This window comes from Aquarana catesbeiana, linkage group LG09 (assembly GCF_042186555.1).
Source record: "Aquarana catesbeiana isolate 2022-GZ linkage group LG09, ASM4218655v1, whole genome shotgun sequence".
Classification (NCBI taxonomy): Eukaryota; Metazoa; Chordata; class Amphibia; order Anura; family Ranidae; genus Aquarana; species Aquarana catesbeiana.
Window position 1 is genome coordinate 315,011,165 of NC_133332.1, and position 72,089 is coordinate 315,083,253.

At 46.0% G+C, this 72,089-nt stretch overlaps 1 protein-coding gene and 1 long non-coding RNA gene across 2 annotated transcripts in view; one reads left to right on the forward strand and one right to left on the reverse strand.

Annotated features, from left to right (window-relative positions):
* The first annotated feature begins 13,008 nt into the window (after window positions 1–13,008).
* Window positions 13,009–27,665, forward strand: LOC141108778 (uncharacterized). Its single transcript, XR_012236124.1, has 3 exons — window positions 13,009–13,230; window positions 20,757–20,902; window positions 27,137–27,665. It is a non-coding gene; the product is annotated as an uncharacterized lncRNA (long non-coding RNA).
* A 29,638-nt stretch (window positions 27,666–57,303) lies between these two features.
* Window positions 57,304–72,089, reverse strand: part of LOC141109035 (protein crumbs homolog 2-like) — a 107,685-nt gene continuing 92,899 nt past the window's right edge. Inside the window, exon 15 of the mRNA XM_073600989.1 lies at window positions 57,304–62,116. Within this exon, the coding sequence (XP_073457090.1) occupies window positions 61,889–62,116 (228 nt within the window). The 3' untranslated portion in view covers window positions 57,304–61,888. The remainder of the gene's footprint in view (window positions 62,117–72,089) is intronic.

Below are 72,089 nucleotides of genomic sequence, written 5' to 3' on the forward strand. Positions count from 1 at the left end.
CCGCCCCTCTTTGAGACACATCTGTTCAGCCATTTATCATCCTTGAGGATAGCCGGACGTCCCTGTTTGAGCCATAAGAGGGTTCCAGTGTCTGGTTTTATCGGTTGTACACACAACACAAGCCCGTTTGACCCACAGAACATACGCTCTTGTGGGTTCAAACGTTCCGGTAAGCCTCACACTTTTTCGGTGGTGGTATTTCTCATATTTCTCACTCCAGTCACATACTCTGCTCACCCGTTGTGACCTTCACATTTTCACCACAAACCAATCATTATACGCTTATTGCGATTTATTTTATTTTTTTTACCAAAAATATGTAGAAGAATACGTATCGGCCTAAACTCAGGGGAAAAAAAATGTTTTTTTTTATATATTTTTGGGGGATATTTATTATAGCAAAAAAGTAAAAAAATAATGCATTTTTTTTTTTTTTTTTCAAAATTGTTGCTGTTTTTTATTTATAGCGCAAAAAATAAAAACCGCAGAGGTGATCAAATACCACCAAAAGAAAGCTCTATTTGTGGGGGAAAAAAGGACGTTGATTTTGTTTGGGTGCGATGTTGCATGACCGCGCAATTGTCAGTTAAAGCGACGCAGTGCCGAATCGCAAAAAGTGAAGCGGTTAAACAGAGGTGGGGGGGGGTGAAGGGGGGCAGTGAGGGGGAGGAGACTTCACATCCTGTCATGTGACATCCCCATGGAAACCAGGAAGTGGTGTGACAAGAACAAGAGGCGGCAGTGATTGGAGATCCTGATGGCTCAGGTAGGAGGAGTGACCAATCAGGAGCAGAGGGGGAGGAGCTACAGGTCCCAGCACTACTACACAGCACAGCCGGGCCCAGGAGGAGGAATCCCCGGATGTGGAGTGCTGGAGATAGAGAGACCCCTCCCCCACTTCTATAATAAACTATAGAACTCCTCCCTCACCTCTATAGATCTACATGACCCCTCCTCCACTTCTGTACTGAACTACAGGACCCCTCCATTACAGAACTACAGGACCCCTTCCTTACCTCAATAGAACTACAGGACCCCTCCCCTACCTAGATAATAAACTATAGAACTCCTCCCCCACCTCTATAGATCTACATGACCCCTCCTCCACTTCTGTACTGAACTACAGGACCCCTCCATTAGAGAACTACAGGACTCCTCCCTCACCTCTATAGAACTACACGACCCCTCCCCCACCTAGGTAATAAACTATAGAACTCCTCCCCCACCTCTATAGATCTACAGGACCCCTCCCCCACTTCTGTACTGAACTCCTCCCCCACCTCTATATTAAACTATACAACCCCTCCCCCACCTCAATAATACACTTTAGAACCCCTCCCCCACCTTTATAATAAACTATAGAACGCCTCCCTCACCTCTATAATAAACCATAGAACTCCTCCCTCACCTCTATAATGAACTATAAAACTCCTCCCCCACTTTTATAATAAACTATATAACTCCTCCCCCACCTCTATAATAAACTATAGAACTCCTCCCCCACCTCTATAATAAACTATAGAACTCCTCCCCCACCTCTATAATAAACTATAGAACTCCTCCCTCACCTCTATAATAAACTAGGTGGAGCAGTGGGGCTCGGGAGTGAACATGTACGAGTGCCACCCCCCCCCCCCCCTCTATTGGAAGCGGCTTCCCATGGGGGGAGGGGGGTCACTGGACAGAGGGGAGGGGCCAGGAGTACCAGTGGGAGGACCTGAAAAGAGGAGGTTCCCGGGCTGCTCTGTGAAAATTCTGCACTTTATTTCCATAGATTTGGTGGCTCTATTATTTTATTGTATTTATGTGAGATCTTCCTATTGGGTAATCCTGGATTTGTGGCACACTGCTTTGTGCGATTATCGCACTTCATATGCTGGAATTGGTGCAGAATACTTTATGTGTATAGAAGATACTTCTACCGTCGGGGAAATCATCTTCTCAGATTGTAATCCCTCCATATCCCCAGTGAGGTGACCGGCCTCAGGAGATACACAGAGATGAGACCAATCCTCCTCCATACAATGGGGGGAAATCATCATTTCATCTCCTGAAGACACTTCCATAGAAATGAAGGGTCTATCATTGTTATCATAGGTGTATTTTATATGATAGAGACAGAATATCAACCAAAAATCCAGAAAAAACACATGATACAAATGTTATAAATGGAGTACAGTGAGTAAAATAAGTATTTGATCCCCAAGCAAAACATGACTTAGTAGTTGGTGGAGAAACCCTTGTTGGCGAGCACAGAGGTCAGACATTTCTTGTAGGTGGTGACCAGGTTTGCACACATCTCAGGAGGGATTTTGGTCCACTCTTCTTTACAGATCTTCTCTAAATCCTTAAGGTTTCTTGGCGACTCGAAGTTTCAGCTCCCTCCATAAATTTTCTATAGGATTAAGGTCTGGAGACTGACTAGGCCACTCCATGACCTTAATGTGATTCTTCTTGAGCCACTCCTTTGTTGCTTTGAGGGTATGTTTTGGGTCATTATCATGCTGGAAGACCCATCCACAACCCATCTTCAGTGTTCTGGCTGAGGGAAGAAGGTTCTCATCCAAGATTTTACAATACATGGCCCCGTCCATTGGCCCCTCAATGCGGCAAACTCGACCTGTACCTTTAGCAGAGAAACAGCCCCAAAGCATCATGTTTCCACCTCCGTGCTTGACTGTAGGGATGGTGATCTTACGGCCATTGTCAGCATTTTTCTTCCTCCAAACACAGCGAGGCGAGTTAATGCCAAAGAGCTCAGTTTTGATCTCATCTGACCACAACACTTTCTCCCAATCCTTCTCTGAATCATTTAGATGTTCGTTGGCAAACTTCAAACGGACCTATACATGTGTCTTCTTGAGTGGGACTTGTCGTGTTTGGAGGAAGAAAATTGCTGACAATGACCCTAATCCCCCGTACACACGGTCGGATTTTCCGACAGAAAATGTGTGATAGGACCTTGTTGTCGGAAATTCCGACCGTGTGTGGGCTCCATCACACATTTTCCATCGGATTTTCCGACACACAAAGTTGGAGAGCAGGCTATAAAATTTTCCGACAACAAAATCCGTTGTCGGAAATTCCGATCGTGTGTACACAAATCCGACGGACACGCATGCTCAGAATAAATAAAGAGATGAAAGCTATTGGCTACTGCCCCGTTTATAGTCCCGATGTACGTGTTTTACGTCACCGCGTTTAGAACGGTCGGATTTTCCGACAACTTTGTGTGACCGTGTGTATGCAAGACAAGTTTGAGCCAACATCCGTCGGAAAAAATCCTAGGATTTTGTTGTCCGAATGTCCGAACAAAGTCCGACCGTGTGTACGGGGCATTAGAACACCAACCCTACAGTCAAGCACGGAGGTGGAAACATGATGCTTTGGGGCTGTTTCTCTGCTAAAGGTACAGGCCGAGTTTGCCGCATTGAGGGGCCAATGGACGGGACCATGTATTGTAAAATCTTGGATGAGAACCTTCTTCCCTCAGCCAGAACACTGAAGATGGGTCGTGGATGGGTCTTCCAGCATGATAATGACCCAAAACATACCCTCAAAGCAACAAAGGAGTGGCTCAAGAAGAATCACATTAGGGTCATGGAGTGGCCTAGCCAGTCTCCAGACCTTAATCCTATAAAAAATGTATGGAAGGAGCTGAAACTTCGAGTTGCCAAGAGACAGCCAGGAAACCTTAAGGATTTAGAGAAGATCCATAAAGAAGAGTGGACCAAAATCCCTCCTGAGATGTGTGCAAACCTGATCACCACCTACAAGAAACATCTGACCTCTGTGCTTACCAACAAGGGTTTCTCCACCAACTACTAAGTCATGTTTTGTTTGGGGATCAAATACTTATTTTAATCACTGAACTCCATTTATAACATTTGTTTTTTCTGGATTTTTGGTTGATCTTCTGTCTCTATCATATAAAATACACCTATGATAACAATGATAGACCCTTCATTTCTTTGTAAGTGGGTAAACTTACACAATCTGCAGGGGAGCAAATCTTTATTCTCCCCAATGTATATGTACGTGATCCGGTGTGAAGCTGTTATTCCGTGGCCATGGTTGCAGCTGCAGTCATGACCCTGGTATCATTCTTTTTTTTTTTTTAACCAGCAATGATGAATAAAGTAAAAGCGATCCGAGTGGATAAAAAGCCGCTGGATCCCATTTACATGTGGCGGAAAGGGGTCTACCCCTCCTCCCCCCCCCTCCCTGCTGTCTTCCTAGGCTTTCCCTTCCCACCGGGGAGTCCGGGACTGAATGCGGCGGTTCCACTGACCAAAGAGATGGTGGAGGACTGAAACATCCCCAATCATCTCTATGGTCTAAGAAACCGGAAACAACAAGTATTTCATTCCGATGTAAACAAGCCGCTACCAGCCTGTGACAGCGGGTGATCAAACCGATATTTGTAACATTTATAAGTATTTCATATAAAATGTTATCTCTGTTTTATCATCGTATTGTCAGCCCGCGTCTGATTGAAGCCCCGGATGGAACCACCCACACTTCACCGGCAGGGAGGGGGCGGAGTCAGTGCTCAGACTCATTCAGATCTGAAGAGCTTGAGAGCTATTGAGCTATATAATAAACAGCCAACATTTTTTTTTTCAGCCAAGCTGCTAAGGATAGCCTAGAAAATACATGAAAATGAGCCGAGTGCTCCACCTACTGGCTGAAAATAAGAATACAATGTAATCAGATCCCCCTGCAAGAAATACAGTATATTATTCAAAAGTGTTTAAGAAAATTTATGCAAACATACGACACATTCACTTCATTCGTTTTGGTTAAAATTATGTTCCATCGCCAATAAATACAGAGTTTAAATTTGTATAGCGCTCTTCTCCCTGGGGACTCAAAGCAATTAGCAGGTGAGGCAGCCATCTTGGCAATTGCGTTGGCCGGGAATCGAACCCGAGTCAGCTGCTGGGAAGGCAGCTATGCTCACCACTGCACCACCAACGCGATGTAGCATGTCTTTGGAGTGTGGGAGGAAACCGGAGTACCCGGAGGAAACCCACGCAAGCACAGGGAGAACATGCAAACTCCATGCAGGTGTGGTGTCCTGGTCAGGATTTGAACTAAGGACCCCAGTGCTGCAAGGCTCACCACTAAGCCTCTGTGCTGCCCATATTTGGCCTTTGTTCTCTAAGGCCCGCCCCTGCTGAGCAGGGTACATTAGTTGTGTCCAATAGAGCTTAGAGATGGTGCCTTCAGCTCTAGATTGTCACATGGACGGGTTAGGTGACATCGTCCATCTTATGTCCCTCCTGAGTGTCCTGTCTGTGAAGATGAAGGGAACTCTTCTTCTGTAATGTTTGTCTGTGCATTGTAAAAAAATGTGATCTCTATTCTCTAAGGCCCGACCCCCGCTGAGCAGGATAAACCAGTGATGTCTATTGGGGGTTATGCTGACCATACATGGATCAAAATTTAGCCGGTTCAGCAGGGACTATGTGTGGCCACCGCGGTTAAATATAAGACCTTGGCCGCCCTGTTGGCATGTTTTCGTTCACTCAGTACTGCAGGTAATGGGCTGCAGCAGCTAATCTGTGTATTCTGAAGGCGGGGAGTCTCCTAATGTCAGAATACAATGACCCAGCGAGGAAGATCCCCCTCCACCTGAAATGTGTGTGTGTTGGTGTCTCCGCACTGACTAACGATCCTCCATTCTGCTGCTGTAGATCTGCTGACCCGAGGAGTTCCCGGCAATGCACCAGCGCCGGTAGGTCGGTTTCCGGGTTTTTACTCCAACCATTTCCCCATTCTAAAACCAGGAGTCTATATGCTACATTCACACCTCCCGTAGCTCCATACCTTCTGTGCCTCCATACAATGGTTGGTGTCAGTAGGGCAGAGGACACTGTGCAACTCAGATTAATCATAAAGGAGTTACCTAAAAATGACAATTCTAAACAACTCACTATGGGGAATGAAGGGGCGGCTCTTTTAATTAGGCGGTCGCCTAAGGCCTCGCACTCCCAGGGGCCTCGCGGCTGCCTACTTTGCCTAGTTGAAGAGCCGCCTCTGCTGGTACCCAGGATCCCCCCGCCATCAGCACAGTGTCGAGTCCCAGCCAGTCTGTGTAAGACCGATTCGCTGGGAGATGGGGGCACACTGACAGCTCCGGATCACAGCCATCAGAATCAGCGCTGACAGTTTCCCTCACCTCCCACATGGACAGGAGAGGAGAGAGAGCTGCTCCTGATCCTCCTCCTTCCGCCCTCTCCTCCTGTGTCTGCCCCGCCCACACTCCCCGACAGTGTTCTGCCCAATTGAAGGGGATGTGGGGGCGGGAAGTTTGAAATACAGAAACCAGTAGAGGAAAGATGGAGCCTGATCCATCCATCCACTCCCTCCATTCTCTCTCACAATTCCCAGTGAGTACTCTGATGTAAGGGGTACCCTTCCTTTCCTCCTTCCTCCATCCCTCTCTCCATCCATTGCTCCCTCTCACATCCCGTTCTCTTGGGCAGAACACTGTCAGGGAGTGTGGGTGGGGCAGACACAGGAGGAGAGGGCGGAAGAAGGAGGAGCAGAAGCAGCTCTCTCTCCTCTCCTGTCTGTGTGGGAGGTGAGGGAAACTGTCAGTGCTGATTCTGATGGCTGTGATCCGGAGCTGTCAGTGTGCTCCCATCTCCCAGCGAATCGGTCTTACACAGACTGACCGGGACTCGGCACTGTGCTGATGGCGGGGGGGATCCTGGCTGCCAGTAGAGCCAACTCTTTAATCACTTAAAGACCGAGCCTCTTTCTGAGATTTGTTGTTAACAAGTTAAAAACTGTTTTTTTTTGCTAGAAAATGACTTAGAACCCCGAAACATTATACATTTTTTTTCTAACACCCTAGAGAATAAAATGGCGGTTGTTGCAATACTTTGTCACACTGTATTTGCAGAGCGGTCTTACAAGCGCACTTTTTTTTTAATTAAAAAAATAAGACAACAGTAAAGTTAGTCCAATTTTTTTTATACTTTGAAAGATAATGTTACGCCGAGTAAATTGATACCCAACTTGTCACGCTTCAATATTGCGCCCGCTCGCGGAATGGCGACAAACTTTTACCCTTAAAAATCTCCATAGGCGACGTTTAAAAAAATTCTACAGGGTGCATTTTTTGAGTTACAGAGGAGGTCTAGAATTATTGCTCTCACTATACCGATCGCAGCAATACCTCACACGTGTGTATCGGCGGCAGGAGAGGGCCCCCCCCCTCTCCCGCCGCCGATAAAAGTGATGTTGTGGCGAAGCCGCCGCAGAGACCACTTTTATCTTCAATTTTTTGAATAAAAAAAATAGGACAACAGTAAAGTTAGCCCAATTTTTTTTATACTTTGAAAGATAATGTTACGCCGAGTAAATTGATACCCAACTTGTCACGCTTCAATATTGCGCCCGCTCGTGGAATGGCAACAAACTTTTACCCTTAAAAATCTCCATAGGCGACGTTAAAAAAATTCTACAGGGTGCATTTTTTGAGTTACAGAGGAGGTCTAGAATTATTGCTCTCACTATACCGATCGCAGCAAAACCTCACATGTGTGTATCGGCGGCAGGAGAGGGCCCCCCCCCCTCTCCCGTCGCCGATAAAAGTGATGTTGTGGTGAATCCGCCGCAGAGACCACATTTATCTTCAATTTTTTTAATTAAAAAAATAAGACAACAGTAAAGTTAGCCCAATTTTTTTTTTATCCTTTGAAAGATAATGTTACGCCGGGTAAATTGATACCCAACATGTCACGCTTCAATATTGCGCCCGCTCGTGGAATGGCGACAAACTTTTACCCTTAAAAATCTCCATAGGCGACGTTTAAAATAATTATACAGGCTGCATTTTTTGAGTTACAGAGGAGGTCTAGAATTATTGCTCTCACTATACCGATCGCAGCAATACCTCACATGTGTGTATCGGCGGCGGGAGAGGGCCCCCCCCCCTTCTCCCGCCACCGATAAAAGTGATGTTGTGGTGAATCCGCCGCAGAGACCACTTTTATGTGAATCCGGGCCGCTCACTGAAGAAGAGGATACGGGGGTTATGGCAGCTAGCTAGCAAAGTAGGCCCCTGTAAGCACGAGGCCTTAGGCGACCGCCTAATTTGCCTAATTAAAAGAGCCGCCTTTGCCCTTCACCCCCCATAGTGAGTTGTTTAGAACTGTCATTTTTGTCTTGCTTTACTGACCATGTCTAGTGCTCTGTCGACTCTGTCCTCTACCATACTGGCACCGTTCATTGCCCAAATCATTAAATCGGGAGTTTTTTTTTTTAGATGTCAGCAGCTGCAGACTTTTAAAATAAGGTCATTCACCTGTCCCGGGGTCCAGCGATGTCGGCACCCGAGACCGAACCGTCCCTCGATCATCGGGTGCTGCCGCCGCCATTCTCAGTGAGGGAATCAGGAAGTAAAGCGTTGCGTTCCTGGTTCCCTTCCAGGAGACAGCGGGGGGAGTGCGGGAGGGGGCGTGACTTCCGCGGGAGTCTATACAGGTATCTGCACCCCCCTCCCCCCTGAAAGGTGCCAATTGTGACACCGAAGGGGGGGGAGGAAATCCGCGTTAAGAACCAGCGTGCTACTGACGCTTTCCACCGCTCTACCGAGAGTGCCACCGCTGTACTGACACTGACCACTGATCTGAGGAGATCGCCCGCTACCATACTGACAGCATCCACTGCCCTATTCGCAACACCCACTGCTCTACGGACACGGTCTTCTGCTCCATTGACATCATCTACTTCTATTGACATCGTCCAGTGCCCCAGTGACACCATCCACTGCCCTACTGACACATCCACTGATGGTGGATTGCTGTTATCACATGGTAGGGTCATGCCATCCGTCTCTTGTGCAGTGATAGAACTTATAATAGCACTGGGTTGACTGAGGCTGCTGTTGTTCCCGAGCTCATTCATCTGGGGTGCTTCAGCACGTGATGGTGGGGTGCCGCTGCCAATCTGTGTGGTGATGTCTTCAGTCTGTCGTGGGGTGATAAGACGTGGAATAGCACTGGGTCGCCTGCTGTTTTTCTGGAGCTCAGTCAACCAGGGCAAAGCGCGTAATGGTGGCGCGCTGTTACCACATGGTGGGGTGATGCCACCCGTCTTTCGTGGGCTGATAGGACGGGGAATCGCACTGGCCCGTCTGAGGCTGTTTTTCTTGAGCTCATTTATCTGGGGTGAAGCGCGTGATGGTGGGGCGATGTCCTCGCGTGATGGTGGGGCGATGTCCTCGCGTGATGGTGGGGCGATGTCCTCGCGTGATGGTGGGGCGATGTCCTCGCGTGATGGTGGGGCGATGTCCTCGCGTGATGGTGGGGCGATGTCCTCGCGTGATGGTGGGGCGATGTCCTCGCGTGATGGTGGGGCGATGTCCTCACGTGATGGTGGGGCGATGCCCTCACGTGATGGTGGGGCAATGCCCTCACGTGAGGCAATGTCCTCACGTGATGGTGGGGGGAAGTCCTCACGTGATGGTGGGGGGAAGTCCTCACGTGATGGTGGGGGGAAGTCCTCACGTGATGGTGGGGGGAAGTCCTCACGTGATGGTGGAGCAATGCCCTCACGTGATGGTGGGGCAATGCCCTCACGTGATGGTGGGGCAATGCCCTCACGTGAGGCAATGTCCTGTGTGGTGATGTCTTCAGTCTTTCGTGGGGTGATAAGACGGGGAATAGCACTGGGTCGCCTGCTGTTCTTCTTGAGCTCAATCAGCCAGGGCAAAGCACGTAATAGTGGAAAGCTGTTACCACATGGTGTGGTGATGCCACCCGTCTTTCGTGGGCTGATAGGACGGGGAATAGCACTGGGCCGTCTGAGGCTGTTTTTCTTGAGCTCATTTATCTGGGGTGAAGCACGTGATGGTGGGGCATTGTGCTCACGTGATGGTGGGGCGATGCCCTCACGTGATGGTGGGGCGATGCCCTCACGTGAGGCAATGTCCTGTGTGGTGCTGTCTTCAGTCTTTCTTGGGGTGATAAGACGGGGAATAGCACTGGGTCGCCTGCTGTTCTTCTTGAGCTCAATCAGCCAGGGCAAAGCACGTAATAGTGGAAAGCTGGTACCACATGGTGGGGTGATGCCACCCGTCTTTCTTTGGCTGATAGGACGGGGAATAGAACTGGGCCGTCTAAGGCTGTTTTTCTTGAGCTTATTTATCTGGGGTGAAGCACGTGATGGTGGGGCGATGTCCTCACGTGATGGTGGGGCGATGTCCTCACGTGATGGTGGGGCGATGCCCTCACGTGATGGTGGGGCGATGTCCTCACGTGATGGTGGGGCGATGTCCTCACGTGATGGTGGGGCGATGTCCTCACGTGATGGTGGGGCGATGCCCTCACGTGATGGTGGGGCGATGTCCTCACGTGATGGTGGGGCGATGTCCTCACGTGATGGTGGGGCGATGCCCTCACGTGATGGTGGGGCGATGCCCTCACGTGATGGTGGGACAATGTCCTCACGTGATGGTGGGACAATGTCCTCACGTGATGGTGGGACAATGTCCTCACGTGATGGTGGGGGGAAGTCCTCACGTGATGCCGGAGGGATGACCTCCCGTGATGTTGTGGAGAATCGGTTGAACGACTTGAAGTATACTACCAGCAGCGCCTGCAGTATTACGAGCAGCACCAGCAGCATCGCAGGCAGCACCGGCTGTATCATGACAACCCCCGGAGAGTATTCTGACCAGATCTCCACCACAATATTTGTAAGCAGGGGCAGGCTTGTATTGTCTAAGACCAGCCCCTCGCTGGACCAGCAGAAGTCAGATCTGACCAGCGCTTCATAAAAGAATTCCATCAGCTGCAGGAGCATCAGAAGTTTTCCTAATATCTTGGCCAGAACATCTCTGCGCAGGATGTATTTCAGAATGATAAAACTTATCCAGAGGGTAAATTTTACCCAGAATGCACTGCTGGCCAGTAATGAGAACCAGCCAGAGGGTTCCGGCGGCTCATTTGCCATTACTCTGACCATTTCCTCCACAGGTTCCTCCATGGGCTTGATGGTTGCATTCTTCTCTGCCATGAGAATCTCCGGAGGTGCGTCTTCCAATGTGCAGACCATTTCTTGGGACAATTCCTGGGCGAAATGAAAGAACATATAAAAGATTAATGGAACCGTTTGTAACATAGATTTACATCAGGTAAACTTATTACATATGCGCTCGGTGCAGATATATGTATAATATCGTCAACAACTTCAACAACTGTTGCATTTATGATTGAGTATTAATAATCTGCTTTGAAGTAAAAAAAATAACAAGTATATATGCTGACATCTCACCAAAGCCCCCCAAAAAATTTAAAAAAAAAAAATATTAAAAAAATTAAAAAAAATTAAAAAGTGTAAAGAAAAATAAAAAACTACTGACACCACTCTCCCCTGCCCTACCAACACTGTCCACTGCCCCAACCCCCTCCCCCCCAAAAAGCATTGGGAAAAAAAAAAATGAAGAAACAAATTAGAGAACAAACGCTCTTTTTGTGTGGAGTTGGGGGCCGGACACTCAACACAAGAAGAACGTTTGTTCTCTAGCGTTTGAGAATTCTCCCATTAAAATCAATGCAATTTGGTCCACCAGAAAATGGCCGCCAGCCGGAGCCCTAATTGCAATGACAGGTTGTTTAGCGTTGACGGGGAAGCTAGGCGTGAAACCTCTTTGCAGAGACGTCTGCGGTCGGTCTTCACAGCTGCCTCCCCCGCCGCACCGATCGTCCCCGGGAGATCGGGAGGCGCTTGTGGGTGTGTGCGGGAGCCGCCGCGGAAACGCGGGAGTCTCCCGCACCTGGCGGGAGACTTGAGATGTCTGGTATGCTTTAGGGAAATATTTGGGATATGGGGGTGGAATTTTTCCAGACTGGAAATGTGTTGTAAAAAAACGAAAGCGGGTTTCACTTTAAGGTCCCTCAGGAGGGAAGTCCGTTTTTTCCGGGGAGTGTAACCCGCGTCCGTTATGGGATATCAACGTGGGGCCATGATGTCAGTGTGCAACTATATTAATGGGACAGCAAGAAAAAAATAAGGGGGGGGGGTAAAAAATGTAGAAAGTGCTTACCATGTCCTCCACTGGCCGCTCCGTTGTTCTGATAATCGCCCCCTTATCCAGCATGTGGATATCTAGGGGGTCTTTGGTGACGTTCCGTCTTCCTCCCCAATGGAGGAAAAACAGAAGAATCAAGGTGAGGGTTGGACTCCTCATTCTCGTATGAGTTGTTATTATATAATATAAATAAATCAGCTCTCGCCGATCGCTATCAATCAATAAGAACCGACTGACACTAAATTCAAATCACTGGAGTTCCAATGAAACACACAGAAATCTGAGGAGCTTCTCTAAGTAGAACTTGTCTCTTTAGAGATGCGAGTCAAATGACACGGCTGTGCGGCTTCAACGGCTGTTCATAGCCTGCGGGGGAGGACACGTGACCAAGTGTGACGTCATAGAGAGCGTGCATGAGACTTCCTTATAAGGAAGTCCCATAGAGCTCCATACTGACTGAGAAATGTGTCACGTTTCCTATTGGATGTTTCCTATTGGATGGAATAGATATCATTGGGGAGTTTAGGAGGATAATGGGGTCGTGGAGGGAAATAAAAACGAGTTTTAGATCTCCTCTGTAAATCTAAACTGCTAATTCGTTTGCAATTAAAAAAAAAAAAAAATTCTATGAAACCCATGTGGTCAATCGGACCTATCAATGAGTAGATTGCAGAAGCTCCTCCCCTCTACGGAGCAGTTCGGCCAGCAGGGGGCTCTGTGTATGGAGGACTACATCTCCCAGCATGCCCCGCTCTCCCCATAGAGATCTGTGTCAATTGTGTAGATATGTGATGGGAATATAATATCCCCCCCCTTCATGGCGGCTCTCCGGGGTACACACACTATGAGATCACATTATATCACTATAGATCATGAGGAGATAGAAGCTAAGACTGGCATAATTGTTAACAAAGATGGCCGCCGGGGGGACAGTGAGGGGGCGGAGACTTCACTGTGACGTGACATCCCCATGGAAACCAGGAAGTGGTGCGTCAGTTACAAGAGGCGGCTGTTGATTGGAGATCCCGATGGCTCAGGGAGGAGTAGTGACCAATCAGGAGCGGAGGGGGAGGAGCCACAAGTCCCAGCAGTACCGCACAGCACAGGAGGAGGAAGCCCCGGATGTAGATATGTGAACCACCAAGGCCCCGGACCTCCCCGCACCCCACACAGCAGATAAAGTCTCTTTATTTTGGAAAATGTTTTTTTTTTTTGGGGGGGGGGGCTGTGTATAGTGAAGGGCAGGGGGGAGGCAACCTGGGGGCCCTGCAGCTGTTTGTAGAACTACAAGTCCCATCATGCCTCTGGGAGTCATTGTAACTGCCAGCCTCGCAATGCCTCATGGGAAATGTAGTTCCACAACAGCTGGAGGCCTACTGGTTGCCTCCCCCCTGGTGTAATCCCCCCCACTGTGTGTTATTATGGGGTATCTCCAGTCACTTCCTGTCCCAGAGACACAACAGGAAGGCGAGAAGAAATCCCCCCGATTAGTTGTCACCCAAAACAGGTTTCTCCATCGAAAGATCGATCGCCGACATTCGTTTCCTGTGACAACCAAAATCAGGATTTCCTGTCGCTTCCTGTCCCCGACGACCAATGGGGGGGGGTCACCCGACACAATTCACCCCCCCCTCCCCCTCCCCCCCAGACTCTTTATTGAGACTTTGTTATTTACAAATTAAGATTTTTTTTTTTTTTTTTTTGCTAGAAAATGAATGAGAACCCCCAAATATTATATATATATATTTATTATTCAGACGCCCCTAGAGAATAAAACGGCGGTCGTTGCGATACTTTCTGTCACACCGCAGCGGTCCCACAAGCGTCATTTTTTTTTGGGAAAAAAAAAATACACTTATTTTTTTTTTTTAATTAAAAAATAAGAAATGTAATTTAATTAAAAAATAAGACAACGGTAAAGTTAGCCGAATTTTTTTTTTTTATATTGTGAAAGATGACGTTACGCCGAGTAAATTGATACCCAACACGTCACGCTTCAAAATTGCGCCCCCCCCCCGCTGGCGGAATGGCGACAAAATTTGACCCTTAAAAATCTCCATAGGGCGACGTTTAAAAAAAAAAAAAATTCTACAGGTTGTACGTTTTGAGTGACAGAGGAGTTCTAGGGCTATAGAATTATTGCTCTCGCTCTACCGATCGCGGCGATACCTCACATGTGTGGGTTTGAACGTCGTCTTTCGTACGCGGGCGCTGCTCAACGTAAGGCGTTCGCTTCTGCGCGCGAGCTCGGCGGGACGGGGCCTCTGTATTAAAAAAAAACGGCGGCGCTTCGGCTGGGAAGCCGCGATCATTTTTTTTTTTTGGTTTCAGGCCTCCCAGCCTAGAGGTGAGATGTGAGGTCTTATTGACCCCCCCCCCAAATCTCACTGTAAAGAGGACCTGTCATGTCCTATTCCTATTACAGGGGATGTTCACATTCCTTGTAATAGAAATAAAAGTGATCGAAAAAATTTTTTTTTTTTGGGAAAAAAAAAGTGTCAAGCTAAAGTAAAATTAACAAAAAAAAAAAAAAATTTTTAAAGCGCCCCCATCCCCGTGAGCTCGCACGCAGAAGCGAAGGCATACACAAGTCGCGCCCGCATATGAAAACGATGTTTAAACCACACATGTGAGGTATCGCCGCGAACGTCGGAGCGAGAGCAATCATTTTGGTCCTCTGTAACTCAAAACATGTAACCAGTAAAAAAATTTTTAAAGCGTCGCCTATGGGGGATTTTTAAGTAGCGAAGTTTGGCGCCGTCCCACGAGCGCGTGCGCAATTTTGTAGCGCGACATGTTGGGTATCTATTTATTTTTTAAAAAACAGTTGCGATGACCGCCATTGTATTCTCTAGGGTCTTTGCTATTAAAAAAATTTTTTTTTTTTTTTTTTTTAATAGCAAAGACCCTAGAGAATACAATGGCGGTCATCGCAACTTTTTTTTAAAAAATAAATAGATACCCAACATGTCGCGCTACAAAATTGCGCACGCAATATATATATATTTTTTTTTTTTTTAATAGCAAACAAAGACCCTAGAGAATACAATGGCGGTCATCGCAACTTTTTTTTTTTATCTCGCACGGTATTTGAGCAGCAATTTTTCAAATGCGTTTTTTTTTTTTTTTTTGGGGAAAAAAAAAAACGTTTCGCGCTTTAAAAAAAAAAAAACAAAGCAGTATATTTAGCCCAATGTTTTTGCATAATGTGAAAGATGAAGTTACGCCGAGTAAATAGATACCCAACATGTCACGCTACAAAATTGCGCATAATGTTTGGGGCGGTTCTGTGTAATTTTCTAGCAAAAAAAAAAAAAAAATGATGATTTTTACATGTAGGAAAGAAATGTCAGAAGTGGCCTGGGTGGCAAGGGGTTAAAAAAAAAAAATTCTACAGGTACGCCGAGTAAATCGATACCCAACATGTCACACTTCAAAATTGCGCCCCCCCGCTCGTGGAACGGCGACAAACTTTTACCCTTAAAAATCTCCATAGGCGACGTTTAAAAAATTCTTCAGGTCGCATGTTTAGAGTGACAGAGGAGGTCTAGTGCTAGAATTATTGCTCTTGCTCTACCGATCGCGGCGATACCTCACATGTGTGGTTTGAACGCCGTTTTCATATGCGGGGCGGGGCGCTTTAGTTTTTTTTTTTTTTCTTATTTACTTTGACACTGTCTTTGAGAAGAAAAAAAAATGGTATCACTTTTATTCCTATTACAAGGAATGTAAACATCTCTTGACAGGTCCTCTTTAATGTGAGATCTGGGGGGGGAGGGGCAAAAAGACTTCAGATCTCATATTTACACTAAAATGCAATAAAAAAAAATAAATGTCTTTTTTTTTTTTTTTTTTTTTTTTTACAAAAAAAAAATTAAAAAATTTCCCTTTATGACCGTCGTTGGGTGGAAGTGACGCACTCTCACCCCCCCTTCCTGCCCAGGGCGCCAACGTTCCGCTTTCAGCGCTGTCGCACTTTGAATGACAATGACGCGGTCTTGTGACACTGTACACAGAGGACATTTTTATTATTTTCTTCACACATATAGAGTTTTTTTTTTTTTTTTTTTTTTTTTTAGGTGGTATTTAATCACCGCTGTTTTTTATTTTTTATTTTTTTTACAAAAAAAAAAACGAAAATGTTGAAAAAAAAAAAAAGTTTTTCTTGGTTTAAATTTTGTAAGTAATTTTTCTCCTTCACTGATGGGCACTGATGAGGTGGTACTTATATGTGGCACTGGTGAGCACTGATAGCCGACATGGATAGGCGACACTGATGGGCATCACTGATAGACACTGATGGGTGTCATTGATGGGCAACACTGATAGGCAGCATTTATTGGCACTGATGGGCAGCACTAATGGGCATTGATGGGTGGCACTGATGGGCATCACTGATAGGCGGCACTGATGGACGGCACTAATGGGCATTAATGGGTGGCACTGATGGGCATCACTGATAGGCGGCATGGGTGGCACTGGTGGGCATCACTGATAGGCGGCACTTATGGGCATTTATGGGTGGCACTAATGGGCATCGCTGATAGGTGGCACTTATATGTGGCACCGGTGAGCACTGATAGCCAGCATGGATAGGTGACACTGATGGGCATCACTGATAGACACTGATGGGTGCCATTGATGGGTGGCACTGATGGGCAACACTGATAGGCATCACTGATAGGCAGCATTTATTGGCACTGATGGGCAGCACTAATGGGCATTGATGGGTGGCACTGATGGGCATCACTGATAGGCGGCACTGATGGACACTGATGGGCGGCACTAATGGGCATTGATGGGTGGCACTGATGGGCATCACTGATAGGCGGCACTGATGGGCGGCACTAATGGGCATTGATGGGTGGCACTGATGGGCATCACTGATAGGCGGCACTGATGGGCGGCACTAATGGGCATTAATGGGTGGCACTGATGGGCATCACTGATAGGCGGCATGGGTGGCACTGGTGGGCATCACTGATAGGCGGCACTTATGGGCATTTATGGGTGGCACTAATGGGCATCGCTGATAGGTGGCACTTATATGTGGCACCAGTGAGCACTGATAGCCAGCATGGATAGGTGACACTGATGGGCAGCACTAATGGGCATTGATGGGTGGCAATTATGGGCATCACTGATAGGCAGCACTTAACGGCACTAATGGGCGGCACAAATGGGCATTGATGGGTGGTACTGATGGGCATCACTGATGGGCAGCACTGATGGGCACTGAAAACCAGCACTGACTGGCATTGCTAATGAGCACTGATTTCTGGCACTGGTGGGCACTGCTTGCTGGCACTGGTGGCGCTCTCATGTAATCGTTGCTCTGATTACATCTCTCACTGTCCCCTGCGAGGAGATGCCGCTGATCGGCTCTGTCAGTGTGAGGCGAGGAGCGCCGATTACCGGCACTTCCGTGTTTTACATGTGACCGGCTGTGATTGGACACAGCCGATCACATGATTAAAGAGCCGCGCCTTTACAGAGATCGGGGTCGTGCCATGTCCTAGAAACACGGCGTGACCGCGATTGCCGCGTGCCAGAGCGGCCGCTCGGGCGCCGTCCACCCAGAACGAGACCGTCTCGCCGTCATGTGACGGTGGGCGGGCGGCAAGCGGTTAAAGAGGAACTGCAGTCCGCTCACACAATCTGTGATAAAAAAAACTTCTTTGCCATTCTGAAGCTTCCCTCCAACCACTTTGCGTATTATTATTATTATTATTATTATTATTCAGGATTTATATAGCGCCAACAGTTTACGCAGCGCTTTACAATATAAAAGGGAGACAATACAGTTATAATATAATACAATACAATACAATAGGATTAAGAGGGCCCTGCTCAGAAGAGCTATTATTTTTATATATACTGCGATTCTGTACTCGCCAAATATGCCGCAGAAATCCTCCTACCACTAAGTCTGGCTGCAGCCATTTTAACTGTGGGCAGCTGAAGCTTCTGTCTGTTCACTTCCTGGATTTACACAAAGGCACACCTCCAACTCTGCAGCTCTCATTGGCCCTCTTATGACTCACCCCCCCCCCCCCCTTCCTGGCAAACTTTCACCAGAGTGGTAGAGAGAGCTGTGTGTGATGTCATAAGCCTAGGCCAGTGATGGCGAACATTGGCACTACTGGAACTTTTGGAATTCCATTTCCCATGATGCTTCATGCATTGTGCAGTGTAGTGGAGCATCATGGGAAATGTAGTTCCAAAACATCTCAGGGGTGCCGAGGTTCTCCATCACTGGACTAGGCCAATGACCAGACAAGAGACAGGAAGTGGGCTGTATAAGGGATTTACTGGCAGAAAAAAAAATGTTTTACTATCCAAAGTTAAAACAACAACAACAACAAGGGCAGAAGATGTAATTGACGGAAAGATGAAAAAATGTCTGAAGGTCCGCTTTAATGACCAGGCCATATTTTTTTTGCGATGCGGCACTGCGTCGTTTTAACTGACAATTGCGCGGTCGTGCGACGCTGTACCCAAACAAAATTCACGAGCGACAATTTAATTAAAAAAAAAATAATATTTTTTTTTTACTTTCTATAACACATATCCAAATAACAAAAATATTTTAAAAAATGTATTCGTCAGTTTAGGTCGATATATATTTTTCTACATATTTTTTGTACAAAAAAAAAAATATGCGCATATTCATTGGTTTGCACAAAATTTATCACGTCTACAAACTACGGGATTAAATCTATCCCGTAGTTTGTAGACGCGATACATTTTTGTGCAAACCAATCAGTATGCGCCTATTGCGATTTTTTTTTTTTTTTACCAAAAATATGTAGAAAAATATATATCGACCTAAACTGACGAATACATTTTTTTTTAAATATTTTTGTTATTTGGATATGTGTTATAGCAGAAAGTAAAAAAAAAAGAATTTTTTCTTTTTTATTAAATTGTTGCTCTTTTTTTGGGGGACTTTTATTTACTTTTCATTGTTTTTACTGAGAAATGGCGGCGATCTGCGATTTTTAGCGGGACTGCGACATTGCGGCCGACAAATCTGACCCCCAAATTACAATTTTTGGGGGACCAGTGACCTTATTACATTGATCAGTGCTATGAAAAATGCCCTGATCAATGTATAAATGTCACTGGCAGAGAAGGGGTTAACACTAGGGGGGCGATCAAGGGGTTAAATGTGTTCCCTGGGTGTGTTCTAACTGGGGGGGGGGGCTTACAGGAACATGACAGAGATCGCTTGTTCCCGGTCGCTGCTCGTCAGATTGGAGGTCAACCACCAATCTGACCTCCTACCCAACTACCAATCTGATCTCCTACCCAACTACCAATCTGATCTCCTACCCAACTACCAATCTGACCTCCTGCCCAGCTACCAATCTGACCTCCTGCCCAGCTACCAATCTGACCTCCTGCCCAGCTACCAATCTGACCTCCTGCCCAGCTACCAATCTGACCTCCTGCCCAGCTACCGATCTGATCTCTGCCCAGCTACCAATCTGACCTCCTGCCCAACTACCAATCTGACGTCCTGCCCAACTACCAATCTGACCTCCTGCCCAGCTACCAATCTGACCTCCTGCCCAGCTACCAATCTGACCTCCTGCCCAGCTACCGATCTGATCTCTGCCCAGCTACCAATCTGACCTCCTGCCCAACTACCAATCTGACCTCCTGCCCAGCTACCAATCTGACCTCCTGCCCAGCTACCAATCTGACCTCCTGCCCAACTACCAATCTGACGTCCTGCCCAACTACCAATCTGACCTCCTGCCCAGCTACCAATCTGACCTCCTGCCCAGCTACCAATCTGACCTCCTGCCCAGCTACCAATCTGACCTCCTGCCCAGCTACCAATCTGACCTCCTGCCCAGCTACCAATCTGACCTCCTGCCCAGCTACCAATCTGACCTCCTGCCCAGCTACCAATCTGACCTCCTGCCCAACTACCAATCTGACGTCCTGCCCAACTACCAATCTGACCTCCTGCCCAGCTACCAATCTGACCTCCTGCCCAGCTACCAATCTGACCTCCTGCCCAGCTACCAATCTGACCTCCTGCCCAGCTACCAATCTGACCTCCTGCCCAGCTACCAATCTGACCTCCTGCCCAGCTACCAATCTGACCTCCTGCCCAGCTACCGATCTGATCTCTGCCCAGCTACCAATCTGACCTCCTGCCCAGCTACCAATCTGACCTCCTGTCCAGCCACCAATCTGACCTCCTGCCCAGCTACCAATCTGATCTCTGCCCAGCTACCAATCTGATCTCTGCCCGGCTACCAATCTGACCTCCTGCCCAGCTACCAATCTGACCTCCTGCCCAGCTACCAATCTGATCTCTGCCCAGCTACCAATCTGACCTCCTACCCAACTACCAATCTGACCTCCTACCCAACTACCAATCTGACCTCCTGCCCAGCTACCAATCTGACCTCCTGCCCGGCTACCGATCTGATCTCTGTCCAGCCACCAATCTGACCTCCTATCCAGCCACCAATCTGACCTCCTGCCCAGCTACCAATCTGACCAGATCACTTCTGGGTTTACCAACGGCTCTGGTAAACCTGGAAGACACCGGGAAGCGGCAGCCATAACCCCCGATATTTACTATCAAAGTAATTCTGTAATTTTACAGTTATTCGGTCAGCAAGTGGCTATAGAGATAGAAATATGAATGAGATGATATCTGATGACAGATCCTTCTCTCCTCCAGGATCAGGATACAAATACAGAGGAGGAGCCGCCGTCACCCTCCGCCCATCACCATAGAGACGCTCTGCTGCTCCAGACCGGCCCGGCTCGTCTATCCCTCGGAGGACTCGGGGAGGGGAACTGTAGGAGCTCATCCGCCACCTGCTGGTCAGTGTGAGAAAAACGACTGAATATGCTGAATGTGTCCATGCCGGGCTTCCTGCGCAGCTGTCGATTATTTAACCTTTTAGCTGCCAGAGCCAATTGATGCTTTTTTGTTGCACTCATGTTTAACCACTTCAGCCCCGGTAGGTTTTACCCCCTTCATGACTAGGCCATTTTTTGGGTCGCTTTAACTGACAATTGCGCAGTCGTGCGACACTGCACAAACAAAATTGATGTCCGTTTTTCCCCACAAATAGAGTTTTCTTTTGGTGGTAGTTGGTCACCTCTGCGGTTTTTATTTTTTGCGCTATAAAAAAAGAGCGACAATTTAAAAAAAAAATAATATATATATTTTTTTACTTTCTGCTATAAAACACGTCGTATAAAAAAAAATCAAATTTCTTCATAGACCCCTTTCACACCGAGGCCATTTTTTTAGGCGTTTTAGCGCTAGAAATAGCGCCTGTAAAGCGCTTGAAAACTGCCTCACATGCCGCCTGAGTGCGCTCACACTGGGGGGCGGTCCGCTTGCGGGACGTTAGAAAAAGTCCTGCAAGCAGCATCTTTGGGGCAGTTTGTGCCCCTGCCCATTGCAATGAATGGTCAGCGCTTCCGAAGGGGTTAAAAACGCCCGTGTTGCGGCGCTCCGGAAGCATTTTTAACTCCTTCTTTGGGGTTAAAAGATCTAACGGCCAAAAAAAGTGCCTCTTAAATAGCGCTAAAGCGTCGCTAAAACAAGCACCACTTTACCGCTAACGCACGGGCGGCCCCAGTGTGAAAGGGGTCCAAATGTAGGCCAATATGTATTCTGCTACATATTTTTGGTAAAAAAAATCCCAATAAGCGTATAGTGCGCAAAAGTTATCACATCTACAAATGGGATAGATTTATGTAATTTTTACTTCTTTATTTTTACTAGTAATGGCGGCGTTCAGTGATTTTTAGCGGGACTGCGAGATTGTGGTGGACAAATCGGACACCTAACTGACACTTTTGACACTTTTTCGGGAACCAGTGACATTATTACAGTGATCAGTGCTAAGTAGCGGAACTGCCATGGTCACAAAGGTCGCACTTGCGACTGAGCTCTGACATTTCGCCATCGGGCTCGAAGGGCGGGCCCCTGCCATGGGTCAGGGGGTCCCTTCATGGTGTCTTCCACTGGGCCCTGAAAGTTCTAGATACACCTCTGTTATGACTCACTGATTAAGAAAGGGGTGATGGTTATCCGGTGAGTGCTCTGGTGTGGAGGTAATGGTTATCCGGTGAGTGCTCTGGTGTGGAGGTGATGGTTATCTGGAGGGTGCTCTGGTGTGGAGGTGATGGTTATCTGGAGGGTGCTCTGGTGTGGAGGTGATGGTTATCCGGTGAGTGATCTGGTGTGGAGGTGATGGTTATCCGGTGAGTGCTCTGGTATAGAGGTGATGGTTAACCAGTAAGTGATCTGGTGTGTTGGTGATGGTTATGTTGTAACAAGTGATCGGCGCAAATAATGACAGCTGTATCCAAATTACAGTAATGTACAAGAATAAGTATCAAAAAATATATATCATAGATTATGCATGAGAAATTAGTCCATGATGTAACACTGTAAGTGGAGGGGGCAGAAGTAATGTGTAGAGTCCACAATTAAGGCAGCCTTCCAGTGGGGGTGAAAGCCATTATCCCAAGAGTACTGCAAAACAAGGAGAAGGAGGCGCCTCTGGGTGCAGACGTTTAAAACAATTTATTAAAAACTAGCAACAGCTGATAATACACTCACATTTGCGTGGTCGGTATTAAGAATAAAAATGTTCCAGGTCAATCCAGGGGGTCCGTGGAGTCATCTCATCTCTGCTGGTAGATGTAGGGGGTCTGGGCAGTCTCAAGGCGCTGGATGTACTCGGCCGAGCAGTAGAGACAGGCACCAGAGCGAGGCTTGGATGGCAGCCGATCCAGTCGAGGGATGATGACGTCACACGATATGCATTGACCTGGGACATTTTTATGCTTAATATCGACCACGCAAATGTTGGTGATGGTTATCCGGTGAGTGCTCTGGTATGGAGGTGATGGTTTTCCGGTGAGTGCTCTGGTGTGGAGGTGATGGTTATCTGGAGGGTGCTCTGGTGTGGAGGTGATGGTTATCTGGAGGGTGCTCTGGTGTGGAGGTGATGGTTATCCGGTGAGTGCTCTGGTGTGGAGGTGATGGTTATCCGGTGAGTGCTCTGGTGTGGAGGTGATGGTTATCCGGTGAGTGCTCTGGTGTGGAGGTGATGGTTATCCAGTAAGTGATCTGGTGTGTTGGTGATGGTTATCCAGTGAGTGATCTGGTATGGAGGTGATGGTTATCTGGTGAGTGCTCTGGTGTGGAGGTGATGGTTATCTGGAGGGTGCTCTGGTGTGGAGGTGATGGGTATCTGGAGGGTGCTCTGGTGTGGAGGTGATGGTTATCTGGAGGGTGCTCTGGTGTGGAGGTGATGGTTATCTGGAGGGTGCTCTGGTGTGGAGGTGATGGTTATCTGGTGAGTGCTCTGGTGTGGAGGTGATGATTATTCTGTGAGTGATCTGGTATGGAGGTGATGGTTATCTGGTGAGTGATCTGGTGTGGAGGTGATGGTTATCCGGTGAGTGATCTGGTGTGGAGGTGATGGTTATCCGATGATCACACTCTGCAAAGCTCAGTAAGGAGAGCCCTGAGAACTGATTGGAGGGAAGGGACACACCTCTTTTCACACAGCACACTTGAACAGAGCTGCGGCTGTCAATCACAGGTTGTGTGCTAGAGCTCCCTCCCCTGTCACCTTTGATCTCTTGGTGTCAGGAAAACTTGTCAGAAGTGACTGATGCAGACAGCAGAGGAAGGAGGCAGCAGACAGAAATGACACTTAGTGCTCTGAACTGAGACAAGTGCACATTATAGAGGGATGTGCTTTCTTCATATTTCATCTCTGAGGTTTACAACCACTTTAATGTCGGTGCACTAATCTCCCCATCCTGCTAATGACCCGGAAACCGTGTGTAATGTCTCCTAAACATCTCCTGTATTATGTCTGCAGTCTCTGATCATCTCCTGTATTATGTCTGCAGTCTCTGACCATCTCCTGTACTATGTCTGCAGTCTCTGATCATCTCCTGTACTATGTCTGCAGTCTCTGATCATCCCCTGTACTATGTCTGCAGTCTCTGACCATCTCCTGTACTATGTCTGCAGTCTCTGACCATCTCCTGTACTATGTCTGCAGTCTCTGACCATCTCCTGTACTATGTCTGCAGTCTCTGATCATCTCCTGTACTATGACTGCAGTCTCTGACCATCTCCTGTACTATGTCTACAGTCTCTGACCATCTCCTGTACTATGTCTGCAGTCTCTGATCATCTCCTGTACTATGTCTGCAGTCTCTGATCATCCCCTGTACTATGTCTGCAGTCTCTGACCATCTCCTGTACTATGTCTGCAGTCTCTGACCATCTCCTGTACTATGTCTGCAGTCTCTGATCATCTCCTGTACTATGTTTGCAGTCTCTGATCATATCCTGTACTATGTCTGCAGTCTCTGATCATCCCCTGTACTATGTCTGCAGTCTCTGACCATCTCCTGTACTATGTCTGCAGTCTCTGACCATCTCCTGTACTATGTCTGCAGTCTCTGATCATCTCCTGTACTATGTTTGCAGTCTCTGATCATCTCCTGTACTATGTCTGCAGTCTCTGATCATCCCCTGTACTATGTCTGCAGTCTCTGATCATCCCCTGTACTATGTCTGCAGTCTCTGACCATCTCCTGTACTATGTCTGCAGTCTCTGACCATCTCCTGTACTATGTCTGCAGTCTCTGACCATCTCCTGTACTATGTCTGCAGTCTCTGACCATCTCCTGCAACATGTCTGCAGTCTCTGACCATCTCCTGCAACATGTCTGCAGTCTCTGATCATCTCCTGTACTATGTCTGCAGTCTCTGATCATCTCCTGTATTATGTCTGCAGTCTCTGACCATCTCCTGTACTATGTCTGCAGTCTCTGATCATCTCCTGTACTATGTCTGCTCTCTCTGACCATCTGCTATACTATGTCTGCAGTCTCTGATCATCTCCTGTATTATGTCTGCAGTCTCTGATCATCTCCTGTACTATGTCTGCAGTCTCTGACCATCTCCTGTACTATGTCTGCAGTCTCTGATCATCTCCTGTACTATGACTGCAGTCTCTGACCATCTCCTGTACTATGTCTGCAGTCTCTGATCATCTCCTGTATTATGTCTGCAGTCTCTGACCATCTCCTGTATTATGTCTGCAGTCTCTGATCATCTCCTGTACTATGTCTGCTCTCTCTGACCATCTGCTATACTATGTCTGCAGTCTCTGATCATCTCCTGTACTATGTCTGCAGTCTCTGATCATCTCCTGTACTATGTCTGCTCTCTCTGACCATCTGCTATACTATGTCTGCAGTCTCTGATCATCTCCTGTACTATGTCTGCAGTCTCTGACCATCTCCTGTACTATGTCTGCAGTCTCTGATCATCTCCTGTACTATGTTTGCAGTCTCTGATCATCTCCTGTACTATGTCTGCAGTCTCTGACCATCTCCTGTACTATGTCTGCAGTCTCTGACCATCTCCTGTACTATGTCTGCAGTCCCTGACCATCTCCTGTACTATGTCTGCAGTCTCTGATCATCTCCTGTACTATGTCTGCAGTCTCTGATCATCCCCTGTACTATGTCTGCAGTCTCTGACCATCTCCTGTACTATGTCTGCAGTCTCTGACCATCTCCTGTACTATGTCTGCAGTCTCTGACCATCTCCTGTACTATGTCTGCAGTCTCTGATCATCTCCTGTACTATGTCTGCAGTCTCTGATCATCTCCTGTACTATGTCTGCAGTCTCTGATCATCTCCTGTACTATGTCTGCAGTCTCTGATCATCCCCTGTACTATGTCTGCAGTCTCTGACCATCTCCTGTACTATGTCTGCAGTCTCTGACCATCTCCTGTACTATGTCTGCAGTCTCTGACCATCTCCTGTACTATGTCTGCAGTCTCTGATCATCTCCTGTACTATGTCTGCAGTCTCTGATCATCTCCTGTACTATGTCTGCAGTCTCTGATCATCTCCTGTACTATGTCTGCAGTCTCTGATCATCTCCTGTAACATGTCTGCAGTCTCTGATCATCTCCTGTACTATGTCTGCAGTCTCTGATCATCTCCTGTATTATGTCTGCAGTCTCTGACCATCTCCTGTATTATGTCTGCAGTCTCTGATCATCTCCTGTACTATGTCTGCTCTCTCTGACCTTCTGCTATACTATGTCTGCAGTCTCTGATCATCTCCTGTACTATGTCTGCAGTCTCTGATCATCTCCTGTAACATGTCTACAGTCTCTGATCATCTCCTGTAGTATGTCTGCAGTCTATCAGAGACTGCAGACATACTACAGGAGATGATCAGAGACTGCAGACATACTACAGGAGATGATCAGAGACTGCAGACATACTACAGGAGATGATCATCTCCTGTAGTATGTCTGCAGTCTCTGATCATCTCCTGTAGTATGTCTGCAGTCTCTGACCATCGAAGGGGGGGGGGGTTTCAATCTTTTTCGCGAGGGCAAGCGGATAATGGAGGACCGGCAATTATTTTCCCATGACAGTGAAACTTTTATAACCATTTCTGAAAGACCAGCAGCCCAATCATTGCAATCTTGGAGGGAAGAGACTTTCCAGACAATCAGGAGAGTAGAGTGTAGCAGAGATTACAATGGAGTAGTGGAGAGTGTAGTGTAGTATAGTGGTGCGAGTGTAGTGTAGTGGAGAGTGTAGTGTAGTGTAGTGGAGAGTGTAGTGTAGTGGAGAGTGTAGTGTAGTGTAGTGGAGAGTGTAGTGTAGTGGAGAGTAGAGTGTAGTGTAGTAGAGAGTTTAGTGTAGTGGAGAGTGGAGTAGAGTGGAGTAGAGTGGAGTGTAGTAGAGAGTAGAGTGTAGTGTAGTGTAGTGTAGTAGAGGGTAGTAGAGTGGAGTGGAGTGGAGTGCAAGAGTAGAGTAGTGCAGTGTAGAGTAGAGTAGTGTAGAGTAGAGTAGTGTAGTGGAGAGTGTAGCGTAGCGTAGTTGAGAGTAGAGTAGAGTAGAGTAGTGTAGAGTAGTGTATTGTAGTAGAGTAGAGTGTAGAGGTTATATATGTTTGTTCCAAGTTCTCATTTCGGGATGCCCGGTGAGAAAGTCCTCGGTGTCTGTTGCTGACTTCATATCCCGATCCAAGGTGAAGATGACCCAAGAGCCGACGTGCTGCCAAAATCCATCTTGGAACAAGCAGGAGAAACTTCTCCACCAGAGATCACATCTTCTACACAACAGCCGCCATCACTCCACGTCCAACGAGCTTCTCATCCTCTTCTGGAAGTCCAACCAATTCCCAAACCAATAAAGACACCCGAGTCCTAGAATCCGGTTCTTCAAAGTCACCACCATGACCTCTGCTGGTCCCTAAAACCGAATATAAGAGAATGAAGTGATACTAAACACACGCCGGGTAACTTACATTCTCCCTTCTATTTCTGTATGTGGATCACGGCACTGTAATTATTTTAATTAAAAAAAAAAAAAAAAAAACTTTTTCCTAATGGATAGCCAGCTGTCACATGACCCGGCTCTCTCCCAGCCTGCCTGCAGGGAAACATAAGCAGCAGGAGCTTCTAGTGCTCTGCTGCTGGTCACATGTTCAAAAAAAAACAGCCTTTGGAATACAGTAAAATGAAATAATTAATATTAATAAATTGTCATAAAATATATATTTGAAATCAAATCTTTATTAATTTTTGGCAATAACATGGTGTGGGCGGATTTCTTCACAGGTTGTGCCACTCCCCTCCCACCTGTGTCTTAGAATAAAGGGGAGGTGAAGCCTCCATCAATACATGTAATATCCCGCCCCTATTGTGTTTACCTGGTTAGTGGGCATGGAGGAGGCGGGAGGGGGTGGGCTGTCATTGTGTATACACCCACATGTGTGACTCTATAGTCACATGGGCTGCTCAGATGTGATAGGGAGGAAATGCTCAGCATAGAAACTCACTGACTGGCACTAACTGTCACCAGCTGTGTCCGCGACGGATCAGTGTACCGGCCCGCTGCCAGCACCATGTGACCTCAGTGGCCGGTCACAGCAGATCACATGACCATTGTAAACAATGGATGGCTCCCTTTCATGTGTTGCTTGCTGCGATTGGTCACAGTGATCACATGGTACAGACAGGGGCCAATCACTGCCCATCTGTACCATGTACTGACTCATTTTTGGCCAATCACAGCTAATCACAACAAAACACATGGAAGGAGTCAGTTTTATTCAGTAAAAACGGTTGCTTATAGCAATGGAATTCACTGGAATAAGCAATCATAATGTGTAAAAAATATATATAAAATCCTGATCACTTCCCCAGAGTAGTACATTGTTACTATGGTAATACTGTATTGTTCTGGTCACAGTTGTATTTTTTGTTAAAAAAAAATTGAAAAAAAAAAAAAAATGTTAAAAAAAAAATTGAAAAAAAAAAAAAATGTTAAAAAAAAATTGAAAAAAAAAAAAAAAAAAGTTAAAAAAAAAATTGAAAAAAAAAAATTTTTTTTTTTTTTTTTTTTTTTTTACAGTACATACTGTCACCAGTCAGTATCCCTGATCATCCGCCACACCAGTTATATGATGACGCCGTACTGCACTGGTGACAGTATGTAAAAAGAAAAAAAATTGTGAAACATTTTTTTTTTTGTAATTTCTTCCTTTTTCTAAAAAATTGTGAAAAAAAAATGACAACTTCAAAAAAACTCACCGTGCCTCTTACTAAATACCTTGGACTGTCTACTGTCCAAAAAAAGGGGTCATTTGGGAGGGGGGGGGTATTTTGTACTGTCCTGGCGTTTTTCGGGGCCCTAAGAAATGAGATCGGCCGTCAGTACATCAGGATCGATCGATCGATTGTCAGATATATGTATCCCATAGGTTGCGGATTCTATAACTTTCCTACAGATCTAAATAATATACGCTGATTTGGGTTATTTTCACCAAAGAAATGGAGCGGAATACATTTTGACCTAAATTTATGAAGATTGATTATTTATTTACAAAATTTTATAACAGAAACGAAGAAAAACACGTTTTTTTTTTTTTGTTTGTTTTTTTTTAATTTTCAGTCTTTTTCTGTTTATTTAGCAAAAAAATAACCCCCCCCCCTCCCAGCGGTGATTAAATACTACCAAAAGAAAGCTCTTTCTGTGTGAAATAAAAGATAAAAATGTCATATGGGTACAGTGTTACATGACCGTGTAATTGTCATTCAAAGTGTGACAGCTCTGAAAATTGGCGCCTGGGCAGGAAGGGGGAAAAGTGCTCGGTAATGAAGTGGTCGGTAAGTACACTTTATTCATATAGATTATGGAGGATAGGTGGTGGGGAGTCTCGGGTTAGTAAGTATCGATGTTAAAGAGGCTGGCTGCCCAGCTCTTCCACCGGAGCTTTGCTGTGGCTCAGGGGGTTTAGCAGCCAGCTAGCAATGTTGATGAGGATTTTGAGGTTGCAGGTTCAAACCCGATGGCATTATTTGAAATTTGTGTTTACATTCCAGGTACTAGGCCTTGATTTTCTATTCTTCTGTCCTCCAGGGTGGTTGGTTGAGGGGTTCAAGAACCTTCCCCCTAAGCCAGTAGAGATGTTAGAGTTGCTGGTTCATATCTAGAGGCATCTTTTTGAATTTGTGGTGACTTTACCTCCTGAAATAGAAGAACGCACCCATGAGCTCCAGAGCAGTGTTGAGTGTTGAGGATAAGAGTGTGGCCCCCAGATGCCACAACTTGAGTTCAAATCTCTGAGCATGCTGCAGACCACCAAGGGCAAATCTACAAGAGGACTGTAGACCCTGGAGGACATGTCATTTAAAGTCCTGGAGACCTCCAAGGGCAGATTCCTGGAAGCACAGTAGATACTGAGTGAAAACTTGGATGTGATGGACAACCTGCCAGTCCTGGTCCCCCAGAGGCCTGCAATACATGTGGCCATCACATTAGGCCTTGGACACCCCACCTCTTCGGGCCATGGTCTGGCCCGAAGAACATCTTATGGTAGAATGGGCTGTTTTACTGGGGCAGCCCATTAAAAAAAAAGTGGACTTAGCTTTTTCTTGGCCTCATCCTATATATATATATATATATATATATATATATACACCCCCTCCCCCCATGGTACAAGGTAATGGAACATTTCCTACATGGGGGTTCAAGTACTATACAGCAGCCAGGACACACATGGCTATCCCTCAGAGGGATTTGAACTCAGGTCTCCAGCAAACCAGGCAGCACTTTCAGGAATTTGTCCTTGGAGGTCTCCAGCGCTTTCTTTGATGCATCCTCTCAGGTCTTCAGCACTCTCATGGAATTGCCCTTGGTGATCTGCAGCACTTGTAAGGATTTGAACTTGAGTCTAGGTAAAAAGGGTCTAGTTAAAAAAAGAAGAAAATCAAACAAGTAACAAAACAAATAAAAAAGAAAAATCAAACAACTAAATAAAAGAAGAAAATCCACAAGTAAAAGAAAAAAACTAACTCAAAAAAAGGAAAAAAAAACAAAACAACTAAATAAAAGAAAATCAAACAAGTAAAAGAAAGAAAATCTAACAAACAACTAAATAAAAAGAGAAAATCAAACAAGCAAAAGAAAAAAAAAAAATCTAACAAACAACTAAATAAAAAAAATCAAATAAGTAACAGAAACAAAAAAAATAAAACAAACAAAATAAAAGAAGAAAATCAAACAAATAAAAGAAAAAACAAGCTATCACGTAACATAACATATATAACAATTGCTCAAATTACAGGTACTAGCGCTTGATTTTGTCCAAGGCTGGTTGGCTCAGAGGTTAAGAACCCCTCACCACTGAGCCAGCAGAGACGTTAGAGTTGCCGGTTCAAATCCAGATTCATCTTTTTGAATTTGCGATGACTTTAACTCCTGAAATAGGAGAACGAACCCATGAGTTCCCGAGCAGAGGCAAGTAGCTCAAAGGATGAGAGTGTTGACCCCGGGTGCCGTAGACTCAAGTTCAAATCCTTACAAGTGCTGCAGATCACCAAGGGCAATTCCATGAGAGCGCTGAAGACCCCAGAGGATGCATCAATGAAAGCACTGGAGACCTCCAAGGGCAAATTCCTGAAAGTGCAGTAGACCCTGAGCTCAAATCCCTGAGTGAAAGCTTGGAGGCCATGGACAACCCACCAGTCTGCTCCAATCCCAGGCCACCATAGGCCTGTAACATGTGTGGGCATCACATTAGGTTGTGGACACCCTGCCTCTTCGGTCCACCATCTGTGACATCTCTGCAACATCTATAAATAGAATGGGCTGTCTTAATGGGGGCAGCCCAATCAAAAAGCAGGACTTAGGTTTTTCTTGGCCTCACCCTATATATATACACACAACTCCCCCCCACCCAGGTACTGCATAGCACCTGAACCCCCCTGCTGGTGGGACACTTCCCCCTGCTGGTGGGACAAGTGCTGCACATCACCCAGGACACACATGACTTTTCCCTCAGGGGGATTTGAACTCAGGTCTCCAGCAGACCAGGCAGAGCTCTTACCTCTGAGCTACCACCCATGTTCAGGAACCGACACTCTGGTTCTTTTATTTCAGGAGTTGACAAAATGCCCACATTAATAAAAAAAAAAAAAAACACAAAGAAGAAAAAAAAAAACTCAACTAAATAAAAGAAGAAAATCAAACAAGTAAAAAATAAAAATATATAAAAGAAAATCAAACACTAAAGAGAGAAAAAAATCAAACAACTAAATAAATGAAGAAAATTAAAAAAGTAAAAAATAAATAAATAAAATAAGGAAATCAAACAATAAAGAGAGAAAAAAAAATAAAACACTATAGAAAGAAAAAAATCAAACAAACAACTAAATGAAATAAGAAAATTAAACAAGGAAAAAATAAAGGAAAAATCAAACACTAAAGAGAGAAAAAAAAAATCAAATTCTAAAGAAAGAAAAAAATCAAACAACTAAATAAAAGAAGAAAAAAAAAGAAGGAAAACAAACAAAAAAACAAAGATCAAACAACTAAATAAAAGAAGAAAATCAAACAAGTAAAAAAAATAAATAAATAAAAGAAAATCAAACACTAAAGAGAGAAAAAAAATCAAACAACTAAATAAAAGAAGAAAATTAAACAAGTAAAATAAATAAATAAATAAAAGAAAATCAAACACTAAAGAGAGAAAAAAAATCAAACAAACAACTAAATAAAAGAAGAAAATCAAACAAGTTAAAAAAAAAAAACCTAAATTAAAAGAAGGAAATCAAACAACCCCACAGCTGGGTCCAATTCACATGATAGGAAACTGTGACCATCTCTCAATGGAGCCGCCTCACACAGCTCCGGAGCGGTCGCAGAGCGCACTGAAAAAGGGTCCTGTGCATCTCTGGCTCTGTTTTAGGTCCGAATTCAGGCAAAAATTTGAACCTGATTCGCACCTGACACGCACCGAACCCCCTGCTGTGAACCGCGGCCGCAGCTCGTGGAAACGCAGCCTAAAGGAAAAAAAAAAAAAAAAAATCATACAAACTAAATAAAAAGAAAATCAAACAAGTAAAAGAATAAAACAAACAAAACGACTAAAAAAAAAAATTCACCAAATAAAAGAAGAAAATCAAACAAGTAAAACAAACAAACAACTAAATACATGAAAAAAAAATCAAATCAAACAACTAAATAAAAGAAACAAAAATCGCTCCCAGCAACCCCCAAGCCTATGGTGTGGTTTACCCCCCACTGATGCCGGGGCATTTTCCACTCCCACAGTCCGGCCCCCCTACAGTCTGAAGAGCAGTAAATTGGCCCTTTGTTTTGAAAGTTTGGAGACCCCCTCATCTAGTAGTAGAAATCACTGCATAGATACCACTACTACACCGCTACTACAGGGATCTCCACTGGGGTCCTGTGATGAGTGGCTGCATTGTGAACACAGGAGGTCGGCCGCTCAGCACAGGCTCCATTCAGGAAATATTTTGTATTTTCTAAATAAAAGCAGAACGTTCTCTGATTGGACAAGGTGGAGATGGTGACATCACTACCCCACTTTGCCCAATCAGAGAATGCTTTGCATTCATCAAGACAATACAAAGTGTTTCCCGAATGGTGCTTGTGCTGATCGGCCGACCTCCTGTGTTCACAATGCAGCCACTCAGCATGAGAACTGAAAGCCAATGGAGATCACTGTAGTAGATGTGTAGTAGCTGAGCAGTATAGAAGTGGTGTAGTAGCTGTGTAGTAGTGGGGTAAATACTATGACTGCAGAGGGACCCCACCTGGAATTCAACCATTTGCTGACCGCAATACGTATGTACAATGCAGCCGGGAAAGTATTCACAGCGCTTCACTTTTTCCACATTTTGTTATGTTACAGACTTATTCCAAAATCGATTAAATTCATTATTTTCCTCAAAACTCTACAAACAATCCCCCATAATGACAACGTGAAAGAAGTTTGAAATATTTGCAAATTTATTAAAAATAAAAAAAATCCCATGTACATAAGTATCACAGACTCCTCCCATGTACACAAGTATCACAGGCTCCTCCCATGTACATAAGTATCACAGGCTCCTCCTATGTACACAATTATCACAGACTCCTCCCATGTACACAAGTATCACAGGCTCCTCCCATGTACATAAATATCACAGGCTCCTCCCATGTACATAAGTATTAAAAGCTTCCTCCCATGTACATAAGTATCACAGGCTCCTCCCATGTACATAAGTATCACAGGCTCCTCCCATGTACACAAGTATCACAGGCTCCTCCCATGTACAGACGTATCACAGACTCCTCCCATGTACATAAGTATCACAGGCTCCTCCCATGTACATAAGTATCACAGGCTCCTCCCATGTACATAAGTATCACAGGCTTCTCCCATGTACATAAGTATCACAGGCTCCTCCCATGTACATAAGTATCACAGGCTCCTCCCATGTACATAAGTATCACAGGCTCCTCCCATGTATGTATCACAGGCTCCTCCCATGTACGTAAATATCACAGACTCCTCCCATGTATGTATCACAGACTCCTCCCATGTACGTAAGTATCACAGACTCCTCCCATGTATGTATCACAGACTCCTCCCATGTACATAAGTATCACAGACTCCTCCCATGTACACAAGTATCACAGGCTCCTCCCATGTACATAAGTATCACAGGCTCCTCCTATGTACACAATTATCACAGGCTCCTCCCATGTACACAAGTATCACAGGCTCCTCCCATGTACATAAATATCACAGGCTCCTCCCATGTACATAAGTATTAAAAGCTTCCTCCCATGTACATAAGTATCACAGGCTCCTCCCATGTACATAAGTATCACAGGCTCCTCCCATGTACATAAGTATCACAGGCTCCTCCCATGTATGTATCACAGGCTCCTCCCATGTACGTAAATATCACAGACTCCTCCCATGTATGTATCACAGACTCCTCCCATGTACGTAAGTATCACAGACTCCTCCCATGTATGTATCACAGACTCCTCCCATGTACACAAGTATCACAGGCTCCTCCCATGTACACAAGTATCACAGACTCCTCCCATGTACGTAAGTATCACAGACTCCTCCCATGTACACAAGTATCACAGGCTCCTCCCTTGTACATAAGTATCACAGGCTCCTCCCATGTACATAAGTATCACAGACTCCTCCCATGTACACAAGTATCACAGGCTCCTCCCATGTACACAAGTATCACAGACTCCTCCCATGTACGTAAGTATCACAGACTCCTCCCATGTACACAAGTATCACAGGCTCCTCCCTTGTACATAAGTATCACAGACTCCTCCCATGTACGTAAGTATCACAGGCTCCTACCATGTACATAAGTATCACAGGCTCCTCCCATGTACATAAGTATCACTCTGAGGAGTCTTTGATACTTATGTACATGGGAGGAGCCTGTGATACTTATGTACATGGTAGGAGCCTGTGATACTTACGTACATGGGAGGAGTCTGTGATACTTATGTACGTGGGAGGAGTCTGTGATACTCTTTGGGCCCAAAGTGTCAATATTTTGTGTGGCCACCATTATTTTCCAGCACGGCCTTAACCCTCTTGGGTATGGAGGTCACCAGAGCTTCACAGGTTGCCACTGGAGTCCTCTTCCCCTCCTCCATTAAGACATCACAGAGCTGGTGGGTGTTAGAGACCTTGTGCTCCTCCACCTTCCGTTTGAGGATGTCCCACAGATGATCAATAGGGTTTAGGTCTGGAGACATGCTTGGCCAGTCCATCACCTTTACCCTCATCTTCTTTAGCAAGGCAGTGGTGGTCTTGGAGGTGTGTTTGGGGTGGTTATCATGTTGGAATACTGCCCTGCGGCCCAGTCTCTGAAGGGAGGAGATCATGCTCTGCTTCAGTATGTCACAGTACATGTTGGCATTCATGGTTCCCTCAATGATCTGTAGCTCCCCAGTGCCGGTGTCTTGCCGAGAAAGTTCCCCCGGCAGATAAGGACCTCCCTGTACTGCGCAGCACTTGCGCAGTACGAACGACTAAGGAGCCGCCCAAAATAGCCGAAGCTGAAAACCTTCAGTCAGCTGTACGCGGCGCCTGCGCCCTGGGTCCAGGTTCAAGCCCCACCATCCAAGTGGACCTAGAGGTAGAATAAAAAAGTGCCGAGCTAAGCGAGGCTGTGCCCGAAGCATGGTGAGCCCGCGAGGGGCCCTCTTACAGGCGCCGTGTACAGCGGATTTACAACTATTCGGCTTCGGCTATTTCTGCCAGCTCGTACTGCGCAAGCGCTGCACCTGCGCAGTACAGGGGGGGTCCTTATCCGCCGAGGGGAACTTTCTCAGCAGAACACCGGCAGCACTCATGTAGCCCCAGACCATGACACTCCCACCACCATGCTTGACTGTAGACAAGACACACTTGTCTTTGTACTCCTCACCTGGTTGCCCCCACACACGCTTGTCACCATCTGAACCAAATAAGTTTATCTTGGTCTCATCAGACCACAGGACATGGTTCCAGTAATCCATGTCCTTAGTCTGCTTGTCTTCAGCAAACTGTTTGCGGGCTTTCTTGTACATCATCTTTAGAAGAGGCTTCCTTCTGGGATGACAGCCATGCAGACCAATTTGATGCAGTGTGCGGCGTATGGTCTGAGCACTGACAGGCTGACCCCCCCAACCTCTGCAGCAATTCTGGCAGCACTCATACGTCTATTTCCCAAAGACAACCTCTGGATATGACGCTGAGCACGTGACCTCAACTTCTTTGGTGGACCATGGCGAGGCCTGTTCTGAGTGGAACCTGTCCTGTTATACCGCTGTATGGTCTTGGCCACCGTGCTGCAGCTCAGTTTCAGGGTCTTGGCAATCTTCTTATAGCCTAGGCCATCTTTATGTAGAGCAACAATTCTTTTTTTTCAGATCCTCAGAGAGTTCTTTGCCATGAGGTGCCATGTTGAACTTCCAGTGACCAGTATGAGAGAGTGAGAGCGATAACACCAAATTTAACACACCTGCTCCCCATTCACACCTGAGACCTTGTAACACTAACGAGTCACATGACACCGGGGAGGGAAAATGGCTAATTGGGCCCCAATTTGGAGATTTTCACTTAGGGGTGTACTGACTTTTGTTGCCAGCGGTTTAGACATTAATGGCTGTGTGTTGAGTTATTTTGAGGGGACAGCAAATTTACACTGTTATACAAGCTGTACACTCACTACTTTACATTGTAACAAAGTGTCATTTCTTCAGTGTTGTCACATGAAAAGATAGAAGAAAAGATTTACACAAATGTGAGGGGTGTACTTACTTTTGTGAGATACCGTAAATCCCATACTTTAGCTAATAAAAGGCATAATTTTTTTCTCCAGCACTCCTAGTGCATACTCCCTTATAAAAGTGGCATTAAAGTGTATCTAAGCCCAAGAAATAATGTATTCTATGTTATAATTTATCCCCCCCCCCCCCTTGGTGATCCTGCCAGTAAGACACTTTCTGCCTTGTCCTTCCTCTCCTGCTGGGTCAGATCTGTAGCTCATGCTCCCTGCTGCTTGGAGGACTCTAGATCTGACTTAGCAGGAGGGGGTGTGTGTGTCCTCTGCAGAGAGACCGCTGCTTCCAGCCTATGAGCAGCAGTCTGACACACCCCCTGCGGAGCCAGAGCTAGAATTCTCCAATCAGCAGGGAGCATGATCTTTTGTTGATTGAAAGAGATTTAGGTCCGACTCAGCAGGGGGAAGTGTCTGACCTCTGCAGAGAGATTACTGCTTCCAACATGGAGCAAGGATCCCCTCTGCAGCAATGCTGGCGGGAGAATAGGCTTTTTTTTTTACCCAAGCTTTCTTCTAAATAAAACAAAATGTGACCTGTTGCACAATTTTTATTTTTATTGTACATCTGGAGATGATATAAATTAAAAAAAACTAATTTGGGCTTAATATACACAGCCTAGACTTTCATTCACATAATACAACAAATCACAAACTCTATGGTGTGTATCCATTAAGGCAAAAAAAGTGCAGAAAACCAAATTATTCAAATCTGAGCTCTTCATACTCTTCATACCTTCTATGCTAATGGACATTATTGCTCCTTTATCAATATTTCCAGGAAGACCTGACTGCTGGAGGTGCTTTTTAGGGTGAAACAGATTAAGTTTCCCAAGGAGGCCACCTAGCATCCTCCATTGCCAAGACACAGTTGGCTTCTCAAGAAAGCCACCTTGGTTGCTAGGATGCAGTTGGCCATTGCCACCTAACATCCTCTGTTGTTAGGAAGCAGGCGGGTTCTCAAGGAATTTACCTGCATCCTTTTTTGCTTGGATACAGGTGTCTGTTGCCACCTAGCATCCTCTGTTGCTAGGATACAGGCAGCTGTTGCAACCAAGCATCCTCTCTTCTTAGGAAGCAGGCAGGTTCTCAAGGAAGCCACCCATTGTTCTCCATTGCTAGAATACAGGCAACTGTTGCAACCTAGCATCCTCTGTTGCTATGAAGCAGGCGGGTTCTCAAGTAAGCCACCCAGTGTTCTCTATTGCTAGGATACAGGCAACTGTTGCAACCTAGCATCCTCTGTTGCTACGAAGCAGGTGGATTCTCAAGGAAGCCACCCATTGTTCTCCATTGCTAGAATACAGGCAACTGTTGCAATCTAGCATCCTCTGTTGCTACGAAGCAGGCGGGTTCTCAAGGAAGCCACCCGGTGTTCTCCATTGCTTGGATACAGGCAACTGTTGCAACCTAGCATCCTCTGTTTCTAGGATACAGGCAACTGTTGCAACCTAGCATCCTCTGGGTGACTTCCTTGAGAACCTGCCTGCTTCGTAGCAACAGAGGATGCTAGGTTGCAACAGTTGCCTGTATCCTAGCAATGGAGAACACTGGGTGACTTCCTTGAGAACCCGCCTGCTTCGTAGCAACAGTGTTCTCCATTGCTAGGATACAGGCAACTGTTGCAACCTAGCATCCTCTGTTGCTGGGATACAGGTGACTGTTGCAACCTAGCATCCTCTGTTGCTAGGAATCAGGCGGGTTATCATGGAACCCACCCAGTGTTCTCCATTGCTAGGATACACGTGACTGTTGCAACCTAGCATCCTCTGTTGCTAGGAATCAGGCGAGTTCTCAAGGAAGCCACCCAGTGTTCTCCATTGCCAGGATACAGGCAACTGTTGCAACCTAGCATCCTTGGTTGTTATGAAGCAGACGGGTTCTGAAGGAAGCCACCCAATGTTCTCCATTGTTAGGATATAGGCAACTGTTGCAACCTAGCATCTTCTGTTATTATGAAGCCGGTGAGTTCTTAAGGAAGCCACCCAGTGTTCTCCATTGCCAGGATACAGGTGACTGTTGCAACCTAGCATCCTCTGTTGCTAGGAATCAGGCGGGTTATCAAGGAACCCACCCAGTGTTCTCCATTGCTAGGATACACGTGATTGTTGCAACCTAGCATCCTCGGTTGTTATGAAGCAGGCGGGTTCCCAAGGAAGCCCAGTGTTCTCCATTGCTAGGATACAGGCAACCTAGCATCCTCTGTTGCTAGGATACAGGTGACTGTTGCAACCTAGCATCCTCTGTTGCTAGGAATCAGGCGAGTTCTCAAGGAAGCCACCCAGTGTTCTCCATTGCCAGGATACAGACAACTGTTGCAACCTAGCATCCTCGGTTGTTATGAAGCACGGGGGTTCTTAAGGAAGCCGCCCGGTGTTCTCCATTGCTAGGATACAGGTAACTGTTACAACCTAGCATCCTCTGTTGCTAGGAAGCAGATGGGTTCTCAAGGAAACCACCCAATGTTCTCCATTGCCAGGATACAGGCAACTGTTGCAACCTAGAATCTTCTGTTATTATGAAGCAGGGGGGTTCTTAAGGAAGCCACCCAGTGTTCTCCATTGCTAGGATACAGGTGACTGTTGCAATCTAGCATCCTTTGTTGTTAGGAATTAGGCGGGTTATCATGGAACCCACGCAATGTTCTCCATTGCTAGGATACACGTGACTGTTGCAACCTAGCATCCTCTGTTTCTAGGAAGCAGGTGGGTTCTTAAGGAAGCCACCCAGTGTTCTCCATTGCTAGGATACAGGCACATATTGAAACCTAGCATCCTCCGTTGCTAGGAAGCAGGTGGTTTCTCAAGGAAGCCACCCAGTGTTCTCCATTGCCAGGATACAGGCAACTGTTGCAACCTAGCATCTTCTGTTATGAAGCAGGCGGGTTCTTAAGGAAGCCACCCAGTGTTCTCCATTGCTAGGATACAGGTGACTGCTGCAACCTGGCATCCTCTGTTGCTAAGATACAGGTGACTGTTGCAACCTATTATCCTCTGTTGCTAGGAAGCAGGAGGGTTCTCAAGGAAGCCACCCAGTTTTCTCCATTGCTAGGATACAGGTGACTGCTGCAACCTGGCATCCTCTGTTGCTAAGATACAGGTGACTGTTGCAACCTGGCATCCTCTTTTGCTAAGATACAGGTGACTGTTGCAACCTATCATCCTCTGTTGCTAGGAAGCAGGCGGGTTCTCAAGGAAGCCACCCAGTTTTCTCCATTGCTAGGATACAGGTGACTGCTGCAACCTGGCATCCTCTGTTGCTAAGATACAGGTGACTGTTGCAACCTGGCATCCTCTGTTGCTAGGAAGCAGTTGGGTTCTCAAGGAAGCCACCCAGTGTTCTCCATTGTTAAGATATAGGGAACTGTTTCAACCTAGCATCCTCTGTTGCTAGGAAGCAGATGGGTTCTCTAGGAAGCCACCCAATGTTCTCCATTGTTAAGATATAGGCAACTGTTGCAACCTAGCATCTTCTGTTATTATGAAGCAGGCGGGTTCTTAAGGGAGCCACCCAGTGTTCTCCATTGCTAGGATACAGGTGACTGCTGCAACCTGACATCCTCTGTTGCTAAGATACAGGTGACTGTTGCAACCTATCATCCTCTGTTGCTAGGAAGCAGGCGGGTTCTCAAGGAAGCCACCCAGTGTTCTCCATTGCTAGGATACAGGCAACCTAGCATCCTCTGTTGCTAGGATACAGGTGACTGTTGCAACCTAGCATCCTCTGTTGCTAGGAATCAGGCGAGTTCTCAAGGAAGCCACCCAGTGTTCTCCATTGCCAGGATACAGACAACTGTTGCAACCTAGCATCCTCGGTTGTTATGAAGCATGGGGGTTCTTAAGGAAGCCGCCTGGTGTTCTCCATTGCTAGGATACAGGTAACTGTTACAACCTAGCATCCTCTGTTGCTAGGAAGCAGATGGGTTCTCAAGGAAACCACCCAATGTTCTCCATTGCCAGGATACAGGCAACTGTTGCAACCTAGAATCTTCTGTTATTATGAAGCAGGGGGGTTCTTAAGGAAGCCACCCAGTGTTCTCCATTGCTAGGATACAGGTGACTGTTGCAATCTAGCATCCTCTGGTGCTAGGATACAGGTGACTGTTGCAACTTAGCATCCTTTGTTGTTAGGAATTAGGCGGGTTATCATGGAACCCACGCAGTGTTCTCCATTGCTAGGATACACGTGACTGTTGCAACCTAGCATCCTCTGTTTCTAGGAAGCAGGTGGGTTCTTAAGGAAGCCACCCAGTGTTCTCCATTGCTAGGATACAGGCACATATTGAAACCTAGCATCCTCCGTTGCTAGGAAGCAGGTGGTTTCTCAAGGAAGCCACCCAGTGTTCTCCATTGCCAGGATACAGGCAACTGTTGCAACCTAGCATCTTCTGTTATGAAGCAGGCGGGTTCTTAAGGAAGCCACCCAGTGTTCTCCATTGCTAGGATACAGGTGACTGCTGCAACCTGGCATCCTCTGTTGCTAAGATACAGGTGACTGTTGCAACCTATCATCCTCTGTTGCTAGGAAGCAGGTGGGTTCTCAAGGAAGCCACCCAGTTTTCTCCATTGCTAGGATACAGGTGACTGCTGCAACCTGGCATCCTCTGTTGCTAAGATACAGGTGACTGTTGCAACCTATCATCCTCTGTTGCTAGGAAGCAGGCGGGTTCTCAAGGAAGCCACCCAGTGTTCTCCATTGCTAGGATACAGGTGACTGCTGCAACCTGGCATCATCTGTTGCTAAGATACAGGTGACTGCTGCAACCTGGCATCCTCTTTTGCTAAGATACAGGTGACTGTTGCAACCTGGCATCCTCTGTTGCTAGGAAGCAGATGGGTTCTCTAGGAAGCCACCCAATGTTCTCCATTGTTAAGATATAGGCAACTGTTGCAACCTAGCATCTTCTGTTATTATGAAGCAGGCGGGTTCTTAAGGAAGCCACCCAGTGTTCTCCATTGCTAGGATACAGGTGACTGCTGCAACCTGGCATCCTCTGTTGCTAAGATACAGGTGACTGTTGCAACCTATCATCCTCTGTTGCTAGGAAGCAGGCGGGTTCTCAAGGAAGCCACCCAGTGTTCTCCATTGCTAGGATACAGGCAACTGTTGCCACCTAATGCCCTCTGTTTCTAGGACGCAGGCAGGTCTTGTACTTCTAAAGAGTACAGTTGCCCTGTATGCAGTTTGCATGCACACATGTGCACAAATGTTTAAATGCAGCATAAAAAACACCAATACATTGCTTTGGGACTGCTGGTTTAGGGCATTTTTAAGCCCCTAAATGCCACTCTAAAATACAGATCTAAATTCCAGAATGTCCATGGGGCACACGGACTATCATAAGGCTACCATCTTTCCAATCTCTCCCTCTACTGGTCCAAATTTGCTATGTGTGGTGAAATGATATCCTCATACTAGTCTTTATAGGTCGGTTTGTTGCTTTTTCATAAAGAGAAGTCTTAAATACAAAAGATCTGCAAAATATCAAATGCATTTAAATACACTATGTACATTAAACAATATTATAATCTTAATAAAGTGAATAATTCAATGAATGTTTAAAAAAAAAAAAAAACAATCACACAATGAAGGTAATACTATGTTGTGAGAAATATGAAGGCTGCCAGTGCTGAGCTCCTCCGTTCCTGGCTGTAATACTTGTAAATCCAAAAACATGCATGACGCAACCTGTGATGTCATAACTCACGATCTTCATACTTCCCGTTTTAAATCCTTGATTTGGAAAGAAATTAAGCTAGAGGGTAAACGGGATAGTAAGGGAACTTACACTTTTTAGAATACATCAACAATTGCCACCTACATAAACTATGTGGCAAAAGGTTTGTGAAATCCACACCATCGCCATTGTATCAGCTTGATGGACAACTCCGTCCAAACCCAAGAAGTTGACCGTCCTTGTGGCTATAACTTCCTCCACTCTCCTTTTGGAAGGCTTTCTACAAGATTTTGGAGGCTGTCTGTGGGAATTTTTTGCCCATTCGTGAGGTCAGGTACTGATGTTGGAAAAGAAGACCAGGCTCAGAATTGGGGTTCCAGTTCATCCCAAAGGTGTGCAGTAGGGTTATATCAGATGTTTTTCTTGGACACTACCCTGTTTCCCCGAAAATAAGACCTAGTGTGATTGTCGGTGATGGCTGCAATATAAGCCCTACCCCCAAAAAATAAGCCCTACCCTGAAAATAAGACCTACAAGGACTTTAACTAGGGCTTATTTGGGGGGTAGGGCTTATATTGCAGCCATCACCGACAATCACGCTAGGTCTTATTTTCGGGGAAACAGGGTATGTGTGTGCAGCAATTGAGCTGCAATGCCCGTTTCACCACATCAGCTCCCTTTCTCTTTGGACTCCATATCATGTTCCAAACTTCTATCTTTTTGGCCATTTTTGCATTTACTTTACTCCACCTGAATGATGGAATTAACCTCATTTTACCATGTTTCAACCCATACATGAATTTTTCTCCTATTATTGTATCGATAACTTACCAAAGCTTATCAATTAGATATTTGTTCATAATCACCTTATATTGAGTAATTCTCTCACTGTGCTTATAATTATGCACATTAGGCTTCCTCTTTTCCTCATTTCCCCCATGCTCTTACACTTACACTATATCAATGATATATAGTATAAATTTGATCCTATAGTTAAACTCATATTATACTATATATTCACATCTAGGGACCCGCACCCCCCGTCTCTTCGCTCTGTGCTGCTCCTTGTGGACTCCGCTGGTATGACATGCCCGATGTGTGTATATAACGTGGTGCTGCTACCCATCCTAACACACTGAAGCAACTGTACACATATTCCAACATTAGGGGCGGACTGACAACTCATGGGGCCCCCCGGGCAATAGGAGATTATGGGGCCCCCAGGCAATAGAAGATTATTGGGGGCCCCCCGGGCAATAAGAGATTATGGGGCCCCCAGGCAATAGGAGAAGATTATTGGGGCCCCCCAGGCAATAAGAGATTATGGGGCCCCCGGGCAATAAGAGATTATGGGGCCCCCAGGCAATAGGAGAAGATTATTGGGGCCCCCCGGGCAAGAAGAGATTATGGGGCCCCCAGGCAATAGGAGATTATGGGGCCCCCCAGGCAATAGATTATGGGGCCACACAGTATACACACACACACATACAGTATACACACACAGACACACAATATACACACACAGTATACACACACAGAATACACATACACACACTGAAAAGGTACTGGAGAGGCGGGGCAGCTATAATCTTGGGATTTTTAAAAAAAACACAGATTTCTACATACTGTCCCTGGTTTTATTGAGGCTAGCAACCCTGATGGGACCCCCTAGTGGCATGGGGCCCTCGGGTAGTGCCCGAGGGCCCGAATGGTCAGTCCGCCCCTGTCCAACATTCTACGTTCGATACCTATATTTATATACAGCTCCATCCTTCAAAGAGGCAATCTTAAACTGGCGTCATGGAGGTCTGAGCTGGAAGTATCACCGGCTAAATTACCAATCTAAAATAACAATTACAGCTGCGTGCATTTAGTAAGCTTTTTTCACTTTTTTTTTATTATGAATTAATTGCTTTCTCCTTTTTGTTCCTTTCTCCCAATAACCTTGCTCTTCATTCTCATCTTCTATTATTCTATTACAATATAATTGACTTAAGTCTGTAATAATGATTGGTATGTCTGATCCATGCATCCTTTTTAGATCATACGGTGTATCTTCACAGGAATACCCCTGAAGAAGGAATTATACTTATAATATTCCGAAACGTGTTGGGTCTTTAATATCTTATGCCTGTATGTGTTTCTGTTTGAGAACCCACAGCAACATGATGTTAGTGAAAGATCTGTATGAGTTGTTCATTCATTGTTTTTAACCTAACATTTTGTGCAACTTTTGAATAAAGTTTATATATTTTTCACTAATATTATTTATTAGTCACTTCATACCAATCATATACCTCTCAAACATATTTACCCCACCCACCCACCCACCCATAAAATCCCTGGGGCAATTTTCTCTCATTTTCTCCATTTGAGTTGTAGATATAGTCATTTTTGGCAGAGGTTCCCTAATACCTGAAAGTTATTTCAAGACAGGGGCGTTGCTAGGTCTACAAAAGATCTGGAGCTAGAGCCCATAGCAGCGTAGTAAAGAAAGTCATACGCTTGGGCGGGCATACACATGTATATACAGTAATATACATGTGTGTATATCCCCAGAGGGCCCCCCACTTACATCAGGGTCCCCAGAGAGCCCCCCGTTACATCAGGGTCCCCAGAGAGCCCCCCCTTACATCAGGGTCCCTAGAGAGCCTCCTCCTTACATCAGAGTCCCCAGAGAGCCTCCCCCTTGCATCAGGGTCCCCAGAGAGCCCCTCTTACATCAGGGTCCCCAGAGAGCCTCCCCCTTAAAATCAGGGTCCCCAGAGAGCCTCCCCCTTAAAATCAGGGTCCCCAGAGAGCCTCCCCCTTTCATCAGGGTCCCCAGAGAGCCCCCCCACTTACATCAGGGTCCCCAGAGAGCCTCCCCTCCCCTTGGGGACCCCTGCAGAGACTTGGGGCTATGGGCCCCTGTTTTGGGGCTATAGCCCCAAAAGGCACCCCCTAGCGACGCCACTGTTTCAAGGGTTCCTCCATGTCAAAAAGGTTGAGAACGGCTGGTGCAGACTCAGATGTTTACTATTCATTTGCAGCTATCCATTCTCCTTTCACCCGTACTAGGAAGGCTATGGCTGTGCTACATAATGATCATATCTCAACATTCTCCATATGACGGAGATAACTTTAGTCTAGGTGCATTTAATGGAGGTTTTACGCAGTCTCAGCTGTAGAGAGTGTTTTTATTATGTTTTTGTACTTCTTTGGCTCTCTCATGCTGAACCATATGCTCAGCATTTTTAAACAGAAGGTGAGGAGACTTCCTTTTCCGTAATGATGACTTTGTCCACCTTGTGACTTTCCGTCCTTCAGAGGCCTCCCCCCCCATGCCTGTAAAAACCATTTGAATACCAGGATCTGTTTTTTAGTCTCTTGAAGCTGGACTTCACAATGGTTTGGTGATGGCTTGGTCTACTTCACCAGCTGTCTTTAGATCAGTCTCTCTGTAGGTGGCAACTTGAGGACGTTCCACATCTCTACTCTTGCTCCTTCTTTTTCCTGCCGGCTTGGGCTGTACGTCCCCTGGGTGGCCCGCTTTTTCCGCATGGTTATCATAATAATGGCGATCACAAGCATCAGTATGAACAGCATTCCCGTTCCTATGGCTGAGCCAACCAGACTGGAGGACTGCGCCTTCCGGGCCAAACGTGGTTTCTGGATTAAATATAGGAGAGTAAACACAAGACAACAATAACCAATAGAAATATTTTTCTTGCCGGTGCTACTCAACTTTATTAACATATGTCTCCTTTTTTTATAAAGAAAAAATTATATACTGTAGCACAGTGGTCTCCGAACTGTGGCTCGCAGGCCAGGTGCGGCCCTTGATTTTATCTGGACCTCGGGGCACAATTTCTACCACTGACTCCAACGATGGGGCACCATTCCTTCCACTGACACCAACAATAAAACACCATTTCTTCCATTGGCACCAACGATGGGGCGCTATTCCTCCCACTGGCACCAACGATGGGGCGCTATTCCTCCCACTAGCACCAACAATGGTGCATGTTTCCTCCCACTGATACCAGTGATGATGCACTATTCTTTCCATTGGCACCAAGGATGAGGCACTATTCCTTCCATTGGCACCAATGATGGGTCAATATTCCTTCTACTAATGCCAACAATGGAGCGCCATTCCTTCCATTGGCACCAACGATGGGGCGCTATTCCTCCCACTGGCACCAGCGATGGTGCACTTTTCCTCCCACTGATACCAATGATGGGGCACTATTCCCCACACTGATACCAATGATGGGACACTATTCCTTCCACTGATACCAATGATGGGACACTATTCCTTCCACTGATACCAATGATGGGGCACTATTCCTCCCACTGATACCAATGATGGGGCACTATTCATCCCACTGATATCAATAATTAGGCACTATTTCTTCCCACTGACCACCAATGTAAAGAGCATTCTTCTTCTCCGACTGATACCAGTGGTGGGGTGCTATTCCCCCCCTCCCCTGATACCAATGATGGGGAACTATTCACCAATGATGGAACACTATTCCTCCCACTGATACCAATGATGGGGCACTATTCCTCCCACTGATACCAAGGATGGGGCACTATTCCTCCCACTGACACCAATGATGGGACACTATTCCCCCCCTACTGACACCAATGATGGGACACTATTCCCCCCTACTGACACCAATGATGGGACACTATTCCTCCCACTAACACCAATGATGGGACACTATTCCTCCCACTGATACCAATGATGGGGCACTATTCCTCCCACTGATACCAATGATGGGGCATTATTCCTCCCACTGACACCAATGATGGGACACTATTCCTTCCACTGACACCAATGACGGGACACTATTCCTCCCACTGATACCAATGATGGGACACTATTCCTCCCACTGATACCAATGATGGGACACTATTCCTCCCACTGATACCAATGATGGGACACTATTCCTCCCACTGATAGCAATGATGGGGCACTATTCCTTCCACTGACACCAATGATGGGGCACTATTCTTCCGCCTCCTGATCACAAGCGTCATGTATTTTTCTTACTCCCACTGACCACCAAGCCTCAGACATGGTTTACTCCCACAGATGTTGGGCCATTTTCTATTCCCAGTGCCGCCCCTAAAGCCTGAAGGACAGTCACTTGGCCCTTTTGTTAAGAAAGTTTGGATATCCCTGATCGAAGCAATGAGAGATAGTTACTTACCTTCATTATTAGAGGAAGTGAGTATTCTACATACTCAAATTAAGGATACACTGGAGTAGATTTGCTAAAAGTGGCGCACTCTAAATCTGGTGCAGCTGTGCATGGTAGCCAATCAGCTTCTAACTTCAGCTTGTTCAACTAAGCTTTGACAATAAAACCTGCAAGCCGATTGGCTTCTATACAGAGCCCCACGCTCCAGTTTTAGTCAATAACCCCCTTTGTGTGCCAAGTTTATTTTTTTAATGGGATTGGGTATACCTGGGGTTATGTGTGTTTTTTAGGATGTATTAACCCTTTCACGCCTCTGACAGTACGCAGATATCTGGCCCCACTGGCCTGGGCTTTTTTCCGATGGGCCGCATATCTGTGTATCTGTCTTTGTGCTGGGAGCGTGCCGCTGAGCTTGCCCCGAGCACAGAGAGTGGGGGTCTCACTGTGATCTCCGGGTCCCCTACTAATGATCAGGACCCAGAACTCCCAGTTCCGGGTCACCTGATCGCTGCGATAGCCTCTGATTGGCTATCACAGTGATCAGTCACTGGGAAGCCGGACCCTGTGTTTCTTTTTCTGTGAATGGAGGGGAGAGATACATTGTATCTCTCTTTCTCTTTGCAAAGAGAAAAAAAAATTGTGTGTAATAAAAAAAAATAAATAAAAAAAATATATAAATAATAATAATCCAATAAAAAAATAGCTAGATCACGGTTTGATCTAGGTCAGCGCTAGGGTTAGGGTTAGGTAAGGGTCAAAGGTCAAGGTTAGGGTCAAAGGTCACAGTCAGTATATTTTGGGCATGATTTTTTTTTTTTTTTAATTAAAAAGCATTTTTTAAATTAGTATCAGTGTGTTTTCGGTAGGATTAAAAAAAAAAAATGGAAATAGCGCACTATTGTTTCTGGGCTTTACTACGGGTACACGCAACAAATAACACACACAGATGTGATATCGCTGCGATCGTCGGGAGTAGGAGAATTTATTTTGGGTTGTTCATTGGTGGTAGGTTATGATAGGAACAATAAATATACAGTTAAATGTAACCACTTCCGGACCGCCCACCGTCGTTTTACGTCGGCTGTTTGAAGAGGAGTATCATTATGGCAGCAGCTAGCTGGCATAACCCCGGTATCCTCTTCTTCAGCGGGCGGTCCGGTTTAAGATAAAAGTGGTCTCTGCGGCAGATTCGCCGCGAGATCACTTTTATCGGCGGCGGGAGAGGGCCCTCCCCCTCCCGCTGCGCCTCGGTGCCCTCCGCCGCTTACCGGAGCCGTCGGCAGCGGCGGAGGCGATCAGGTCTTTCTTGTGGCTTGACATGGAGATGAGTGAGGAGAAGATGGCCCCCCCCACCCATCTCCATATCATTGAAGGGCGGAAGCGACGTCAAAACGCCACTTCCGCCCACAGCTCTTAAAGGGCCATTTTTTTTTTTTTTTTTTTAATTGCATTGTAGTCTAAATATGAGATGTGAGGTCTTTTTGACCCCCCAGATCTCATATTTAAGAGGACCTGTCATGCTTTTTTTTTCTATTACAAGGGATGTTTACATTCCTTGTAATAAGAATAAAAGTGACACAATTTTTTTATTTTTTTATTTTTTTTAAGGACAGTGTAAAAAAATTAAAAAATAAGAACAAATAAATAAGAAAAAAAACAAAAATTTTTAAACACGCCCCGTCCCGACGAGCTCGCGCCCAGAAGCGAACGCATACGTAAGTCGCGCCCACACGGTGTTCAAACCACACATGTGAGGTATCGCCACGATCGGTAGAGCGAGAGCAAAAATTCTAGCCCTAGACCTCCTCTGTAACTCACAACATACAACCTGTAGAATGTTTTTTAAACGTCGCCTATGGAGATTTTTAAGGGTAAAAGTTTGTCACCATTCCACGAGCGGGGCGCAATTTTGAAGCGTGACATGTTGGGTATCAATTTACTCGGCGTAACATTATCTTTCACAATATAAAAAAAAAATTGAGCTAACTTTACTGCCGTCTTATTTTTTAATTAAAAAAAAGTGTATTTTTTCCAAAAGAAAAGTGCGCTTGTAAGACCGCTGCGCAAATACGGTGTGACAGAAAGTATTGCAACGACCACCATTTTATTCTCTAGGGTGTTAGAAAAAAAAATGTATAATGTTTGGGGGGGTTCTAAGTAATTTTCTAGCAAAAAAAAAAACAGTTTTTAACTTGTAAACAACAAATCTCAGAAAGAGGCTCGGTCCTTATGTGGTTAAGGAAGAATTTTTTTTTTTTTACTATTTTGTGCCAGTTTTTCTTTGATAATAATAATAACAAAAAAAATCAGGCGGTATCCATTACCATTTACCGCCAATTGAAAGCCCAATTTGTCCTGAACAAAAAAAAAAAAAGGAGGTATAATCCACCTGGATGCACAATGACAATGACGAAGTTGCAAAATTGTGAGTAGGCATTAGGATTTTTTTACCCTTAGGCGTGAAGGGGTTAATACATGGAATTCATATTAAAAAAAACTGCAGGTTGTGTATATTTATAGAACCTTTTTAATATATTGTGATCGATATATCAACCCCTTGAAGCCTCAAAAACAGTAATATTTTTGGGGGGTTTTGCAGATCTCACACACGTGCCGAGATTTGACACCTCGTCATTGCGGAGGCAGCCGCAGGAACCAGGAAGAGAGAGCCACCTCCCCATAATATAATCAATGAAGATGGCGGCCCGGGATGGGACCTTGAGTAGGAGAATGGAGTGGGAAAAAAAAAAAAAAAAAAAAAAAAGAGGACAACCCTGGGTCCGCGTGACTTTTAAGTATATAATTACAGAGGCACACCCGAGGCAAGTGGGGGAAAAGGAACGCCAATTCCTTGGGAGGGTTATGTTCTTCCTCAACCCTTGTAGTGCAGGGGGAGCTCATGTAGTTTTTATGTGCTTGGTGCTCATAGGAGATCCACTGGAAGGGAGCCATTCTTATCACTGACCACCAATGGAAGAGGCCATTCTTATCACTGACCACCACTGGAAGGGAGCCATTCTTATCACTGACCACCAATGGAAGGGGTCATTCTTATCACTGACCACCACTAGAAGGGAGCCATTCTAGACACCGGGTTTTGGTGTACTCGACTTGGATAGGTTTGTTGTTGGACTGTCTTGCCCAACGACAACTTATACTGGGTGCAATATGCAGTATGGTATTGGTCATGGTCATTGCATGCCAAATATACATTTGTAAAAATACGTTCGATATCTAGGAAGGAACGGGTGCCCTGTCAATCCACCGGAGTAGCGTCACTCAGTGGTTAAGATGGAGCATCATTCAAACATCTGAGTGACGGTACTCTAGGGCAGGGGTCTCCAAACTTTCTAAACAAAGGTCCAGACTTTAGGGGGAGCACATTGTGTCCATCGGAAGTAGAAATTGTCCTGGCATCAGAGCCCCATTATTAAGGTAAGTGGGGGGGGGGAATGACCCAAGGGCCAGATAAAGGCAGGCAAAGGGCCACATCCACTGCTATAGGGGATTGCCAGCTTTGGTGCACTAGCTGTACACACACAACAATATTGGAGAGTGGAGCTGCTGCCGGCCGAGGCGCCCGTTCCTTTACGGATACTTTTACATATTTATGATATCTGTGAGATGGAATTATAGAGCCTTGTATGCTAGCTATGTATATCCTTTGACTGAGTTACTGTCATCAATGCCCATGGACTTGCCACCAATGGGACAAAGCAAGGGCCTGAGGCGGCACTTGGTGAGATTGGATTGTCCATACCACGTACTGTGCCCTCCCTGCTGCTCAGTATACACAGGGCAGCGTTACTAAACAGGTTGCTAGGGTGCTGGCGGCTGAGCTGCTGGTAACCGGGCTGCTGGCGGCTAGCAATGTATATCCTTTGACTGAGTTACTGTCATCAATGCCCATGGACTTGCCACCAGTGGGGCAAAGCAAGGGCCTGAGGCGGCCCTTGCTGAGATTGGAGTGTCCATACCACATACTGTGCCCTCGCTGCAGCTCAGTATACACAGGGCAGTGTTACTAAACAATGTTGAAAAAAGGAGGGGTGTGGAGGCGCCAACTGTGGTAGCTTGTTTATGCAAAAATAAAAGTTAGTGTAACAATTACACTTACTGGTTCGCAGGGTGGAGGTGTTTCTTTGAGATTAAGTGTGATTGAGATTGTTACTAAACAGGTTGCTAGGGTGCTGACGGCTGAGCTGCTGGTAACCGGGCTGCTGGCGGCTAACATGGTGGTTATCTCAAGTCGTTACATTTAAATCCTCCAAATAGGGAAGAATTTTTTTGACATCTTGAATTTAAAACGTGAACCGTCTCCCATCCAAGGATGAAAAGAACAGAACAAATAAACCAACCCATAAGGACAGTCGGATACAAAGGGGCAATTAAGAACTTTTCCCCCCATTTGATTTACAGGCGTTGTAAGAAAAAAATATATAAATAAAATGAAATAACAGACCACCGCTAAAAGGTCCACATAGGACTCTATTCCAGTTATAGTCAAAGGGACAATGCAAAGAGTAGCCAATTCATTTCGGAGGTCCAAAATTACCCCCCTTCATCAGGGCTTGAGATTTGAAGCAAGATAAATAGATTAGTAGGGAGCCGCCAAACCAACAGCTGAGACCTGTGCTTGTTATCACACTGGAAGAAATACCATTAAAAAAGGTTCAGGTCACTTCCAGTCCTTTTGTATCAGCCATTCTTATACAGGGTTCAATGGAAACCCGAGGGTTCCTCCAGTGGTTGCTCAGAGTTCCTTGAGCCGACTGACACCTCCCATCTGATGGTGCATGCATAATTCTGGGGCCAACGCCATTGGGCAGAACCAGGGAGACAATGCCAATTATATTTTTAGCTCTCTGTAACAGTGACATTCTGACTACCAATGTAAGGAGGCCGTTCTTACCACTGACCACCACTGGAAGGGGCCATTCTTACCACTGAAAACCACTGGAAGGGAGCCATTCTTATCACTAACCACCACTGGAAGGGGCCATTATTATCACTGACCACCAATGTAAGGAGGCCATTATTATCACTGACTACCACTGGAGGGGAGCCATTCTTACCACTGACCACCACTGGAAGGAGGCCATTCCTATCACTGACCACCACTGTAAGGGGGCCATTCTTATCACTGAAAACCACTGGAAGGGGGCCATTCTTACCACTAACCACCACTGGAAGGGGGCCATTCTTATCACTGACCACCACTGGAAGGGAGCCATTCTTATCACTGACCACCACTGGAAGGGGCCATTCTTACCACTGACCACCAATGTAAGGGGGCCATTCTTAGCACTGACCACCACTGTAAGGGGCCATTCTTACCACTGACCACCACTGTAAGGAACCCATTATTATATCACTGACCACCACTGTAAGGAACTATTCTCACCACTGACCACCACTGTAAGGGGCCATTCTTACCACTGACCACCACTGTAAGGAACCCATTATTATATCACTGACCACCACTGTAAGGAACTATTCTCACCACTGACCACCACTGTAAGGGGGCCATTCTTACCACTGACCACAACTGTAAGGGGCCATTCTTATCACTGACCACAACTGTAAGGGGCCATTCTTACCACTGACCACCACTGTAAGGGGGCCATTCTTACCACTGACCACCACCGTAAGGGGGCCATTCTTATCACTGACCACCACTGTAAGGGGGCCATTCTCACCACTGTAAGGGGGCCATTCTTACCACTGACCACAACTGTAAGGGGCCATTCTTATCACTGACCACAACTGTAAGGGGCCATTCTTACCACTGACCACCACTGTAAGGGGCCATTCTTACCACTGACCACCACTGTAAGGGGGCCATTCTTACCACTGACCACCACCGTAAGGGGGCCATTCTTATCACTGACCACCACTGTAAGGGGGCCATTCTCACCACTGTAAGGGGACCATTCTTTTTACTGACCACCAATGTAAGGGGGCCATTCTCACCACTGTAAGGGGGCAATTTTTGGCACTGACCACCACTGTCATCTCTGTAGGGGGCCATTCTTACCACTGACCACCACTGTAAGGGGGCATTCTTACCACTCATCACCTCTGTAGGGGGGCCATTCTTACCACTGATCCTCACTGTAGGGGGGCCAGTCTCACCACTGACAACCACTGTAAGGGGGCAATTTTTGCCACTGACCACCACTGTAAAGGGGCCATTCTTACAACTGACCACCAATTTAAGGGGCATTTTCCCAATGACCTCAATAAATTGATGGGGTTCAATGAGACCTTAAAATTATTTTAAGAGTTCATTTGGGGTACAGAGGTTGAGGAATGCCGATTTATATTTTCAATCTCAGCCCCTGATGGGGGGGTGACGGTTTTAGACCCCTAAAGCATGTTGCATACTCTTTGGATTGTCCTCTAGACTTCTATCAGAATAAAGTTGTATGTGGACCTCCTAGCAGTGATGTGGCGTTTCAATTTACAATTTTTGTTACATTACACTACAAGCCGTGGAGATCCTCGGGGGGAGCGGAGAAGCCCCCCGCCCAGGAACCAGATCACCTACATCAGGATCAATACCATAAGATAACTTTACAGGTCCGGCACCATTTTCCACTTTCTTCTACTATGGATACCGCCAAAGTAGACTACGCTTGACAGAGCAGCAGCCGTGGACCCGGGAAGAGTTGGTGAAGTTGGAAGACTCCTTTAACCCAATACAGATTAGCATTATGTGTTTTCAGAACCTTTTTTTTTGGGGGGGGGAAACCAAGTTCATTCATTTGCTGTTGCATTTGGCAGTTGTTTATTATACAATAGATGACCATACAGGATACAACATATACAGATCAATATCATACACTTTGTACAAATGATCCTTCAGCACACAGAACCAGTGTTTGTACAATCACATAACATCAAGAGCATCTCCATTATAAATTCACCTTAAAGAGTAAAGGGATCTTCCCAACATTTGTCCAGCGAATCTGCATGTACATTCGTTCAAAACTTGCCTAAACACAAGTGTTTTTTTTTTTAGGCTATTTTCTGAACGAATGTTCTTTTTATTATGGGCAGTGATAATATACCGCATTATGACCACTAGATGGAGCTGAGGAGTATAGGAAATATATACATCTTTGTAACAAATGATACAAGGTAACAATTCTAGATGACACTAGAGGGAATTCGTAACCACTGGTTACATTTATTTGCCAATCTTCTCTAGAATTGTTATGTTGAATCCTTTGTTAAACAGACATATGTATTTCCTATGCTTATCAGCTCCATCTAGTGGTCTAATGTGGTATTGCACTACTGCCCAAAACATTGGATCAGAAAAGGAAATGGCCTAAAAGAACATCTGTTTTGCCCGAATGTACATGCAAATTCGCTGGATGAATGGCTATGCAATTGTATTTTTTTTTTTTTTATAAATAGACCCCAAAGTTTATTTTTCTTACAAGTGCACTTATCCATCCTCCCTAGACTTCCTGAATTAAACTACCCATGCCCCAATCCAGTTTCCAAATGGGAGATGCTAAAAGGTGACCCAATACAAGGGCTCACTGTGCAGGCATTGGGTAGTTAGGTCAGGGGGGGTTGGGAGGGGTGGGTAAGTGTACACTGTGCAGGCATTGGGTAGTTAGGTCGGGGGAAGGTGTGAGAAGGGTGGGTAAGTGTACACTGTACAGGCATTGGGTAGTTAGGTCGGGGGAAGGTGTGAGAAGGGTGGGTAAGTGTACACTGTACAGGCATTGGGTAGTTAGGTCAGGGGAAGGTGTGAGAAGGGTGGGTAAGTGTACACTGTACAGGCATTGGGTAGTTAGGTCGGGGGGGGGGGGGTTGGGAAGGGTGGGTAAGTGTACACTGTGCAAGCATTGGGTAGTTAGGTCGGGGGGGTGGGAGGGGTGGGTAAGTGTACACTGTGCAGGCATTGGGTAGTTAGGTCAGGGGGGGTTGGGAGGGGTGGTTAAGTGTACACTGTACAGGCATTGGGTAGTTAGGTCAGGGGGGTTGGGAAGGGGTGGGTAAGTGTACACTGTACAGGCATTGGGTAATTAGGTCTAGGTCGGGGGGGGGGGTTGGGAAGGGTGGGTAAGTGTACACTGTGCAGGCATTGGGTAATTAGGTCTAGGTCGGGGGGGGGGTTGGGAAGGGTGGGTAAGTGTACACTGTGCAGGCATTGGGTAGTTAGGTCAGGGGGGGTTGGGAAGGGTGGGTAAGTGTACACTGTGCAGGCATTGGGTAGTTAGGTCAGGGGGGGTTGGGAAAGGTGGGTAAGTGTACATTTATACAGAGTTTCTCTGCTCAGTCAGTAGTATAAGCCCCTCTTTGATGTCACGGCTCGAGTTTCAGCAGAAACGTCTATTACAGCCTGGGGGTGTGTTCTATTCATAAAAAACTGGGGGTGTGTCCCACAGCAACCAATCAGATTCCAGTTGTCATGTTCTTGTGCAGGTTAGATTAGAGATAATAAATGGCGGACCACTTCCAGGAAATATCAGAGGAAGAGGAGAACTTGCAGTGGTTGGAACTAGGATGAGGACAAGGGACCCAACATGGCTACCTTCTTATTAATCTTTGAAAAATAATGTTACTTGTTAGCCAGTTTAATATAAAATATTACCAAGTGAACCATTTAAATAAAAAAAATGCATTTTAATTTAATTTAAAATTTTATTTTAATTTAAAAAAATATTGCATTCGAATATTTTCATATCATCCACTTGCAGCCAGCAGGTGCTGCACTCGAGTCAGTCATCTAGAACTCCTTTTGATCTCTTGCTATCGAGAACAAACAGCTGAATCATTAAAGGGGAAGTCCACCTTTCTGAATAGGACACAGCTGTACTTGGGGTGTAATATGTTCAGCGAGCGCCCCCTCCCCCTGTGACAAAGGGCGGGCAATCTTCCTCCCCACACCCGCTGTCACAATTTGATGTGGGGCTCCGCCCACGCGGCCGCATCATTCATTCACAGATTCCTGTGATTGAATGGACTACAACTACCATGATCCATTGCGGCAGACGGCTTGTAGTTCTCCATGGGAGAACTAGAGGGAGCCGGTAGACATCCTCGTAGTCCAATGACCTTCCTGCTCTCTCAAGTAACGGCCTGTCCATCGGAGGTACGGGCAGGCCGCTCTCCAGCAGGATCCTGGCATTGCACCCGCAATCTGCTGATCGCCAGTGCCACGCTCTGCAGGCTCCATACAAAAAAAATAAATGCATTTTTTTTTCCAAAAGGTGAACCTATCCTTTAAGTGGGGACACACCTTCCCCACACTCCATCTCACATGGCCAATAGAAATTAAGATCCAAAGTGAGTGACCAATGCTGGACTTTCTTCTTTTTTTTCAAAGCCCAGAATGATCTGTGAGCTCTGTACCCAGGGCTATCTTTAATATTGATTGGACACTGGGCAAACATTTTCTTGGCGCCCCCCCCCTCAACCCCAATACACTTCTCCTCTACTTATAGGTAGCGCAGGCTGAAGGGACAGCTGCTTTGGGCCCCACAACAATGATGGGGCCCGGAACAGCTGCCCCTTTTGCCCTGCATTTAAAACAACCCTGACTGTACCGCGAAAGCATTCTGTAGTAAATGTTAATTTGCAAAAAAACAATAAAATAAATGTATTATATAATAGGAGTTGAACCTTTTTAAAAAAAAAAAAAAAAACCACAAACCTACATTTATTTTTTTTCTCTTTTTTTTTTACTCTGCCTCTGGACTTCATATTTAACAGATTTCTCAGCTGCAGGGGAAGACTGACAAGTCAATTCTGATTGGTCGCTTTTGTCCAAAACACCTTTCTCCTTTATAAATGAGTGGTCAGTATTTTTTTTTTACAATGTCCAGTGTAACCCGGTATAAACAGAGGATAGTAATAGTAGTCGTCTTTCTGAATAGGACACGCTCGATTCCAAAAACGATCGTTGGCCGATCGTTACAAAATAACAAATACAGTAATAATTATAAGGCACTAAAACAATATATACAACATTTGTCCTCGGGGGGCTATTATTGCTTATTTCCAGTACTTCACATTGCTGGACAGTGATCCCATCCATAGGACTGCAGGTAAAGCAGGTGAAAGGTGCGTATCAATCGATGGCTTCATTCAGTTCAGTAGATACAATGGGGGGGTTGCTTTACTAAAGGCAAATAGGCTGTTCAGTTTGGAAGGGAAGTTGCACAGTGAAGGGAAATATTCCCTAAAGCCGGGGGTGTCAAACTCCATGTCATTGCAGGCCACATCAGCATTATGGTCGCCCTCAGGGCCGGTTGTACCTGTAAGCCTAGATGTCCCCCCGTCCCCCTTCCTTTCAATCAGGTGTCAAGATTTCCCCACCCTCCCTTACATTACAGTGCACCCCCCTTACTATGTGTTAAAGCTGGAGGTGGTGCTAGGAAGTAAAAAGTGCAGGGTCTGGAGGAGGACCAGAGGAGGGTTGGAGTCAGCTGTCGGCCTCTGCTGAATGCTGAGACCAGAGGGAGGTGGAGACAGTGGTGGCCGCTCCATACAGGGGCACAGCCCCCCTAATCCATGCACTCGGCCCCCTAATCTACATGCGGGGCGCCGGACGTATGGATTTCTATGGGTTCTTTTTTTTTTTTGAAGCACGTGATTAGAGCCTGAGGCTCTAATTGGCTTAAAAAAAGGGTGGGCTTGGGGCGCAGAGCAGTGCGCCCCTGATCCCACCCACTTGTGTGACAATAGTATTTATTTATACTATATATACAATATTTATTTATTGTTTTTAAGGTTGAACTAGATGGACTTGTGTCTTTTTTCAACCTATGTAACTATGTAATAGTGAATTAATATATTCACTATTGTCTTCCTCCTGGCCAATCAGGAAGCGGGTCTTAAGACCTGATTGGCCGAGAGGAGAAGCGGCTGTATTGGCCGGGAGCAGGGGGGGAGGCGCTGAGGGGGAGACGCAGGGGAAGGCCGCCGAAGCTGCCCGCAGTCTGTATGGGGTAAGTGCAGGGCTGATTGACGAACGAAGGATCGTTCGAGTGACGGGGGGGTTTGACCGAGCGATAGGGAAGGTGTGGGGGGTTTGACTCAATGTGCATGGCTGATTGACGAAGGAACGATCGACTGAGTGACGGAGGGGGATTGATCGAGCGACAGGGGAGGTGTGGGGGGTTTGACTCAACGTATGGGGGGGGTCAGGTGGTTTGTGTGCCGCTCCCCCCAAAAATTAGAGCACCAGCCACCACTGGGCGGGGACGAGGGGTTGCTGCAGCTGAACGGAGTAGCGCAGGATCTGGTGGAGGAGTTCTGTCCTCCTCCCTGCTGCCGACTTCTCTGAGGTGGGGGTGGCATAGACAAATCTCTTGACGGCTGAATTGAGAAGCAGAGGATCTTGTGGAGTTCTGTCCTCCCCTCTGCTGCTGAGACAAGGTGGGGGGGGTGGAGACGAGGGGGGGTGCCACAGCTGCAGGTTAGTTGCGAGGGCCAAATGAAATAATCTGGAGGGCCAGATTCGGCCCGCGGGCCTTGTGTTCAACATATGGGGCCTGGAGCAAAATTTCAGTTTGCAAAGAATACCCAATTGCTTGCAAGGAAAATAAATTTAAATACTTTTTGCTTGCACATGATTGGATGATGTTAGTCTGTTGGCAGGTGTAAGTGCCCTTTATTTGCTGCACCTCTTTTGGTGAGGGGCAAGAGTTGGTGCCCCTTTTATATGCCAGCTGTGGGTGGGGCCTAGGAGAGTTAGGGTACGGGAGCAGGACACCCCCCCACGATCAGCAAGATGTAGCACCATGCTGCCGGAAAGAGGGGGCTGAACTACCAGGGTGATCAGTGGAGGACACATTGGGGACATCTAGCAGGTCCTGTGGCTTGGTTTAGAATGGCTGTGGAGCCTAAGCGAAGCGTGCCCCATGTATGAGAACACACGACTGATGAAGGGGTCTTCTGTGGCTCTGAAATATTGCCTTATATGTTCTATATGACCATGAAAGGAAAGCTTTGGACCCTTCTTGAGGAATCTTTGGTGTGCTGGTGACATTTCTTCCCATGTTTGAGGAAGGTACACCCTACATGTGGCTCACCTGTGGAAGAGACTAATATCTGGGGAAGATGGCTGCATTGGCAACTGATGATATTGAGTGTTTTGCACTGTCGGGAAGTTGTGGAATGGAGGTAGGGTTCTTCACTAGAGCCTACCGTCAGAAAGTCATGATATAGACTGCTGTCATGAAGGAAGATGTACTGGTGAATGCGCCGGAGTTGTGCAGTAAAGTGGTAACATGCAACTGGACCGGACATTCTTTATTCCAGGTACCAGGCCAGGAATATGGAGGAGAAGAAGAAAGGTGTGACCACAGTATGGCGGAGTATCTCCTAAATAGAAGGAAGGTGACTATCCCATCCAAGAAGAAGAGGGGCAGGTCTGGAGTCAACATGGTGCCAACTGCCATCTAATGAGGGACCCTTACAAGTCCCCCATTCAATAAGCTCTGGGGAAATTTACCTGCCAAAATGTAACTTCCTTCGCAAAGCGAATGGCTTATTTGCCTTTAGTACATCAACCCCCAAAAGTCACAATGAAAAAAGTTATTTGCAGATCTAAGGCACAGACAGGCATTTCAATACAGTGTAGTAGTCTCCCAACAATGGACATCATGGAGCATAAATAGGTCAAAAGAATTCCAGGTTACAGTCCATGTTATATACAGTATGTGATATTCTGGTACATTAAATAACCAAAATGAACTGTATAGATGCTCCCAAGATCTGAGCATGAAGTCCGAGGTGGTTTAAGTGCATATCCAAGTCATGTTCTGTACATGGGGGCAAGGCAGTGGTGATGGTGGCAATTTGGAAACCGTTGATGTTGAATTCTGGTTCAGGTAGCTTAAAGCATATGATCAGTTGCCCAAAATATTTCTTTCCATCAAAGGTTTTCTGGCTGATTGTTCGATAGTGCCAAGCAACTTTGGTTGGAAAAATGTTGCAAGTGGGTATTCCCATGCCTTTAGTGCAGTGAGCATAATCAACACACTCATTGGGGTAGAGAGAGAGCTCATTGTGGAGGATTCCCTCACTCAGGACCCTAGGGATAGGAGGAGCTCATATTGAAGGATCTCTCCTTTGGGACCCTAGAAATAGGAGGAGCTCATTATGAAGGACCTCCTCACTCAGGACCCCAGAGATAGGAAGAGCTCTTTATAAAGGATCCCTCACTCGGGACCCCAGGGATAGGAGGAGCTCTTTATAAAGGATCCCTCACTCGGGACCCCAGGGATAGGAGGAGCTCTTTATAAAGGATCCCTCACTCGGGACCCAAGGGAGAGGAGGAGCTCATTATAAAGGATACCTCACTTGGGACAGGAGGAGCTCATTATGAAGGATACCCTCCTTCAAGATCCCAGGGATAAGAGGAGCTCATTATGAAGGATCCCCTCACTCGGGACCCAAGGGATAGGAGGAGCTCATTATGAAGGATCCCTTCAGTCGGGAGCCTAGGGATAGGAGGAGCCCATTATGAAGGATCCCTTCACTCAGGACCCCAGGGATAGGAGGAGCTCATTGTGAAGGATCCCCTCACTCAGGACCCCAGGGATAGGAGGAGCTCATTATGAAGGATTCCTCCTTCGGGACCCCAGGGATAGGAGGAGCTCATTATGAAGGATTCCTCCTTCGGGAACCCAGGAATAGGTGGAGCTCATCATGAAGGATCTTTCCTTAGGGACCCCGGGGATAGGAGGAGTTCATTATAGAGGATCCTTCACTCAGGACCCCGGGGATAGGAGGAGCTCATTATGAAGGATTCCTTACTCAGGTCCCCTTGGGATAGTGAGAGCTTATTATGAAGATCCCTCACTCAGGATGCCTTAGGATAGTAAGAGCTCGTTATGAAGGATACTTACTTCAGGATCTCAGGGATAGGAGGAACTCATTATGAAGGATCCCCTCTTTGGGACCCCATGGATAGAAGGAGCTCATTATCAAGGATCCCTCACTCGGGACCCCAAGTATAGCAAGAGCTCATTATGAAGAATCCCTCACTCAGGACCCCAGGGATAGGAGGAGATTTTTTATGGAGGATCCATCACTCAGGACCCCAGGGATAGAAAAATCTCTTTATAAAAGGTCCCTCACTTGGGACCCCAGGGATAAGAGGAGCTTACTATGAAGGATCCCCTTACTCAGGACCTGTTGAGGCATCAAAAATTTGGCACTTTCAAAATCAAATCTGAGATGAGGTTCTCAGTCACATGTTCCTGGTTTTATATCAAACGTTCCTCAGGAGGCACTTTCAAGACGCTGTCCATTTCTAGCCGGGCCCCCGCTACCTCCTGCTGGCTTGGGCTGTAGGTGCCTTCCGACTGTCTTCTCTTCCTCGCCGTCAACACCATAAAAATGACCACAATAATAAACAGAAGCACAACACCACAAGATACAGGGACCGCAACTCCCAGGAGTGGAAAGGGGAAGGCCGAAGCTGAATTGCTTTTCTGCAAAAAATGAAGATGATGTTACAAGATCTGCCCCACCGGTACTGGATGGATGCAGTAGTGAGGTAGAGGTTAGTAAGCCAGACATAGGCCGATTGCACAAATATTCTTATAAATATCTCAGCTTTTCGCCATCGACTGGTATTTCTTTATGGCAAATAACAAAAACTCAGCGTCAGTGATATTTTTTCAAAGCTGTGGTCCACAAAGTGCAGCATGGGAGCATCCAAAACAGCTGAAGAGTGCATTGTAATTAGAAGGTGAATAGAAACATGCATCAAGAAGGAAGAGAACAGTGAGCGGCCAGGACAAGGAAGAAATAGCATGCATTGTTACATACGTGACACAGAAACATGCAGATAGATCATATCAGACCAAATCTCATAGTACACGGAGGTTTAGGTTATTGTTTTGTTCAACATTCACATCACTGGGCAAATTCAATATGGCGGCAGCCCACCATTGGCAATCGGAGATGGTGGGGTTGAAAGGAGAAGATAATGTAAATGTTCCCTTTGAAAAGTGAACACTATTTAGAGTGTATGTATAGCCAAATTTTATTTTAGTATTGGATAGGGTAGGGCAGTGGTCCCCAAATCGTGTCCCAGGGGCTGGATGTGGCTCTTTGCTTGACTTTATCTGGTCCTTGGGGCGCTATTCCACCAACTGACACTAATGATGGGGCACCATTACCTCTACCAACTGCATTAAAGCCACTATTTCTCTCACTAGTCCTTCCACCGATACCAATGATGGGGCACTATTCCTCCCACTGATACCAATGATGGGACACTATTCCTCCCACTGATGCCAATGATGGGGCACTATTCCTCCCACTGATACCAATGATGGGACACTATTCTTCCCACTGATGCCAATGATGGGGCACTATTCCTCCCACTGATACCAATGATGGGACACTATTCCTCCCACTGATACCAATGATGGGACACTATTCCTCCCACTGATGCCAATGATGGGGCACTATTCCTCCCACTGATACCAATGATGGGACACTATTCTTCCCACTGATGCCAATGATGGGGCACTATTCCTCCCACTGATACCAATGATGGGACACTATTCCTCCCACTGATACCAATAATGGGACACTATTCCTCCGACTGATACCAATGATGGGACACTATTCCTCCGACTGATACCAATGATGGGACACTATTCCTCCAACTGATACCAACAATGGGACACTATTCCTCCAACTGATACCAGTGATGGGGCACTATTTTTCCCACTGATACCATTAAGGGCACCATTCTCCCACTAAAAAGAATGATGGGGCGTTATACCTCCCACGAATACCAATGATGGAGCACTATTCCTTCCACGAATACCAGTGATGGAGCACTATTCCTCCCACTGATACCAATGATGGGACACTATTTCTCCCACTGATACCAATGATTGAACACTATTCCACCAACTGATACCATTAAGGGCACCATTTCTCCCACTAAAAAGAATGATGGGGCGTTATACCTCCCACGAATACCAATGATGGAGCACTATTCTTCCCACTGATACCAATGATGGGGCACTATTCCCCCTACTGAAACCATTAAGGGCACTATTTCTCCCACTAATACCAATGATGGGGCACTATTTCTTCCACTGACACCAATGATGGGGCATTATTCTTCCCACTGATGCCAATGATGGGGCACTATTCCTTCTACTGACACCATTAATGGCACTATTTCTCCAACTAAAACCAATGATGAGACACTATTCCTTCCAATGATACCAATGATGGGGCACTATTCCTTCCACTGATACCAATGATGAGACACTATTCCTCCCACTGATACCAATGATGGGACACTATTCATCCCACTGATACCAATAATGGGGCATGATTCTTCCCACTGATACCAATGATGGGACACTATTCCTCCCACTGATACCAATGATTGAACACTATTCCTCCAACTGATACCAGTGATGGGGCACTATTCCTCCCACTGATACCATTAAGGGCACCATTTCTCCCACTAAAAAGAATGATGGGGCGTTATTCCTTCCACGAATACCAGTGATGGGACACTATTCCTCCCACTGATACCAATGATGGGGCACCATTTCCCCTACTGATACCATTAAAGGCACTATTTCTCCCACTAAAACTAATGATAGGGCATTATTCCTCCCACCGATACCAATAAAGGGGCATTATTCCTTCCACTGATACCAATGATGGGGCACCATTCCCCCTATTGACACCATTAGGGGCGTTATTTCTCCCACTAAAACAAATGATGGAACACTGATGCCGGGGCATTTCCTACACCCACCAACCACAGTCCAGCTCCCCTAAAGGTTGAAGGCCAGTAAATTGGCCTTTTGCTTAGAAAGTTTTGGAGACCCCTGGAGTATAGAATGGGTAAACCCCTGTAAGCTTAGATTTTTCTGTCTGTATCCCATTGGGGACATTTACCTTCACATCCTGTTCTATAAAATCAACAGGATGTAAGAGGAAATCTTAAACCAGATTATGTCAACAGAACAGTCTTTATTGGCTTCCGTTCATGACTGTTTTGCTTACTATTGTGACGGTGCGATTGGCCCACAGGTATCACATGGTACCTGGGCCAATTACAGCACCCTGTACCCATGTGATTAGCTGTAGCCAATCACAGACCATAATAGTAAATCAAGCTGTCATGAATGAAAGCCATTCATGACAGCTTGATTACTATTGCAATTTTCATTTATTTATTTTTAAATTTATTTTTGCAACTCCTAAGCCAAGTGCGAGTAATAACGGGATTTGCAATTCTGTCGTCTATAGAAATTTTACAAGATGCAATTTTTATATATTTATATCCGTTTTCATATTCTACCCTTAATGTCTATTTATCCTTCTTCTAACATTTCCTGCTACATACCTACCAATTTTTATTTATTTTTTTATTTTTTTACATCTTTATTTCACTTGGGGAGATTTCCGTTCATTTCCTGTCTTGTAGACAAAACAGGAAGTTAGAAAAAAATCTTCTGAAATGAAGAGGAAATTCCCTTCTTAGCCGTCACCAGAACCAGCGTCCCCCATTGGAATATTTTTTTTTCTCTGACAACCCTCAATTTTGTATGTTTTTTCCTGACTTTCAGCTCCATTGACAGTGGTCACCACCAGGACAAATAAAGAGAAAATCTCTCCAACCTAACAGGAGTTCTAACCCCATCAACACTCTATCCAAAGCTAAAAAGGAAAAAAATGTTTCGGCTTTTGATACACTTTAAATATCACATTTTTTTAAACATGTTTTTTTTTTTTTTCATTTAACTATACATAGCTTTTTCTATACCATTTTTTTTAACAGAATTTTGTTGTGCCAGATCTTCTTTTGTACCTCTGTTTAGTCACGAAGCTAACATTTTTTTTAGAAGGGATGAGAGCGCCACAAATCTAATACAAGTCCAGTAAGTTTTTATTGCACATATACCACCGGATTGGCGCAGGGCCAACGTGGTGCCCATTTTTAAAAAAGGGGTCAAAGTCTTTACCAAGTAACTATAGACATTTTTTTTTTGGGTTACCGTATATACTCGAGTATAAGCCGAGTTTTTCAGCACATTTTTTTTGTGCTGAAAATGCCCCCCTCGGCTTATACTCGAGTCAAGCACTTTTCTGCAGCAGAGAATGACATTTTCCGAACCGAATTTGGGGCCCCGTGTCTAGATGCCCCCCTAGCTGCAGCCAAAATTTGGGGTCTCTGAACCCAAAGGATCCCGAAATGACATTGCTGCAGATGGACACCATTGACCGACTTTAGGGCCCCGTATCTCGGGGCCACTTGGTGCTAGGAACCCCAAATTTGGTATGCAAACCCAGTGGAACTAGCACTACAACATATCAAAAGCTGGGGTTCCTAGATATGGGGAGATACGGGGCCCCAAAGTCAGTTCGGAAAATGTCAAGCACTTTTCTGCAGCAGAGAATTACATTTTCCAAACTGACTGTGGGGCCCCATATCTCATGGCCACTTAGTGCTAGAAACCCCAGCTTTGGATATGTTGCAGTGCTAGTTCCACTGGATTTGCACACCAAATGTGGGGTTCCTAGCACCAAGTGGCCCCAAGATACAGGGCCCCAAATTCGGTTCGGAAAATGTCATTCTCTGCTGCAGAAAAGTGCTTGACATTTTCCGAACCGAATTTGGGGCCCCGTATCTCTGCTAGGGACCCCAGCTTTGGATATGTTGCAGAGCTAGTTCCACTGGGTTTGCACACCAAATATGGGGTTCCTAGCACCAGGTGGCCCCGAGATACGGGGCCCCAAATGCGGTTTGGAAAATGTCATTCTCTGCTGCAGAAAAGTGCTTGACATTTTCCGAACTGAATTTGGGGCCCCGTATCTCGAGACCACTTGGTGCTAGGAAGCCCAGCTTTGGATATGTTGCAGTGCTGTTTCCACTGGGATTGCACACCAAATGTGGGGTTCCTAGCCCCAAGTGGCCCTGAGATACGGGGCCCCAACTTCAGTCAACTGTGTCCATCTGCAGCAATGTCATTTCAGGACCCTTTGGGTCCAGAGACCCCAAATTTTGGCTGCAGCTAGGGGGCATCTAGGAACCCTTAACTACCAAGCTTGAAGTTCAGGGGACCTATGGCTGCAAATGGGCACAGTGAGGCTGCAAATGGGCATTGTTGACCCTCTTCTCCACTTACAGTAGCTGCGCATTTCTCACCCTCGTCTTATACTCGAGTCAATACATTTCCCCAGTTTTTTTGTGGTATAATTAGGTGCCTCGGCTTTTATTCAGGTCGCCTTATACTCGAGTATATACGGTATTTATTAAAGCAAAAAGTACAAAATATTGTGTCTTTTTGAAAACTGTCGCACTTTTTTTGGTTTATAGCGCAAAAAATTAAAACCGCAGAGGTGATCAAATGCCACCAAAAGAAAGCTCTATTTGTGGGGGGGGGGGGGGGGAGCATGATTTTTGTTTGGGTACAGCGTCACACGACCGCGCAATTGTCAGTTAAAGCGACGCAGTGCCGCATCGCAAAAAATGGCCTGGTCAGGAGGGGATGCAAATCCTTCCGGGGCTGAAGTGGTTAACTGACAATTGCGCGGTCGTGCAGTGCTGTATCCACATAAAATTTGTGTAATTTTTTTTCCCCCACAAATAGAGCTTTCTTTTGGTGGTATTTGATCACCTCTGCGTTTTTTGCGCTATAAGGCTACTATCACATTGGGGCCGCAGCCGCATTGGTGGTAAAGCGCCGTTTGAGTGGTGCTTTTCGGCCGCTAGCAGGGCGCCATTCACCCCAAAGAAGGGGTTAAAAGCGCCTGTGTTGCGGTGCTTCCGAAACGCTTTTCAGACGCTTTGGAAGCGCTGCTCATTCATCGCAATGTGCAAGGGCGGCGGAGGAGCGTTGTATACGGCGCTCCCAAATCGCCCCAAAGACGCTGCTTCCAGGACTTTTTTCTAACGTCCCGCAAGCGCCCCCCCCCCCCCCCCCCCCCAGTGTGAAAGCACTCCGGCTTTCACATTCAGGTGGCATGGGAGGCAGTTTTCAGGCGATTTACATGCGCTATTTCTAGCGCTAAAATGCCTGAAAACCGCCTTCAGTGTGAAAGGGGTCTAAACAAAAAAGTCCGACAATTTTGAAAAAAAAAAAAAAAAGTTTTACTTTCTGCTATAAAACATATCCAATAAAAAGTTTAAAAAAAAAAAAAGAGTAAAAAAGTAAAAGTAAAAAAAAAAAATAAAAAAAAATAAAAATAAATCTAATTTCTTCATAAATTTAGGCCAATGTGTATTCTGCTACATGTTTTATGTAAAATAAATCCCAATAAGCGTATATTGATTGGTTTACGCAAAAGGAATTTTGGAGTTATGGAATTTTTATTTATGTATTTTTTTTTTTTTTAATACTAGTAATGTTGGCGATCGGCAACTTAAAAGATATCTAAAGGTTTGTTTAAAAAAAGAATTAAAATAAACTAATAACAAACATATCATACTTACCTCCTTCAGTTGGTTTTGCACAGAGTGGCCCCCAATCCTCCTCTTCTGGGGTTCCCTCAGCGGCGCTACTGGCTCCTCCTCTTCTCGCGTGCCCCGATGTAGAGCCGCTCTCCCTCGGGGCACCCCGTGCGGGCGCGCTCCTGTGTCCTGCTGCTGCGTTCCATTGACACAGACAACAGGACTCGGCCCCGCTCCCCCGGATTTGATTTGATTGACGGCAGCAGGAGCCAATGGCTGCACTGCTATCGATCTATCCAATCAGGACCCGAGACACCGTCTGGAGCTGGTGTGCTCATCCCCCTCGCTGGAAATATCGGGTTCAGGTAAGTAGAACGGGGGGCTCGGGGGGGGGGGCTGCTGCATCACAGGAGGCTTTTCACCTTAATGCATAGAATAAACCTCAAGGGTTTACAACCCTTTTAAAGCGGGAGTGCGATATTGCGGCGGACAATCTGACACTGTGTGGGGACTAGTGACACTAATACAGTGATCAGTGCAAGAAATATGCACTGTCACTGTACTAAAGACACTGGCTGGGAAGGGGGGGTTAAACGTCTAGGGCGCTCAACAGGTTAACTGTGTGCCTAGTCCATGGGGTGCTCAACCTGTGGCCCTTCCAGCTGTTGTGAAACTACAAGTCCCATCATGCCTCTGCCCTTGGGAGTCATGCTTTTAACTGTCAGCTTTGCATTGCCTCATGGGACTTGTAGTTCCGCAACAGGCTGAGCAGCCGTGGCAGTGTTTGTGTTTACTGTGTGCGCTGCTTTTACTAGGGGAAGTGATGGATTTTATTCCCAAAAATCCATCCCCCCCCCCCCCCCCCCCCCCCCCTGTCAGAACAGAACTCTGCCTTGTTCACATAGGGCCGCCCTGTAGCAGTCAATTTGCTATGGGGTGGTCTGGATGTGGTTAAATAAAGTTTAAAAAAAAAAAAATCGCAAAATGAATTGTGCTCCTCTGTGATGTAATCAGTGGCGTCATTAGGGGGTGGCTTTTGGGGCTATTGCCCCCCGAATCTGGGGCCCATAGTTCCGAGTCTCTGCAGGGGTCCCCATAGGGAGGGGAAGCTCTCTGGGGACCCTGATGTAAGTGGGGGGCTCTCTGGGGACCCCAATTTAATGAGGAGGCTCTCTGGGGACCCTGATTTAAGGGGGGGGCTCTCTGGGGATGCTGATTTAAGGGGGAGGCTCTCTGGGGACCCTGATTTAAGGGGAAGGCTCTCTGGTAACCCTAATGTAAGTGGGGGGCTCTCTGGGGACCCTGATGTAAGTGGGGGGCTCTCTGGGGACCCTGATTTAAGTGGGGGGGGCTCTCTGGTAACCCTAATGTAAGTGGGGGGCTCTCTGGGGACCCTGATGTAAGTGGGGGGCTCTCTGGGGACCCTGATTTAAGGGGGAGGCTCTCTGGGGACCCTGATTTAAGGAGAAGGCTCTCTGGGGACCCTGATTTAAGGGGGGGCTCTCTGGGGACCCTGATTTAAGGAGAAGGCTCTCTGGGGACCCTGATTTAAGGAGAAGGCTCTCTGGGGACCCTGATTTAAGGGGGGGCTCTCTGGGGACCCTGATTTAAGGGGGGGCTCTCTGGGGATATATACACACACGTATATTATATACATGTGTATGCCCACCCAAGCGTATGACTTTCTTTACGACGCTCTGTTTGCGTTTGTTCAGATAAAAGGCGGACCTTTTTCATGCACCATATATACATATACAGTGAGGGGGGAAATAAGTATTTGATTGGCTGCTAATTTTGTACGTTTGCCCACCGGCAGAAAAACGATCAGTCTATTATTTTAATGGTCAGTTTATTATAATGGTGAGAGATAGAATAACAACAAAAATATACAGAAAAAACGCATTTCAAAAAAGTTATAAATTGATTTGCATTTTAATGAGTGGAATAAGTATTTGATCCCCTATCAATCAGCAAGATTTATGGCTCCCAGGTGTCTTCTATACAGGTAACGAGCTGAGATTAGGAGCACTCCCTTAAAGGGAGTGCTCCTAATCTCAGCTTGTTCCCTGTATAAAAGACACCTGTCCATAGAAGCAATCAATCGGATTCCGATCTCTCCACCATGGCCAAGACCAAAGAGCTGTCCAAGGATGTCAGGGACAGGATTGTAGACCTACACAAGGCTGGAATGGGCTACAAGACCATCGCCAAGCAGCTTGGTGAGAGGGTGACAACAGTTGGTGGGATTATTCGCAAATGGGAGAAACACAAAATAACTGTCAATCTCCCTCGGTCTGGGGCTCCATGCAACATCTCACCTCGTGGAGTTTCAATGATCATGAGAACGGTGAGGAATCAGCCCAGAACTACACGGGAGAATCTTGTCAATGACCTTAAGGCAGCTGGGACCATAGTCACCAAGAAAACAGTTGGTAACACACTACGCCGTGAAGGACTGAAATCCTGCAGCGCCCGCAAGGTCCCCCTGATCAAGAAAGCACATGTACAGGTCTGTCTGAAGTTTGCTAATGAACATCTGAATGGTTCAGAGGAGAACTGGGTGAAAGTGTTGGTCAGATGAGACCAAAATCGAGCTCTTTGGCATCAACTCAACTCTCCGTGTTTGGTGGAGGAATGCTGCCTTTGACCCCAAGAACACCATCCCCACCGTCATACATGGAGGTGGAAACATTATGCTTTGGGGGGTTTTTCAGGACAGGACAACTTCACCGCATCAAAAGGGACAATGGACGGGGCCATGTACCGTCAAAATCTTGGGTGAGAACCTCCTTCCCTCAGCCAGGGCATTGAAAATGGGTCGTGGATGGGTCTTCCAGCATGACAATGACCCAAAACACACGGCCAAGACAACAAGAGAGTGGTTCAAGAAGAAGCACATAAAGGTCCTGGAGTGGCCTAGCCAGTCTCCAGACCTTAAACCCATAGAAAATATGTGGCGGGAGCTGAAGGTTCGGGTTACCAAACGTCAGCCTGGAAACCTTAATGACTTAGAGAGGATCTGCAAAGAGGAGTGGGACAAAATCCCTCCTGAGATGTGTGCAAACCTGGTGGCCAACTCCAAGAAACGTCTGACCTCTGCGATTGCCAACAAGGGTTTTGGCCACCAAAGTACTAAGTCATGTTTTGCGAAGGGGTCAAATACTTATTTCACTCATTAAAATGCACATCAATTTATAACTTTTTTGAAAAGCGTTTTTCTGGATATTTTTGTTGTTATTTTGTCTCTCACTGGAAAAATAAACCGACCATTAAAATTGTAGACTGATCGTTTCTTTGTCAGTGGGCGAACGCACAAAATCAGTAGGGGATCAAATACTTTTTCCCCTCCCTGTAGCTCAGAAGAAGTCAAGAAGCCATCATCGTGCTCGTATCATAACTCAATCGCTTTAAAATATATAGTATTGCCCCTTAAGAGACGGCACATTGACATCACCTCTGCCTACCTGGCTTTTCCTTCCACTTCCCGGTATTGTGTGTGACATCACTGACTCAACGCGTTTCGTCACATATCACATGTCTTTCTTGATGAAGGAGTTTTTAGCCCCTAAATCGTATTAAAGGTCTCTTTTAAACTTTTGTCGTGCAATAAAGACTTACTGGACTCATATTAAATTGGTGACACTCTCATCCTTTCTACATTCTTTAGCTAACTCGGGATAGACGGCTACATCTGAAAAATTTGGATTCCAAGCCCCATCATCTCGATATTCAGGTCCCCAGCGTGCACCAACATTTTTTTTTTTTTTCATTCAGGAAGCTGAGAAGAGTTGAAATTCCGTAATCATTGTTATTTTGTATCTACCATGTCCTTGTTAGTTGGGAAAGTACAAGGGGTGTTATTGTTCTTTGAACTCCCATAAATACAAAATTAGATCCAACGACATAACGATTGTTTTTTTTTAAACAGTTGCACATAAATCAGATAAATACTTTGTTACAAAGAACATGCAAACAGATTGTTAACAGTCACTTAACAAGCATGCAGATTCCAAAAGCAACAG